The sequence below is a fragment of the Podarcis gaigeae genome (assembly GCF_964106915.1).
Source record: "Podarcis gaigeae genome assembly, chromosome: 2".
NCBI classification, from domain to species: domain Eukaryota; kingdom Metazoa; phylum Chordata; class Lepidosauria; order Squamata; family Lacertidae; genus Podarcis; species Podarcis gaigeae.
The window spans coordinates 63,588,796-63,660,884 of NC_139679.1; the positions used below are offsets into that span (position 1 = coordinate 63,588,796).

Sequence of the window (72,089 nt, forward strand, 5' to 3'; positions counted from 1 at the left end):
AGAAGAGCAATGCCTCAGTAGCACTAAAAGGCCCTAGGGTGTAAAGAATAATAGGAACAAGGAGGAAAGTGAAATAATACAGGGTTGCATTCAATTTTGGTTCTACTCAGAGCAGATCTGTTGAAGTTAATGAACCTGACTAAGTTACTTTCATTAATTTCAATAGGTCTCCTCTAATCAGAACTAACATGAGCTACAACCCACCATCTTTCATGACAAATTCTGAGAGACAAGAGAAACCCCCTTATATTCAGAGCTGTTGGGAATTTTAAAAGATCCCAAGCGAGAGGGAGCAGAGTGATAACACCCTGAAACTTCCTTTGATAATCTCTGATAATGACATCAGAGGCCTCGTTTGCCAAGGGCGGTGTTCTGCTGCATACTTACCATGATTGCAGCCAAGATACTTTTTTATCGCTGAGCTGTGACATATAGTTTGGCTTTAATTTTAAAAATAAAATAAAAAATGGGGCAGGGGTTAAGGGACAGATATAGGATGAAAATAAAAACTGGAGAAGGATACTTAAGACTCATGGAACACTGTAGTAAAGGCAATAGACAAGTGTTGGGTATTCTAATTTGTGATAGTGCAGGAACCTTGAAACCAAGCAGGAAGGCTCATACAGATGCCCTTTAAACCTAGCTGTTGTACATTGGTGAGAATGTACACGTGACAAGGAGGAAAATATTGTAGTCATTTCTTACATTTCAATCCATCCTCCCATCTATGAGTTCAGGACAACATAGGGCTCTTCTGATCCCTACCTCCCTGCTTTTGACAACCCTGTGAGGTAGGCCATGCTATAAGAAAGACTGATGCCCTGGTTATGATTTGAATAGGATCAAGGGGTGTGCACACACACAACATTCAGTCATGAAGTTCACAACAACACTTTACACTCTTCTGTGGCATTCTTGTGTTTCTATACCACCTTATGCGTATGCACGAGTGGTCAAAAAAAGCATGAAAAAAGCAATGGGCAAGAAATTTGCTTGTTTAAAATGATAGCTTCTCCCAAATGTAATACAGTCATATCTCGGCTCTGAAATGCCTTGGGAATAGAACATTCTGGCTCCCAAACAATTGAAAACTGGAAGTGAGTGTTCTGGTTTTTTAACGTTCTTTTGGAAGCCAAATGTCTGACAGGGCTTCTGGCAGCCAATCAAAAGCCGTGCTTTGGTTCCTGAACATTTTGAAAGTCGAACGGACTTCCGGAATGGATTCTGTTTGACTTCTGCGGTACAACTATACATGCTTTTAGCCTTCATTTATTGCATTACATCTAGGAGAAGCTATCATTTCAAGCAAGAACATTTCTTGTCCAGTGAGCTTCATGGTACAAGGGGGAATATGAACCCTGGTCTCCCAAGTCTTAGTCTGGCACTCTAACCTCCACAACACAGTGGTCTTTTGTTTCTATGTGACCATTGCTCTCTTTTCCTTACAGCAAGAAAGTGGGGGTGGCTGTACTTCTGAAAGAAAACTCCATACCAGACATTGTACTGGAGTTGTACTATCCAGCCTGGAAGGGAAAGTTACAAAATGGCCAACCTCTGTCCTTACTTTGTAGAAGTGATGATTGTGAGGTGGAGATGCTCTGTAGTACAACCACAATGGATAGGAGGGGGTGTTGTTTTTTTTGCAAACAAACTTTTCCAAACATGATTCTCTTCTGTAATAAAAAGGGACCAAAAGGAAAAGTTATCAGTGGATCTTTATGGCTCTATTGTCATTCCAGCTCATCTCCCTTGTCCCAACCCTCCCCACCAAAGTAAACTTTCACCACATAGACACAGAGGGTGGGTCTGTAAGCAAGCGCCTAAAAATAGAGTGCTGCATTTTAGACCTTATCTGATTCACCAGGCAAAATGAGAACCAGAAAGACATCAGACATTTTCTACATAGGACACCTACACTTATAATATACTCCCACAGTTTTCCAGCTGTTCATGCACTGAACAGCAGCTAGTTTCATATTGTGTAGCAGCAGGTCTCTAGGATTCCCAACATGGGATTCCCAGCCCTGCATGGAGATGACGGGGGGGGGGGAGGGCGGCAGCAGGGATTGAACCCACGCCCTTCTGCATGCAAAGCAGATGCTCTGCTAGGTGATCTACGGCCACTCTCTCTCAGCCTAACCTACCTCACAGGGTTGTTGTTGTAAAGATAAAAGGGGGGAGAAGTGTGTGTGCCACCTCAAGCTCCTTGGAGGAAAAAGAAGGATATAAATGTTAATGGCACAAAATAGTAAATAAATAGGTAAAGGGACCCCTGACCATTAGGTCCAGTCATGACCGACTCTGGGGTTGCGGCACTCATCTCGCTTTATTGGCCGAGGGAGCCAGTGTACAGTTTCTGGGTCATGTGGCCAGCATGACTAAGCCGCTTCTGGCGAACCAGAACAGGGCACGGAAACGCCGTTTACCTTCCCACCAGAGCGGTACCTATTTATCTACTTGCACTTTGACGTGCTTTCGAACTGCTAGGTTGACAGGAGCAGGGACCAAGCAATGGGAGCTCACCCCGTCGTGGGGATTTGAACCGCCGACCTTCTGATCGGCAAGTCCTAGGCTCTGTGGTTTAACCCACAGCGCCACCCGCATCCCTAGTAAATAAATACATAAGATAAAATGTACCACTGAGCGACAGCCCTTCCTTGTAGTGCCATACAAAGCTTGGTACGCACAACAAAACTGGCTGAAGACACCAAATCAAGATGCCTAATCTCATCAGAACTACAAGGAACAGCAGCATCCAGCCAGGCGCTTGTGGGTATGACCTTAGTGCAGGACAGCACCCCAAGATTAGTGCATACTCAGTCACCTCTGTTGCAGGTCTCGGGCCATATGCTGACAGCCTGTGGTCAAGATAAAAGAATGAAAGAAAGAGGCATGAGCAACAGATCCCCTGATAGGAACATAGGAAGATGCCTTGTACTGAGCCAGACCATTGGTCCATCTAGCTCAGTATTGTCTACACTGACTGGCTGTGGCTTTGCAGGATTTCAGGCAGGGGACATTCCTATCTGAGATGCCAGGGATTTAACTTGAGACTTTCGGCTGGCAAGGCCGATGCTCTGCCACTGAGCTATGGCCTGTGTCCATCTTTGAATTGCATGATGCATCTGTCACCCTTTTGTCCTCCATTCCTCTCCTCATCACTCTAGGCTGGCCACCCTAGACTGGCTACCCCGACAATGTCTTCTTCTTCTTCTTTGTGTTCTTTCATGAACACAATCTTAACAGTGAGTCCGTAAGTGACTGTGGAGGACAATTCTGGATCCACACGTCCTTCCACGGTGGGGAAAGTGATTTCCGGGTGGGAGTTGATCACAGTGAGGGTTTGCCAAAAGTGTCTTCCTCTTAGCTCGTTTCTCCTTTTCACACTGAGCTCGTGCTTCTTCAAAGTCCATGACACCTTTGGTAAAGGCTGTTCTCCAACCGGAGCATTCACAGACCAGTGCTTCCCAGTTATCAGTACTTATATTACTTTTTTAAAGATTTGCCTTGAGAGCATCTTTAAACCTTTTGTTGATCACTGGTATTTTGCTTTCCATTCTTAAGTTGGGAATAGAGTAGTTGCTTTGGAAGATGATAATCAGGCATCCACACAACATGACCAGTCCAAAGAAGTTGATGTTGAAGAATCATTGCTTCGACGCTGGTGATCTTTGCTTCTTCCAGTCCCGATAGCGTACCTATGTCTTGTAACTGTACCCCTGCAGAGTGCATGATAATGTCTGAGTGTGTTAATGTGCATGTGTGTATTAAGGTTTTCCCATGGAAGAGTCCCACTATTTTTGATGTTGCTGTTCTTTTGTTTTTAAATTTGGGTTTTATATATATATCAGTGCTAAATATTTAGCACTCTTTTCTATTTTTTTTTTTAGCCAGAGTTGGATATGCTTTGTGCCATTCTCCCCCAAATTCTGCCAATACCAAAAACTGAAACCCAAATCTATATTCTGTATTCTGTATGCTTCATACAATTGTGATTAATTTTGCATTATTTGTTCTGACTTTCCTAGATCCCCAAGCAAGCTAATCCACACACAGACCACCAGCACCACCACAGTACTCATCCCAAAGGAATAACACTGAAGCTATATCGTTGTAACCTGCAGCACATAGACATAAGGTCAAGGATCATTCAGGGAATTGCTACCTTCCGGCTGGTTATGGAATTAGAATAGGTGGCCGTAATAATTCCAACTGGCCTTTAAGAGTGGTAGGGATATATTCTGGCCCCAAACTGGTGGGGAAATAAATTCAAGGTTCTTCAGATTAGTCCTACTCAAATTAGGTTTACTTCAGAGATAGCAGCTTGCAATCTGGAGTTTACATGTAACCCCCCCCCCCCATTTCCTTCATTGTCACAAGAATAAGTGCATTGATGTTTCATTTGGTTTTATTCTATATAACTATATAACTTTCGGATGACCAGTTTTGTTTTGTTCTAAGAAGAGAAGAGTAAAATAGATCACCCCCCCCAATGATTTGTAGAGTCCATTCTCCTAACTAATAATATAAAACAAAACAAAAGGTTGTCTTTTTGCTCCTCCCCGCGTAAACAGAAAGACAACACAGTGTTACATAAAGATAGGAAGAAATTATCTTTGTGTTTGATGATATTGCATCCTCTCTGACTTTTCCCACTGGTCTGTGCTCTGGGAAAAAGAAATATTTCGTTGAACAAAGGGTTTTCTAGTTTGAGATGAATATAAGGATTGGAATGCACACTGTGCCCCTTTGACACACAGGCAAATTCCTGTGATCATTTGCACATGGTATCTTGCAGCTTTCCGCCTTGGATGTTCCAGCTATAGGTGTGGCTAGAGGGTGTGGCAGTATCTGTTGACTCTATTGGCCAATTTGTTTTCCCTGTCATTCAAACTGACTACTCCTTGTAAGGGTATCTGTGATCCAGCTGTGGTAACTAAAAATAAAATTTGCTCTAAAAATTGAATTTGCTCTCCATATTTGTTATGCAGCTAGAAGAGCACTGTACATGCTGAAATGCATGTGGGGTATCAAATCCCCATTGCCAAGCTAGACGTGGGTGGAGGGAGTGGCTTGTTCACTGGAGGAAATCAGGAATTCTAAACAGAGACTCCAGCATGAAACTGCTGAATTAAACTCATCAAGAAACTTAGATTACATGCATTTGGGCATGAATAGAAACAATTGTTTCCTATACCACTATGATTATTTTGTGTACACTTAATCTTTAATTTCATTATCTGTATTTTTTGTTTTCCATTGCCATTTGAGCCCACAGCTTGCAGTTTCCCTAGCCCCTCTATGACACCTTGTGCCCCTAATGAAGTAGTTTGGGGTTGTTGTTTTTTGTTTGTTTGTTTTACAATCAAGCAAAAGACCTAAGACTCTGCTAGTTTCCCATAAAATAACAGTCCCTTGCTATGGTGCACTAACCACCTTGCTATATTATTTAATCACCAGGTGGGAATGAGCCACACCTGTGATTGGATCTTTCACTCCTTTGAGCAGATCTCATTATCATTTGCACTCTGCATAGTAGTGTGACACAACCACATTCCACACTGAATGGTCTTTAAGTTTCACTTCTCCTTTTTCTTCTGTATATAGATAGATACCTGATCACTGTAATGAAATGGGCTCTGGCCCATGGAATCTAATTGCTAGTCTTTAATGAGCCAGTCGTGAACGACTCTGGGGTTGCGGCGCTCATCTTGCTTTACTGCTGAAGGAGCCAGCGTACAGCTTCTGGGTCATGTGGCCAGCATAACCAAGCCGCTTCTGGTGAACCAGAGCTCTAAATAATGTATTATCTCTCAGCAATCTTTAAAATAAACCTGTACGGTTGATCTGCACAGTATTATCTATATACTGCAGATGCAGAAGGGAAGCTATAGAAAACGATGGGTTGCCCCTAGCTGTAGCTGCAGTGAGGCGGGAACTTTGGATTCTCACACTCTTACAGCTGACTCTTCTCTGGCTCTTTCCCCTAATACTTCTACAGATTTATCATCAGGTGATGCAGCTACAGGTGGATTCAGAATGAGCAGAGCTTGGGGGTGGGGAGAGAGAAAGGGAGTGTTACACCCCTTCTTTTCTATCCATTTCTTTGCTGAACTCTGTTGCCTTTATTTCCAAGGTGCCCTTCTTCCCAAAGTTTCATCTCTCAGAATGAAAAGCAGCTGCAGAATCATTAACTCACCACCTAGGGATGCGGGTGGCGCTGTGGGTTAACCCACAGAGCCTAGGACTTGCTGATGAGAAGGTTGGCGGTTTGAATCCCTGCGACTGGGTGAGCTCCCGTTGCTCGGTCCCAGCTTCTGCCAACCTAGCAGTTCGAAAGCACGTCAAAGTACAAGTAGATAAATAGGTACCGCTCTGGTGGGAAGGTAAACGGCGTTTCCGTGCGCTGCTCTGGTTCACCAGAAGTGGCTGAGTCATGCTGGCCACATGACCCAGAAGCTGTACGCCGGCTCCCTCAGCCAATAAAGCGAGATGAGTGCCGCAACCCCAGAGTCGGTCACGACTGGACCTAATGGTCAGGGGCCCCTTTAAAAAAGAAAAAAAGAAAAAAGAACTTACCACCTCATCAGTCTGAGGCTACTTGCAGTTACTTTAGCTGATAGATGAAGATGGCGAGCAGAGGAAAGGACTACAGTGGTACCTCGGTTTAAGAACAGCCCTGTTTACAAACAATTCGGTTTATGGACTCCACAAAACCGGAAGTAGTGTCCCGGTTTGCGAACTTTACCTTGGTCTAAGAACGGGATCCGAATGGTGGAAGGGCACTGGCGGCAGGAGGCCTCATTAGAGAAAGCACACCTTGGTTTAAGAACAGTTTCGGTTTAAGAATAGACTTCCGGAACAGATGAAGTTCATAAACCAAGGTACTACTGTACCTTGTAGTTCTGATTTCAGCCACTGTGCTCCACCAGCTCCCATTGTTTTACTCAGCCTAATACCCGGGCAGCCTGGTCATGGCACAGTAATCACTTATTATGTATCTTCCCAGTAAGATGTTATAGTTAGGGCCGGCTGTGTGGATCCATCAAGTGAGAATGGCTTTGTTGTGCACATATGAAAAACACTCGCTTTGCGCCTGAGGGTTTAGAAAGTGAAACCCTAAAAGTGGGAGCTGCTAAGCTGTACTAGGGTTGCCATTTTTAAAGCTTGGGTCAGGCCAGTGTCGTCCTCTGCACAACACCAAGTTGTGGAGATCATGTGACCATGCAGGACTCTCATTCAAAAATATATTTCTGTCCCCATCCTATTTTGTGCACTGCCAGTCCCAGTTGTTATGCTGAAAGATAAAGCCGTTCCTTTATCTTCCACTTGTATTTCCCCACAACCTCAGGTTGGACCTTTCACCCTGCTGCAAGGAAAACAAAAGCCGCTTATACAGTCTTGAAAAAGGAGGAGGAGGAGGAGGAGATAAAGAAAAGAAAAGGAGTTTCCAGACACATGAAAAGTTTCCATTCTGTTAAGTTACTAGATACATGGAGAATAAGTTGCTACAAATTAAATAGTAAATCACAGAATTCTAGTCTGCATTATAATTATCTTATTAAATTGTTTTGATCTCAATATGTGTGTGTTTTAAACCTATTAACACTTTGAAGACCCTTGGGCAGAAAAGCAACCAAAAATAATATATATTCATTGGTGTGTGTGTGTGTGTGTGTGTGTGTGTGTGTGCGCATATGTTGGTCATTTTGGGTCAAGGCTCATCTGTGTCCATTTTGTTCCCCCTTTCACTAGTTTGAAGTTTAAACATAGTTATAACTTCTGTTTTGTTATGACAGAAGTGGATGAAATTTGCAGGCACATTAGTTCCTGAAGAATGGATAAAGCCTGTGAAATTATGGGCAACTATAAGGACCAGGAGCTATTGTGCTGAATCCTTTTAAATTATTATTTTAAAATACACATCTAAAAATATGTTTTGCGGGTTGGATTAAATTTTCAGACGAGGTGATCCCTTCTGAGGGCATAAAGCCTGCCAAATTTCAGAAGGATGCCTGCAGTGGTTTTCCCACAAGGGTCACTGTTATAGTTTTTGGGTGGGTAAAAAAAAGGACCACGGAAAGTGGCAGACTTAAGAGATATGCCCTTGGGAAAGAACCCTGCCAAATTGTAGACAAATAAGTCTAGGACTTTTTTTGCTAGTCACATTTAAAGTTGATTGGGGGCAGGGGGAGAACTTAATCTTCACCTTGATCAAATCATTTAAATAGAGCCAAAAAATACTTCACATTTGTGAACATTATGTGCTCTATTTAATAAATGATTTCCCCTTCCTTCCTTCCTTCCTTCCTTCCTTCCTTGATGGTTAGTTTTGACATAGCTACACAGTCATGTACTTTGCCTTCATGGTCTTCAATAGTAAGGATTGCTGTCGTCCCCCCATTTTGGCATAACAAATTATAGCCGTTACTACAATGTGCACAAAACAGGCAAATCTCTTGCATTACTTAATAATGGAAAATTTATTTCCCACTTTCTATGTGTTGTTAACATTATGTTATCCCTTACCTTTGCCCAGGTATTCTCTTGTTTCCAGATAAGTCCACCACATATGAAAATGAAGTCTATCTTCCTTTTGACATTTCCAACATTTCTTGCTAACTATATTTCATAGGTTACATGATTTCACTGCTGCTGTTTGCCAATACATCATCAGCCCAACACAGTGGTCTTGATAACTTGCACAAAGTGAGCAGCTTATTTGCTCTTTTCCTCAAGTATTCCCAGACATCAAATGTTCTAGTACATTCCCAAATCTTCATTTTATCATCACTTTAATGCAGTATAACACAGTTTATCACTTTTAATATAGGCTTATTTTCCATATTTCAAAATCTCCTAAGACGGGTCCAAAATTGAACTCTTCTCCATATATTACTGTACATACATACGATTTAACAGGACACATTGTCTGCCTATATTGATCTCATATGTTTATTAAACTATCAAAAAGTTAGATTCAGAATATTTCTACTTATGTATTCTTATTATCCATCCATATGATCCAAAGAAATCCACTTGAAATCCACTTTTGTATTAACCTATAAGGTGCCACAAGACTCTTTGTGGTTTTTGTTGCAACAGACTTACATGGCTACATTATATCACTGGACGTTGTTAAGTCCAGTTCTTGCAGTTCTTGAGAGAGCATATCACGCAGGGCAACACACTTCCCTCTTTCTCTCAGACTACAAGACCAAGACCGTGTGCTGGCAGATCATGGTTTACAACTTTGTTTGTTCTCGTCTAACCCTGCTTCTGATTGGCTTTGACAGATTTCACAAGTTCTGGATACTCTAAGGGGAAATAGGGATATAAACATCTTAACTGTGATAATCCTCAACATTTTAACCTGATTTCCACCCACCCCTGACAGTAATCACCTTGCAGCCCCTGTGGACCTCTAGCCCTGGGTAGAATGTCCCCTCCTCTCATCAATGCCTGGATGCTGACTCAGAGCTATATTGCCCCTATTTGTGGAAGTATCACTTAGCTGTCAGAGTTAAAAGTTGTTGATAAGACATCTCCTCTGGGAATTTTCTTACCCATTTTAAAGCCAGTAGCCAATACCACATTTTGTAGCCAATTTCCTAAGACATGCATCATGTGAACAAGTGCTACCTTTTGTTGGTCCTGAACTTAATGTCAGTCGAATCCAAGTTATTGTATCAGTATAAAGCAAACTTGTGTGGGAAATTGTTATGTTATTAATAATTTTACACAGCTTTATAAATAAATCCTTGCTTCAAACCAGGGATGGGGAGCCTCTGCCTGCCTATATATTGTTGCACTCTAATGCTCAGCAGCCCCAGCCAGCAGGGTCTATGATTAGGAATGATGGGAGCTGTAGTCCAGCAATATCTGGAGGGCTATAGTGTTCCTTTGCTGCCCTAAACTAAAAAGCTTTAGATCACTTTAGCCTTCATTAATAAGGAAGTTGCTCCAAAATCTTGATAAACCTGCCATTTTATTGCCAATCCCTTTCTGCATTAATCTCAGAACTGGGCTTGCCTTTTTGCTGCAGCTGTCATTCTCAATGAGCTTTCCACAGTTCTCCCAATATCTCTCCTCTCTCAGTAAATCCAGAACAGCAAACACTAAAAATACTTTGATCAACTTTGCTCATGACGACATGTCATTGCACATTTAGAAGTCCATTTTACCCAACGCAGAGAAGCTTCTGTTGTAATCTTGTTTGTTTTATAAATGCAACGTATTGTCCCTTCAATAGCAACAACAAAAAAGTCTTCAGACTGTGATGCTCTTTTTAAGACTATGTTATCTAGTGTTGTATCATTTTGTAACTCCCTCATTCACCTGTATTTCCCACAATTATCCCTGGCTACCTGTAATCTTAGGTCACCCACGAGTTGTGAAAGATTTTGTAGCAAATTGCTCGTCATGGGAAAAATTATTTCATTTTAACAGATTAATGCCTATTTTTAAATCACTTTCATAAACTTTTTTTCTTTTGACCTGCAAGATAAGTACAACTGATATTTAAAAATAAACAAAATGGGAGAATATGAATTTAATTAGACTTATAATTAAGTTGCTGTGTGATTCCTAACCCTGTTCATTACAAGGAAGGCTCTGAAATCACCAAGCACCTCAAATTATGACAGACACTTTTAAAAACGCAAAATCTTGACTTTTAAATTAGCTTTAAATTTCCTTCTAGATTTTAGGTAGTTGGACTTGATGACCCTTGAGATACCTTCCAACTCTACAATTCTATGATTCTATTATATCCTCCCTTTTAAAACCAAGATCTAGCTAAGATTTTTAGAAAAGGCATTTATTTATTGTTTTCTGCGGAGATCATGCTAAAATCTTAGGGTACACTGTATAGTTTTCTATCGCTTGGCAATTATAATCATTTTGCACAGCCCAGTCAAATATTGGAATCCTACCCAGAGAGTTCAATTGTTTTAAAGCAAAGAGTTAAAGTATGTGTTTAACACACTCTCAAAATAATTGAAATGGAAATTCTGGATTAGAAAACACTGTGGAAATTGCCTTCACAATGTTCCTTTATAATATCTAGTGACTAAATTTGTATATGCCACCCATTAACATTTGTTCTCTCGGTGGCTTACAGAATAAATTACAATATTAAATATAAATTACAATAGTTAAAATTAAACAACAGAAACAATAAAAGCTGCCCTTTCTAGTAGAAGATAAATAAAACCACTTAAATTATAAGATACAACTCAAACCCTCTGGGGCAGTACCACTGAGCAGGCCCCAAGGCATATGCAGAAGGTGGCAGTCACATAACTGCATTGACGGTCTTCCTTTTTTAGAGTATATCAACTATCTAAACAGAGGTACTGAAAAACTTTAATAAAAACATGGGGTTTTAAAACAATCCCCATTTCAATAGAAGTATCTCTATTGTACAGAAGGCAAACAAGCACTTCTGACCTAGGTTTGCTTTTTCAGATTTTTCTGTATCTGTTAAACTGTGAGCCAAACCTGAAAGAAGTTCTTTCAGGGGAGATCCAAATGACACCTGTAATAGACAGGTCTCTTAAGCAATTGACCACTTTGCCACGGTGTGTGTACAACTGGGAATGCCATGTACAGATAGAGAAAACGTCAGTGTAGCAAAAACCATTACGCCCTTTACCATTTCTCGGGCCTCAACACACACAGAGAGATAGGCACTTCCCTAAGTAGATTTTGTGCACTACTTGAGTGTTTATTGTTCATGAGACAGATTAATTTGAATTAGGAGCACAGATACTATTAGTTTTTTTTGCTAGGGGTTAAAGTTGTGTTGCCCATCAGGTCTTTAAATGACTGAGAATCTACAATCTCATGGGGCTGAGCTACTCCTAGGAGTGCAACAACTAGCTGGGGGTAGCCCGCTAGTCTGCTTCAACAGAAATACCAAAGAGTTTTGTGGCTAACAAATTTATTACAGTATAATATTTTGAAGACCACCATTCACTCCATCAGATGCAAGAAATGTTATCCTGAGTTGCAGGTATAAGCACACATTGGTGGTGTATTTAACAGTTTAAAACCTCCTCACTCCCCAAATGTGGCATGTGTCTCAGGATAACATTTCACCTATCCACATTTCCTGCATTTGATAAATAGACTCCAGTTCACAAAATATTATATTGTAATAAATTTCTTAGTCCTTGTTCAAATTAAACTGGAAACCTTTTCAGAGCCCTGCTGAGGGTGATGAGACCCCTGGACAAACTCAAGCAGGCAGATAGTATTACCCTCTAAAATCAGTGAGACTTTCTCCAGTAAGTAAGGAGAGGATTGCAGCCTGGGCCTTTTTTTCTTTTCTGGGCTTCTGAATTTGTCTCTTCTTCCAAGTAAAATAAGGAAGTGAGAGCAGGAGAAATCCCTGCCGTGGAGCACGACCACCTTCCTTTGCATGCGCCTTTTGTTAGGGGCGCTCTTCTTCTCCCCAAGGAAGGAGGAGTTCCTCTGCTTGTGGGACAACGGCTGGGCTTCTAGCAACGTGTAGGTGTGAGTTGCCTTCAAAAGGATAAAAGGCACGGCTGGCGGGGTGGGGGCAGTTTGGAGAGGGCAAGCCCTGACACTCACGAGGCTTTTGGGCATGGAAATCCGAGGGTGGTTCCCAGCAGCAGGTTCCAGCCTTCCTGAATTCAGGATCTGCAGGAAGAGTGGTTTGAAATCTCGGCGCAGTAAATCACCTTACATGGAGATCCTATGGATTTCATTGCCCACATTATCTTATTGGTATCATCAGCAAGCCCCTCTCCTTTGAATGAGCCGCATTGGCGTTCCTTATTGTAGCAAACGGTTCGTGCTTGCTGCTCAGAAACGAAGGAGAAAGGGCTCTTTTAAAAACTTGATCTATGCCACACACAGAACTGTCCTCTTTCAACACCAAAAGATTCACGATCGTTCCAGGAAGCCATGCTCCGTGTTTCTTGCCCTGTCAGGGAGGGAGATTTAGCTACCAGAGTCAATATCAGCGGGTGTTTTGTTTTGTAACTCCAAAAAATACCGAAGAAGAGATAGTGTAAACACGTGTGTATAAGTACGTGCACATACACACACACTGAGGCAGTTGTTATGGGGTTGTTACTAAGCCTTTAAGCTCTCTTGGTGATGTTGGGTCCGTCACTGTCTCTAAGCCTAGCCTACCTCGCAGGGCTGTTGTTGGGGTGGGGTAAAATGGGGAGGAAGAGAACCATGTGTGCCCCTGGAGAAAAGTTAGAATACACATGTAATGAATAAATAAATAATATTATATTAGAGAGAGGCACACTAGAGATGTAGTTTTAAACCTTTTTGATGACTCTAAAGATAGTTTTGATTATGTTTTGTTCGCTACGCTTGGACGCTGCAGGAGGAAGGGCGGAAGAGAACTGTAATGGAAATGTAATAAAATGTAATAAACGTCCTAAATCGACTGCTGAGTGAAGAGCGGGCAGCAAATATTTCGAATAGACACGTAAACATAAAAGCTAGTTTTGGAAAGCGTTCCTGCCAATTAGTAGTATTACGACCTCACATCAGAGAGGAGCGTCACCCGAAGATAAATAAGCTCTTGCTTTCTCTCTTCCTTCCTCCTCCAGCTTCCCTACTTGATTTCTCTGTTTTTCGAAAATTTAAATGAAAAAAACCCAGCTCCTCTCAAAGGTGTAGTAAAATAAGGATTAGCGTTTCGAATTATTCACAGCTGCCTTTCTTAATATTCATCGAGGTGTTTATTGGAGAGATCCACTGGAAGAGCACGTCGTCTTTTAACAAGCTCAGCGCTGCTGCCTGTCATTCTTTGCACACTTCCGACAACCAGGAAAAACGGTTGTCCAATGATGATGGTGGTGGTGGTGATTTTAAAAGACCGGTGTTTTTTTTCTTTCTTATTAAAATCTTCTTCTGAATGGATGCAGTTGATTCTACTTGAATATTTTAATGATGATGATGATGATGCGTTCTTCAAAGTGGAGAAATCTGCGTGTGTGTTACGCTCATTTGAAACAGGAAGCTGTGAAAACTGAACCTTTCAAGAAAACGTAGACTCACCCGATTATGACGTTAATATTTATAAAAGTAAAGCTTCCCCCGCCCAATATCGCCAGGAAAATATTAGGCCCAGCTTTCTGGGATGTCCCGTTAATGCATTCTCAGATGTCTGGCAGCCTATGTACAACCTAAAATGGTTGGGATGGGATTATTAGAAAGACCACTCCAGCATGGCTATGTGGCTTCGGGGTCTCAGAGGGATTAAAAAAGTGGAATCGGTGTCCTTTTTTTGCACGAAAACTATGCTTTTCTTACATGATAAACACCATTGCTTCCACAGAGCTGACCTTAAGAAACTAAAATGCAAAACGAACAGACAAAAAACCCCTTTCCATTTTTTGTAAGTCTCCTTTTAATCAGGTGCTCCAAGTGGTGGAGATGCCAGGTTGCCGGTCTGGTAACTAAATGACACCGACTACCTGCCCACTGCCTGGGAAAACCCATGGAAATACCACCTCTCCCTCCCCCCTCCCCGTTTTCTTCCTGGGCCCTTTACCTGATGACCCCTTTTGTGCCTGGATTTCTTTGTATTCTCTGGGAACTTCTCAGGCCTTCCTTACCATCTAAGCATAACCTCCTCTGTCGGGGCCTTTCCTCTCCCCCACCCCGTCATTTCTATCTGCTGAGTAATTTGTACCCAGTGGCTTCCCTTTGATTCCTGCACTTTGAAATGCAAACCTGCCTTTCAATGCAAATGCTCCGGGAGCTTGGCCCAATAAAAAGCCTTTCCTCAGGGAGGTGCCTTTGCAAAGTGGGGAAGTGAAGGGAGGAAAAGAAAAAAGAAACCAAACCACACCACTGACCAAGACGTTCAGGTGAGCAGCTAATCAGGAAGAAGCTGCGAGTGATCAGCAAGGGCAGGCCTGGGAAGAGGCGGCTGCGGCACAGGGCGCACACATTATGCGCGCAGGGCCACTTGGGGATGATGTATGTGGGATACCTGTTGGATAAGGACGCCACCAACATGTACCCCAACCCGGTCAGGCACCCCAGCCTGAACCTCAGCCCTCAGAATTACGTGCCGGTGCCCCCTCAGTACTCGGAGTTTGCCAGCTACCACCACGTGCCAGGGATTAACAGCGATCCTCACCATGGGCAACCCGCGGGCGCCTGGGGCTCTCCCTACACCCCCACTAAAGAGGACTGGCACTCCTATGGGGCAGGAGCCCCTTCTTCTGTCGCCAACCCGGGGCAGCTCGGATACAGCCCCCCTGATTTCAGTCCAATTCAGCCACCGGGCTCTGGACTGCTGCCTCCGCCTATGAGCAGCTCGCTGCCCCAGCTCTCGCCAAATGCGCAAAGGCGCACGCCTTATGAGTGGATGAGGCGCCCCGTCCCCACCAACAGCGGCAATGGTAAGGAACCGTCTCCGTTTCTGTCCTCCTCCTTGCTCTTGGGGAGAGGGCTCGCTTAGGTCACGCAGGAGACCAACTTCTGCTGTTTCTCTGCCTTTCCTTTTTTCGCTCAGCAAGCCCCACACTAGTTTCCGTTGCTGGTTAGTAGGACTGAGCTGTCAACTTTATAAGGTTTACTCTTCATTATCTTTCGCCCATCAACTTGTAGACACAAGAATTTGTGGTCAAGCGGCATTTTAACATGAAAGGGTGCTTGAGAGGTTGGCTGCAAACCCAGGGCCATTTCAGACTCTACACTTAGCAGTTAAACCTGCAGAGTATATGCGGTTGGCATGCATAACCTTCATACTGTACATGTAGATTTGTCTGTCAGCGAGGTGTGATTGGTGAGAGAGTCTATAACTTGGTGCTTTGCATGCAAAAGGTGCCAGGTTCAATCCCTAGCATCTCTGGCCAAAAGAAGTGGCACCTAGTGGGAGCCTCTGCCAGTCAGAGTAGGCAATCCTGGGGCAGATGGACAAATGGCCTCAATACGAGTTTGCTTCATATATCCAAGACAATGGTCACAACTCAGCACAGAGTTAAGGGCGCTTAAATGTGGATCTTAGCTAGTGTGTGTATGATCCATACTATATGTTAATCACATTGATTATGACTAAAGAGATTTACCTGGACGTATGACTTCTTTTTCTGTAAACGTTATAGCCAAAATTATAAAGGTTATAGGTCTGAGGAGTGGGTGCAATGGAGGATTTCTAAGAACATAAGATGGGATGAAGATAGTATGTAACATTAATAACATATAGTTTATGGTTTGGGCTGATGGCTGTGTATGTATGTGTTTGCTATAAAATGGATGGCTAGAACTTTCAAATAAGCTACCTTTAACTGTCGACTTTTTCAGTATCATTGTCAAACACTTCACTCAGATTCTAGCACTGAGTCACAAGTTAATTTTTCTCTCATCTAGTAAGCCTGTAGTAAACTGAGATTTTCTCAGTCTAGATTACTGACAGCCTCTGCAGGTAAATATTATGCTGAGAGACAACTCTGGTGGATAAAGCAATCTATGTTGATTGCAAATAGTTTGGTAACCTGGAAATTGCAATATGTTGATTGCAAATATTTTGATTGCAAATATTTTGGTAACTTGGAAATAATTTTTGTTTTATTTTGGTAGACCCTTTGAAAAAGGTCCAATTGTGGGGAAGGGGTTAATATACGTATTTGGATGCGTTAGTTACCCATTTATTATTAAACTAGCAAGGGGGTGGGCAATCTTCTTACTTTGTCAACATTATTTTACATTTCAAGGGTCATCTTATGTGTTTCTGTTTTAAAATAAGAAATAATAAAGGTGGCATCTTGGGGAAAGTATGCCCCATTTGCGGGGGCTTGTGTTAATTAATCAAGGAGCTGCTGTGCTTATGAGCTCTCTTGTTTGTGGGGCACATCACACTTTGTTTTTAGTATATACTTGCTAGCAATGCAGTATTATAAGAATGTTCCACTATGTTCAATAACACTCACTTCTAGTAAGTTTATATTGAATTGCAGTCTGTGTACACTGACAAAAAAGTGTCCATGTTCCAATTTTCTGCTACATATACCTTTTAAAATATAAACAATTGTTTCACATAAGATGCGAAGTGGCTCTGCTTAAGCACAGCCTCAAAGATGCACTCATGTATTTGTCCGGAAAAATCAATATTCCACATGGTGTCTAATCAAATTTTGGATCATTATAGGACATGGGCATGGCCACAGTCTTGATGACCACCATCTCTTCTTTAAATGAGAAACTGTCGGATCACTCATTTGGGTTTGGGCTGATCTGTTGACAAATAATATGGAACTACTAAACTGGGTGATGGATTTGCTTTATGTGATGGTTTAGTATGCAAAGAAGAATGAAAAGATATTTTTGTATGATTGTATTGAAGAATTCGATGTTTTGCAAGGATGGCTTACACCTATGTATGAAAGGAGAGTTCCACTGGATCTGAGATATGCTTTGTTTTTGTGGAGATTCTGTACATATGTGTGTGTGGTGAGTGCATACATAGGCATCTGCACATAGTCAAGATCACTTAACACAGATTAGTTACTCTTTAATACTGTCTGTAATCATATTGTTTTATTCATAATCAGAGTGGTAAAAAGGTAGATTCCCACCTTTCAATTCTTGTGTTTGTACTCTAATCCATTTTAGTGAGTGCAAGTATGAAACCACTGAGTGTTATTTATATGTTCTTATTTAAGGCAAGAGTATGTGAGAATGATGGATCTGTAGGGTAGGGTAGGATTGTGGGTAGAACTATGTAGTTTTCTGTGAAAAATAGGTGTTGTACAAGAATCAGCTACTTAATATCACCATAAGAAGTTAAAATAATAAAGAGTTCAGTGGCTCTTTTTGAAGTGTGACTGCTTATGTGACAATAAATTGGGTATAACTAACACATTTATTGTGACGTAAAGCTTTCACAGACCAGAATGCATTTCATCATGTGCAAAGTGTTCTTCTAATGCTGTTAAAGCAGCAACTCTTCATCACTTACCTAGAAATAAGCTCTATTGAAGTAAATTGGACTTATGTGAGTAGTCAAGATCAAATAGAGTTACACTGGGAGTATTTTTAAAGAAACGTGAAGCATGGTTTGCAATCAAATGAACTGATTTCACATAGTATGTAGTTTTACAGAGGCCGTACTTGTGTGGGTGGGGTGGAGGACAGGTCATCTCTTTATAGTGTTTATGTCCACATGACAGCTATAATAGGAGTAGCCTATCGTTTTAACCTTTCTGCTGATGATTGGGCAAACAAAGATTTGTAACTGTGTAATTTATCAAAATAAATAGAACTTCTGCAGAATTACAAAATGTACAATTAAATGCAAACTTGCATTCAGTGTTAAAAGGAATTAAAAGTGAAAAAAGGTGGGGAACGGACAAGAATATAGATACCTGTTGACAATAGATTACATAATAATTTAACTATCCTCACCAACAGCTGTGTGTGGTAGGTCCCAGAGCAAACCTCATGGCTGGGTATTGGATCTCCGCTGTCCAAATCTGACATTCTCCTCACTGCATGCTTGTGACTCAGTTTCCTTTTAAAACATGATTTGGTGTTTCAAAATGTCACAAATCCAACTTGACTCACAGCGAAAAAATGGGATGTAAAATTATAAATTCTGGGGTACTTTTTTTTTTTTACAGGTGGGAATTATGTATGTGGCGTGGTCAAGCAATGCACCACATGTATGTATGTGACATACTTGGCTGGTTCTCTTCCATCCAGTTTCATCCTCGCTACAACCCTGCGAGGTAAGTTAGGCTGAGCGCCACGCAGTAAGTTTCACGGCTGAGCAAGGATCTGGACCCTGGCCGTCCAAGTGCTAACCCAACGCTGGAACGTGACGGATGGACTTTGGTTCTCATCCAGCGTTAGCCATACTCCGAGTAGAGCCGCTGAAACGAATGGATTTTTAAATCTCTTCCCTGCGTTTCTATGAGGGGAAAAGGGCGCGAGCGAACTTTCCCGCCAAGTCCATAATTCCCCCTCGTTGCCTATATTGCCTTGCCGGGAGCCGGGCCTCCCCTCGAGAGGAGCTTTTCGTCCCCCTCGCGTGTTCGCGCCCACCCGGGAGCTCTCCAGTAGCCGGCTTCGTGATGGCGCTGAACTCTTGAACTCTGCGCGGGGTCGGGATTTTAAAGGGCTGGGCTTGCTGCCGGGTGGGAAAGTGGAAGTCTCTCCCCAGGGAAACGCAAATGAACATATCGGGGAAAGACCCCGCGGCGCTGCCCAGTTCAAAGGCGGCCAAGACCAGGAGCTGGTTCATGAAAGGGCCTGCGAGCGCCTCCCTCAAGCCCAGGGCGAATTTACAAGCGTGCCCCCTTTGTCATGCAGATAGGCAGCGGCCCTGCGTGCAGCGGGGCGCCCTGCGGCTTCCATTGTCCTCAGCTTCGGGGGCTGGGAAGCGGGGGCTCCTGGCGCCCTTTGAAGTGGGGGCAGCATCTGCAGGCACTTTCTGCTTCCTGCCCGGCTCCACTTCGGGCCGGGCAAAAAAGCCCGCCGCTGGCGTGCAACAGGCCTCCGCTCGCTCCCGCGCAGAAGGGCCAGACTCGCACCGAGGAGAGGCCTGTCTTCGCCCGCGCCGCTTTCCTTTCTTCGGCTGAATGCGAGCGGCGAGTTGTACTGGTGTCTCTTCATTTAAGCCAAGCGGCCTGATGCAATACTTAAGCATCTATCTCACAAAGAGGCGCTGGCATAATAGGTGAAAGCTTGTTTTTCAGAATCTCCGCTTCAGCTGGAAATTTGGCATTGAAAATCCTTCATGTGTCGCTCAATTCGGGTTTGAACCACGTTTTATATACCATAGGCCCAACCTTGCCAGACTTGATTTCAGCGAGAGAGATTTAAGCAGGAGTTTAACGTTTCCTTGAAATCAGCAAGACTTTTAAATATCAAACTTGTTATTTAAAAATACTGTAAAACAAAGCAGTGGGTTTTGTTTTGGTTTTAGTTCACCATCTTTATTCCTTGTAAAGAATGATTTTGCCGATCACAAAATTGCTTTCACTTGGGCATACAGTGGCCCAAGTCACAATCATGCCATCAAACTTCATGATTTTTGAATGGAATGAATGAATGAATGGGTGAGTGGGAAATGAAAACCTGCTCTGGTCATATGAAGATGCACCTCCTCTGCAACATCTGAAGCAAGCACAATGACTTTAAACACCATCACCACCTTGGGCCATGATTCATGGATTCATCCGCAACAATAGTGACTACTTTTCTGCCCTCTGACAAGGCTATGTTTTCCAGGAATGGTGTATGTCCCCATACTGTTTTACTTACCCCTCTACAGCCTTTTTAGTGAGAGATAATGTGTACGTACTGTTTTGTGGTATTGTGATGGCAATTGCAAGCATGTCTGCACCAAAGTAGATGTTGAATCATTTAGGAGTTGAGCAGGATGTTTTAATACAATGATATTCAGAGACTCCTGGTTTCCTTAAATAGGTTGCTAAAGAAAAGTACAATCAAGTGGGCTGGCTGGGAAGGTCTCGTAACAGTCAATATTCCCCTTAGGAATTCCCCTTCTGGAGAGTCGATCCTGGGCTATTTCCCTGCAAGAAATCTTAACAATGTGTCAATTCTCCTGTACTTTACAGATTCCAGGTAAAACTGTTCATCTGCAGATGTCTATTTTGGTTTTGTTCAGTGAATTCATGCATCACAAAATTTTGGAAGACATCTCACCTTGGACTGAACCAGTGCTGATTTAGTATTTGCATATGAGAGTTGAACTAAAGCACAGAATTAGGGGTGGGGATGTATTTTAGTTGGTGTTTTCTCTTGAGACTGGAACCATACACACGGTTTACAACTTGCATGCTTTTCTAGACAGGCCTAAGCAGGGGTGAGGGACCCATCACCTTGAAAAATACATTTTTAAATTGAGTTAAGTCTTAATGGTATGTGAAGCTGATCAATCTCATTGCTTGCAGTGAATTAGATTAGTAACCTTTCTAATTGAGTATATGGTCAATTAGACTGAACTCTGGAAATATACACCCTTAGACCTAGATCCTCTAGGAACTTCATTTTTTTTCTTTAGCAAGGATAGGGAAACTACAAGAAAATCACAGCAGCTGCCATTTGTGTGAGTGGGTGGTCAGACACACAGGTTCGGGAATCTGTCATTCATGCATCTCAGACCCAAATATAGAAAAGGGGGGGAATCAAATATTTGGTCATTTTCTAGCAGTATTTTTAGAACATGTACATTGGAAGTGCCTCTGGAGAGTACTGCAGTATGAAAGGCCACCACTGCATGAGTCACTGCTGAAATGGGGACCTGTAAGAGAAGACTGAAATTTTGTCATATTATAAACTTACTGTCTGGCTGCCCTGGCAGACTGTACTTAAAATAGAGCCAAATCCTGGTGCACCAAGGAAAAAACCAACCCAGTTTATGTAGCCTGCATTAACTATAAAAAATGATCTCGGCTTATTCTGCATCTCTGAGTGAGGGGAAAGGAGTGAATTCTACCAAGGCCTCTCCTGCTCTGAGATTTAGTTATCTACACATTCTCAAGCCAATCTTCCCAAGCAACAACAATGAATAATATGAAATCTAAGATTGCAAAGAGGCAATCCAGTATTTGATGTCCATGATGGGCTGGATAAGGGCTAACAAACAGAAACCAAAGCTAGTTATTTTGATCAGTAGGCAGGATCTTGGTTTGGAGGTTCATTGGCATTGAAGGGACATGCTATTTGGGGTAATTTTGGACTGAGTCTTAGACCTGGTTTTTCAAATATTGAACATGGCTAGAACCATCTTTCCATGAGATCAAGCGGGCTTTCTGCCTGGCAGGCAAATGAAAGACAATATTAGAAATATAATAAACACTATAGAATATCTGTCGGCCAGGAGTGAAAAGCAAGCTATATTGATGTTCGTGGATGCAGAGAAAGCATTCGATAATATAATTTGGGATTTTTTACTAAAACAGTTAGAATACATGGAGGTCGGCCCGGAATGTTTCAATGGAATAAAGGCAATTTATACGGAGCAAAAGGCAAAACTGATTATAAATAACGTGGTGTCAGAAGAAATAATGATAGCGAAAGGAACGAGACAGGGTTGCCCACTTTCTCCGTTGTTGTTTATAATAGTATTGGAAGTACTTTTGAATTCAATAAGACAAAACAAGAAGATAAAAGGGATTACAATTGGTCAAAACGAATATAAAGTCAAGGCGTTCGCAGACGACTTAGTAATAACAACAGAAGATCCGATGAGCTCAACAAAAGAGATACTGGAAGAATTTGAATGATTCGGTAAGGTGGCTGGCTTCAAATTAAATAAAAGAAAGACTAAAATAATGGTGAAGAATATGGACTCGAAGGCAATCGAGGAAATGCAACAACAAACAGAAATAGAGGTGGCCAAAAAGGTGAAATACTTAGGAATATGGATAACCCCGAAAAATATATATCTATTTAAGAACAACTATGAGCTGGTATGGAAAGAGATAAGGAAGGACCTCGAGAGGTAGGGGAAGTTGAGATTGTCATTCTGGGGTAGGATAGCCTTAATCAAGATGAATGTGCTCCCGAGAATGTTATTTTTGTTTCAGAATATACTGATAATTAAGGGCACCAAGATATTTAAAGAGTGGCAAAGAGAGATCTCAAAATATGTCTGGCAGGGCAAAAAACCAAGAATTAAGTTTAAACTCTTAACAGAAGCTAAAGGAAGGGGGGGATTTGCCCTGCCAGACTTGAAATTATATTACGAGGCATCGTGCCTTTGCTGGTTGAAAACGTGGATAAAATTGGAAAATAAGGAACTGCTAGATCTGGAGGGATTTGACAATAGAGTAGGATGGCATGCATATTTATGGCATGAAAAGAGGAAAATCCACAAGGGTTTTGAAACCCACATCTTTAGAGGCCCTCTGATCGAAGTATGGGAGAGGAATAGATTTCTATTAGAACCTAAAGTACCACACTGGCTATCCCCATTAGAAGCTATGAGTGTGAAAAAGGTAAATATGAGAGGTGATTGGATAACCTATGAACAACTGTTAATTAAAGTAGGGGGGACATGGAAAATGAAACCGTATGACCAGGTTAAAGAAAAAGTATTTGATTGGCTACACTACTTCCAAATAAATGAAATGTTTAAGCAAGATATTAAAGAGAGAGGATATGCGGATAAAGATTCTAAATTCCAGACCGAAATAATAAACAATGACTATAAAATCCTATCTAAAATGTACAATCAACTATTAGAGTGAAATTTGATAGACGAGGAAGTGAAGTCGGTGATGATTCACTGGGCTAGGGACATCGGTCACAACATATACTATGAAGAGTGGGAGAAACTTTGGGGAAAAAACCTTAAATTTACAGCCTGCATAACGTTAAAAGGAGAACCTCATGAAGATGTTTTACCGATGGTATATAACTCCTGCAAAATTAGCAAAAATGTATAAAACTTGTAACAAATGCTGGAAATGCAGGGGAAAAGAGGGATCCTTCTTCCACATGTGGTGGGAATGCAGAAAGGTTAAGGGTTTTTGGGAAAGCGTATATAATGAAATGAAGAGTATATTAAGAAAAAACCTTTGAAAAAAAACCGGAGGCTTTCCTGTTAGGACTAGCAGGAAGGGATATAAAGAATAATGACGGTAAATTTTTTCAATATGCAACAACGGCCGAAAGAGTCCTACTAGCTCAAAATTGGAAACAACAGAACATACCGACGGTTGAGGAATGGAGAACAAAATTGTTAGACTACGCGGAGATGGACAGATTGACGGGGAAAATTAGATATATAAAAGACCAAAGGTTCATTGATGACTGGGGGAAATTTGTGGAATATCTGGACAACATAAGTGAAGGTCAGATAATGCTAGTTGGGTTTAAAAAGGCTCTGTGAAAAAGTAGGAATATTGTCTAAAGAGAAAAGGAAGAAAAGAGAAAATAATGTCAATATAAACTAGGATTTGTGTAAACTTTTCAAATAAGGGCACGGATGATTTGTGGGGAAGCTGAAGGAAGTCTTAAAGAAAGAAATTTGTGATAACAAGATGTAAATCTTTTTATTTTTGTTTGTTATGGTTTAAAATCAATAAAAATTATGTATGCTAAAGAACCATCTTTCCATGAATAAGATTTCTGTGCCATCCACATACTTTTTTGAAAACTTAAAATTTGGCTGTGATGATCCACGCCATCTTGTCTTGATTATTTTAACATGCTGAATATAGGGCTACCTTTGAAGACCATTCAGAACATTCTGAACAGTTGGATCAGAATGCTGCCAGCAGGTTTCTTATGCAGGTGAGATATAGTGCTTATGTTACCCAACTGCATTCTGCATTGGCTGCCCATTTGTCTCCCAGCACAAGTCAGAGTTCTGGTTGACCAATAAAGCCCTAAGGACAAGGTTATCTGAAATACCATCTTCTTCCATACAATCCTGCTGAGAATCGAGACCTTCCACATATGCCTTTTTCACTGTCCCTTCAGCTATTCCTAAGACAACAATTAGGGATGGAATTTTCTGAAAATCTTTATGTCGACCTTATCCAGAGAGATTATTTCCCCCCTTAATTCCTGCCTTGCTCCTTGATCTCAGTGACAAGCAATTTTTTTTAAAAAACCAGCCCTGCTAAAAATAGAAACATTCTAGCATTTTATATGCATAATATTATATGCATATACATTCCAGGTTTCTTATGGTAGTGCTCACATAAAAGAGATACATGCAGCAATGCATATAACGGAATAATACTTGTGTTTTAATACTGTACTTATATAGGACAAAATGGTGCTTCTTTTATATACTAGATATATAATAGATGTATAATTTTGCATATAATTATCCAGGTTTTTTAAAAAACACAAAAATGCATGAGAGGTTCTGACATAAACTTTTGTATTCAAGACGTGATCCAATACTTGATTGGGTCAGAAAAGCCAGATTCTGTGTCTAAATCCTTCCAAAAATATTTTTTGCTCCACCCCACATGACAATGCACAAAAGGGCATTTTCTGTGGTCGTTCCTGCCCTCTGAAACACTCTTCTTCATGAGATAGAATCCTAGAATTGTGAGTTGGAAGAGACCCCAAGGATCATCTAGTCTAACCCTCTGCGATGCAGAAATTCCTCCCACAGCCATCCCTTGGTGGGCACAAACCACCAACCTCCTGGTTATCAGCCAAAGCCACTGACCCATTCCTCTCTATGGATCCTTCACTGCTTGTGTTCAATAGGACAGTTAAAACATTTCATTTTAATAAAGGTTTTGAGACCTCTTAATTTTGGGGGGCTGCTGTGAGTTTTACTGTTTTCTATAACTTGTCTTTGTTTCATATTGTTTTTAATGTACACGGCTCTTAGGGAGGAAGGATGTACAATATTTTAAAAACAATAAACATGCCCATTATCAGGCTTCTGAATTGAGTGAACCATGTGTTCCCTACCATAGTCACTGCAGTTGATTAATTTGCCTATTTTCTCTCTGCCTCACAATAATGTGAATGCCCTACCGTAGCAGCCAGTTATATGAGAAGCGTGGACAAATTATGGAAATGCTAATGCGTGTAAATTGTGTGATGAATAAAGAGTCAGAAATGCATTGTATTAGATGAAATATTCCTTTCCCTCATACTATCTGCACTGGGTTGTTGAACTTCATTTCTGCTGGATATTATTTGCATTCTGACATAATGTTAATTCATGGTTTACAGTTATGAGAATAACCTACACACACACACACACACACACACACACACACACCACAAGAGCTTCCCCACTCCACTAGGAGATCAGAAACTTCTGCTTTGGTTTTAGATTAGCCAGGTTTAGGACATGGCTTTGAACCCATGGCTGTTAAAACAATCCAGTTTAATAACCAATACTCTGTGTTTATTGTGATAACCAAACACAACCATTGACTTGCATGGCTTGTTTGCACAAATACTTTTTCATGTATTAGTGGTGACTTTAGGCAACTGTAACATATGACTAGTTTGCACAGAATGAATTGCAACCAATGGGAAAGTAATGTAGGTGCACGACTGAGAAATGAAATATTTGTGTGACCTTTTTCATAATAAGGTGCATGGGACAGGTGAATGATACACCTTCTTTGAAAGGAGCAGTAGGACCTAGATTTGTGAGACCATTATGCCTGGAAACCCTGATCCGTTTCCAGAATGATTTTCCCAGTGGTTGGGCTGCATTTACTATGTTTCACGAGGCAGAGTTTTAATTTGTCTGTGTTTTTGATAGTTGGTAGACCCAGAATGACACTAGGTTTCCACTATTTTTGTTTTGTGCAACATCTAATGGGCTTTTGATATATGCTTGTAACAGCCACGGCATTGCAGAATATAGTAATAAAATACGGCCATTAGATGACATGTTTAATGTTTTTATAATGCCTTAGATTATAATGCCTTAATGTTTTTATAATGCCTTAGCCTTTAATAAACCATTTAGAGAATGGTAGCTTAATAGAGAGGTCTTTTTGCTAGTTTTCTGATTGGTTATGTCGATTCATTGTCACACTTTAAGGGCCTCGAACTTTCATCTTTTTGATTTGTTTACTTCCCAAAGGGTCTGTAGAATAGAAAACATAAGAGAACTGGTACTGAAAGAATCACACATTTGTTATCTGTGTGGTTAACTTGAGAGCCTTTTTTAACCAGGAAAGGATTACAATCTAGTTCTGCTTAGAACTCATCAAAGGCTTGGTATCACCTTCACTTTATCAAAACTGGAGCCAGTTGGTATTTTGAGGTCCTGGGGCAGCAAAGAAGGTGTCTTATTTTGTGACGGTGGGAAACAAAAACATTGTAACTAGATTTTACTTAAAATGTTACACAACAGAGTTGTATTAAGATAAAATAAAATCTCAAAAACATTTCTAAATAAGTTAAATGATCTGGTTGGATTGGATTACGAGAAACTTATTCTCTCCTTAAATACAAATAAACAAAATATATTTTTAAAAAATAATAAACTACCGAAGAATTCATACACATTTCAGTTATAACACTGAAAGGAAAATATATACTTGTATGTTATTATGAAAATGGTTTTATATAAAGTATCATAAATCAGGGTGAATAAAAAGCAATTATTTTCAAAAAAATAAAAAATTGGATTTTTAAAAAATTTAAATTAGATTTTTTAAATTTAAATTGGATTTTTTTAATAAAATGCTTTTGGAGAATTTTTTTTCCTAAAGATAGTTTTCTATTTAAGTTACATTATAGTCCAAAGGCTATTCATCAGGAAATAAGGATTTGTTTTAAGTTTTTCATGTGTGCTAAAACCCAGTCTAAATTTTTTTTTAATCGTTTAACCACATCAGTTAACAAACATGAATACATATGCTATAATGTTATTGTTTTAGTTAAATAAATTGTTTAAATTGTTATTAAGGAAATGATTATTTTTCTCCTTCTAATAAAGTACAGCAGAAAAGTTGTCCAAATATAAACAGTTAACTTATTAAACCTCACAATAATTTCATAATTATCTGTCAATGTATTCCTAATAGTATAACCAAATCAGTAATTTTTGATATAACTGTAAAAACTGCTCTGAAAATTTATTATTCCAAAAATGTAACCTTCATCTGGTTGTAAATATTAAGATTATACCAGCAAGAATGAGTCTTTCTATTAAAAAAAAAATCATTTAAATCAAGACTTACTGACTAGTGATTTAAATAGTTTTTAAAATCGATTTGATTTAAATCAATCCACCCTGTCATAAATACAAAACATTTTTCAATGAACAGTATTTTATTGCCCAAAATAACTTCATTAAAATACACTTAGTTAATAAAGCAATGCTCTAAATATTATTGAGCAGTTCTGAGATTGGTAGCACTTGTCATAAACCCCCACTCCCCTTAAGTTGTTACTTATGTGATTCTCACTAATACAAATGAATTTAATATCAAATCAGAAGAAATAGCTTAGAACTAGGCACCTAGGTAGAATTTATTGTATGTACATATGGTGCCAGACGTTTGTAACATCCAAAAGATGTGAAATTCTTTTTTAGAAAAGTAGGGTGGTATCCAACGCTACTCAAAGTAAACTCATTGGGTTTAAGTAAGAATTGATTTCAGTGGGTCTACTGTGAGTATGGCCTGAGGGTCTCTTAACTATTGAAAGCATTGGATGTGGAAATGATATAATTGAATCATAATGAGAAATTACTTGTACACATACAAAAACTGTTAATGCACATAGATTGGAATAATCTAATTCTTCTGAAAGTGCAAACCCTTTCATTTTATTTTGGCCAGTGCAAGTAAGGCACTTCGTATACAGATGCTGTCCTATGTACATTATATTAGGTGCATTATATTATTTAAAATCTGTAATCATTTTAAAGCATTTTTAATAAAGGAGTAACTCGCTCAGGAATAAGATTAACATAGAGGGCAAATAAAACTCTTAAATGAAATGATACGAATCAAACAATCAGTTTGCATTGATTAATGGCTGGCATCATGCTGCAACTGGAGTATGCATTTGCCTTAAAAATATCAACAGTTTAATTATGCATGTTATAAATCATAATGCTAGATGGCTATATTAAAGGCTTCTTCTCAGCTCCTTATTGACTAAATCGCTACTGGGATGTATCCTGAGAGCTGCTGGAAAATAACGTAGTGGTGTTATTAAATCTTGGAGAACCTGGGAGAAAAAGGGACCTTTAGATGATATGATTTAGTGTTCAAGATATCATGAATGAAATTATTAAAAGCTTCTAAAACCCTGATCAACAGGACTTAGATCTATTGATTTTAGTGGAATTTATATCCACTTGTTTAGTGTTTAGTTGGATAGGGATTTAGGTCATTTTGTTTGCTTATAACCAAGCACACATTTCCAGCTTGTGATATTGAGCCTACTAATTATTTAAGCAGGAGCAATTTCATCTAAGCAAGCTCAAACACCTTTTGCTTGAAACTAAACAGATATATAGGCACACGTAGTTTATGCATCATTAGCAGCGTTAGGGATTGGGCCAGCTTTAATTTGCTTGTTTGTAGCATTTTAAGACCACGTACCGCTAAGAGGAACAGCACCGTTCACAATTAACAAAAATCTAAGAGCATCAAACATAACTGCAACTTTATCAAATTATGAAAACACTTAATTAAATAAAAATAAAAATAGTTGATGCTGAATGTCAGTGAATTTTTTACTATCCGCTCAGCAGCAATAATTCTAAAAAGACTCAGCAGCCAGGAGATGCCTTTTTAAATAAATAAATAAAAACCTCACTTGATGCCAAAAAGCAATGGGACAATGGCAGTACGTGATCTTATTTTTAAGCAAGCTACCGTATTCTACACAAGCTACAGCTTCTTTAAAGACCGCATGTGTAGAGTGGACTACAATAGTTTGCCAAGGTATAGGTGACTGGCCAAAAATTAGAATAGCAGCAAACTTTAGCACAAATGGGACAAACATCACATGAGACTTCAAGAGTAACACTGCATCCATAAACATTTTGAAACTGCAACCACTCCTTTTTTTATTTTTTAAGCACACAGTAGAGCTCACACCTAAACTATATGTAATGACGAAGATCATTAGTTTTTTAACAAATCACTAATAGTGATTTACAGGGGCGTAGTGTGGGGGGTACCAGGGGGCTGTGGCCTTGGGAGCACAATATTTGAGGGGGCAAAAACCAAGTGCCCCCATGTAGGCACCCCCAGTGCAGCCCAGCCCAGCCCAGTGCTCCTCTCCACCCACAGACTGGGCTCCCCCCTGCCTAGAGATGAGAAGGCCTGGAAAAAAACTGGAAAAATTGGGGTAAAAAACAGGGTTTTTCCCCCCAGAAAAAATGAAAAAAATAGTTTGATATAGTTTGAATATTCCACACACTTTCCCCCCATTTTTTCCTGAAAAAAATGGCTTTGGGAAAAAACAGAAAATAACATGACCCCCCCATTTTTCCATTCCCCCCCAGGCCTTCGAGCACCCACACTTTAGAGCTCCCAGCCAACTGACACCAGGCAGGTACTTTCACTGTACTCTTGGTGGGGCTGGGGTCGCTCCGGCAGCATTGGTGTTGAGGGCTGGGTGGCTGTCTCCCACCCCTGTGCATGCCCACAGGCTCTGGGCACTGACAACTGATCTACGCTGCTGGTGATTCATATTGAGACTGTGGGGCTAGAGAAAGGAGATACTCCAGAGGCACATTTCAGCAAAACAGTATTGAGTAACATTTTACTGAAATTAACTGGACTTGCCATTGCAACTAACTTGCTGGATTGTGTCTATAACGTTGTTTGGAATATTGTTTTATTTGGACAACAAAACAAATGCCTATTATTATTATTAAAAGCTACAGTCATTGTTAAATGTTGCTCTTTTCCTCTGCAGAAGATGTTCACAAATATGTGTGAAAGTCTTGCACTTCTTTGCAATTTTTCACAGACTTCCTTGTGATTTTATTTTCAACCCACCTTTGTAAATAAATAGTCTATGAATAGTTCATTGCCCGTGTTTTATATGTGAGCTTTGAAACTCGCCCTTCATATAAGTAGTAATGGGGCATAATTTCCACTCTGGTTCAATACCCTTTTGAAAACAATGAGTCCCAATATTTTGTTGCTAGATATTCAAGCTTGGCTATTGTCATTTTGTCACAGTGGTTGCAATGGATGGTGAAACGAGGATTTGAATGCAGTGACAAGCCGATGTTTCCAAGTTGCGGAAAAACAGTTGATTAGAATCTAAATAAATATTCTCAGAAATACTTCTGTTTCTGTTATGGGAAGGAGATTAAAATTCACTCAAATCCTAGGAGCTGAGTGTGTTTGAGTCTGAAATTACTGCTGCAGATTTCACATTAGAGCCTTTCTGGAGTCTTTAGCAGAAAGGCTTTTCATCTCTGTGTGTAATTCCTATGTGTGAGTTCATTGTGGATTTTTCAGCATGATAAAACTTTTGGGGTTTGTTTTCAATATGGAACACATCACTGTCAAATATCTGAAACTGATAGCTTCTCTTCTCCATGCAGAGATACATATAGAGGCATGCTATATGTACACACAACCATGCACGTACACACACAAGTCTTTCTTAAATTATTAACCACAGCATGCTGCTGACCTCATATGAGATTTGTTGAGCAGCCAGTCCTTTGTCCAAGGTACATACAGTCCTTAAGGTATGGTTTCTTTGAAGATCCAGAGAATAGCAGCCTCCCTTTAAATATGCCTGTATATTTAACCGATACAGTGGACGCTCAGGTTGTGAATGTGATCCGTGCGGGAGGCACGTTTGCAGCCCACAGCATTCGCAACCCGCAGCACTGTGTCTGCGCACGTGCGGGTCACGATTCTGCGCATGCGCAAAGCGTGATTTAGTGCTTCTGTGCATGTGCAAGCACCGAAACCCGAAGTAACCCATTCCGGTACTTCCGGGTTCGGTGCAGTGCGCAAACTGAAAATGCACAACCTGAAGCATCTGTAGCCTGAGGTATGACTGTATTTCTAATGTTCATTGTACATTGAATGCACTAAAATTAGAGATCTGAATGGACATTAAGGGACTCCAGTGGTGGAAGATACATCTGCCAAAAATAAAAGCCCTAAAAGGATTTATACTGGAATAAAACCAGCTTTTAAACTGTAGGCAAGCAGATCTCATTCTCTTTTTACATATAATATCTCATGACTTGCATCATTATATTAACAAGAACAGTTCTGTTCTATAGCATTGCTTGATGCATATTTCCTTGGAAACAATAAGGCTTACTTTCAAGTAGGTGTGCAAAGGATTGCTGTTTTCATTCCACACTGGCACAGCAACCTACCTGCCCCCTGCCACCACCAGGAAGAACTTTTTTTTTTGCCAGTAAGAGTGGTTCAACAGTGGAGCAGGCTCCCTTGAGAGGCTGTGATTTCTCCTTCCTTGGAGGTTTTAAAGCAGAAGTTGGATGGCATGTATTATCTAGTTGAGATTTCTGCATTGCAGGGGGTTGGGCTAAATGACCCTCTGGGGTCCCTTCAAACTCCACAATCCTGTTCTTCTATGATTCTTCTCTGGCCTTGCGCAGCAGAGATGGGGGGGCGACTTCAGAGACTTATGATTGCAGCCTAGATCTATTACACAGAGTGAAAATGACAAAGGTGAAAACAGCTTAAAAGGCAGCAGTACAAAACTAAAAAATTAGCGGATTATTTAAAGCAGCTTTCACCAACCTGGTGCCTTTCAGATGTTTTGGACTGCAACACTGTGGCAGCTTGGGATGATGGGAGCTGTAGCTCAAAACATCTGAATGGCACCACATTGGAGAAGACTAGTCTAATGAATGGCAGAGAGTCAACCTGGTGGATCTTCACTGTGAAGTCGCTCCACAATTTTGATGTCACCTCCAAGAAAACCAGTCTCTTATATACACCCACCTGAGCTGATGTATAGATGGCCATGAGAGCAGGACCTGTGAGACTGATCTTAAAAGCTGTGGGTCCACAAGGGAGTGGGCAGTTTTGGAGATTATCTGGTCCCTAAGGTGTTTCTGTAGCTATGCAAGGGAAAGCTATTGTCCAAATTAGCTCCGGCTCCTAAAACAATCCAGCCTAATCTAGATGCTGGACACCTAGATATTCACCTGGTGAGTCAGCATCCACAAGCCTGAACTGAGATAAAACCAATTCCACTCCAAGACTGAGGGGGGTGGGCAGAATCAAGGAGAGAACAGGAAAAGAAGAACTCTGTGGTGTGGTGAAAGGCAGCTTGGGAGAGCGACATTTTGATCAGGAAAACATCCTACTGAGAGAAGATTAAGCAGCCACCCCCATTCCAGCACAGCAATCAAACTCAGAGCCCCTGAGATGGCATTAAAATAAAATTGAAGCTTGCTGAGAGACATGTATTTGCTACTTTATGCCTAGTTTGGTCCTATTATGGTGATGCCTAATCTTTTTTTTTTTTTTAAAAAAAAGAGTCCCTTTACTCCACAACAACTATTTCGTAAATTATGGCGCTTTCCCGCCCCATACACTGCTTGCTGGATTAAATAGTGTTCTGTACTCAAACATTCTGCATCTTTCCACCTCTGTGGTGAATAATCTGCACGCACACTCCTGTCTTCTTCTAGGTAACCAGGCACACAGAAGCAAGAGTTTTAGTTCCTGTTGTGGCAGTTTAGAAAGTATGCCATTCTTGCTCATTATGCCAGGCAGCTTCACTGCTATTTTAGGTTTCACAGCTGAGAAGATGGCTGTTCCTGTGGGTTACGAAATAAGGGAGCATTTGTCCTGGTTGGAGAGGCGTTGTGTTTCAAAGGTACTAGCACAGGGAGAAGATGTGGCAGGCTTTTCACACAAAGGTGCTCAGGTAATTACTAATTATACTGCAAAGCCACAATCCACTTGTTTTAGGGCTCCACTGTTGAATATTCTGCTGAATGGCTAAGAATATTCTCTAAACTCCAAATGAAATCTATTTATTACTTTTTCCACACACCCCTCCCTTTTTGTTGCTGTAACACCTCAGAGCACAGTTTAACAAGAAAAGTATATTATCCACAGTGAGAATCTGTGCTTGCTTATTTGAGGCGACTTATTCCCAGGGAACTGTGTATAGGATTGCAATAATATAATGGGAATCACTGTATTTGTTTGGAGTCTGCTCTTTAAAATTATTTAGCATTTGGGATATTGTGGTTAGATACGGTAAACCCCTGGTACAGTGGCACCTCGGGTTAAGAACTTAATTTGTTCCAGAAGTCTGTTCTTAACCTGAAACTGTTCTTAACCTGAAGCACCACTTTAGCTAATGGGGCCTCCCGCTGCTGCTGCACTGCTGGAGCCCGATTTCCTGAAGCAAAGTTCTTAACCCGAGGTACTATTTCTGCGTTAGCGGAGTCTGTAACCTGAAGCTTCTGTAACCTGAAGCGTATGTAACCCGAGGTACCACTGTATTTTCTTTCCCATCACCACTTGACTAAAAGAATAGTGGTCCCTATAAATTTCATCTCTTGTTTCTGACACACTTAGGGTGGTAGTCAGGTAGGTTTTACTCAGAATAGACCTGTTGGATTTAATGAACAGGTCTAAGTTAATTTCAGTGTGTCTGTTTCGAGAAAAACTTAGTTGAATACCAACCTCAGCTTGGAAAGGAACTTTCTCACTTGATGAGAAAATCTGTCTGAAACAAACTGTAAGCCACCCAATCTGATGCATTAGTTTGGAGATGTTTTTGGTAAGTACATTTTAGCTTGTGTCTTTAAGAAAATGCAGCTTTTTTATTGTCAGAGATTGTGAGCTTGCATGCACATGACATTGGCCTGCTTTGGATGACACACTAAGCCAAACTAGGCTAAGCCAAATCTTAGCTTGGCCTAGAGCAGCCCAGCAGCAAAATGAACCAGGGAGGAGTAAAGTGGTTGTGATCTCCTCTTGGGAAGCTTGTACACTCACTTGATTTCATTAAGCTAAAGTTGTTTCGCATGTTGTGTGAACCAGGTAGTTGCTTCTCCAGTTACCCAGAACTGACAGAGATTTGGAAGTAAAATGATTTCTTATCAGCCTGACTCATCCCCATGCCGCATGGATAACGATTCTTGAAACTGAGAGGAATTCCAAAATAGTTCTTGGGTATGGTGAGCACGTGCTGTTCCAAGAGAACAATGTCACAGGAACTTATGCAACCCCTTGATAATGCCTAAAGCAACTCCTGGAATCCTACCACCCATGTGTATTTATTTCATGTTGGTTGTATGCTGCTGCCATATTGGGAAGAGGTGCCATTGGTCTTAGATGTGCATTCCTTTTGTGGTCCCCCCTCCCCCCCCGAGTTGCTATTTGCTCAAAATCACAGATTCCTGAAATACTTTAACAAATTGCATTAATCTTTCCACTTTGGGCAAAATTTCACATTGGTTTTCTGTGTGAAAACTGCTATTTCAGAAGGCGCAAAACTGGTTCATGGAAAATCTTTACCCTCCGGCTCCTTTGTGCTCTTTTCCATGCCTGTTCTGATCCATTGATAGCTCATCTACTTCTGTTTAGAGTGACAGGGAGAGAACATGTCTGCCTTGCCCTCCGTTGTCTTGCCATGCTTTGCTGGAAGCTTCATTGCCCACCACTATTAAGCGGCATGACTTTTGCCCCAGTCTAGCAGTTCTGGTGATGCATCATGAATGACCAGGTAGGGACAGAGTGTAGATGTGGATGGGCATGCACACCTGGATGGTAATCCAAATGGACATACCATTAAACACTATGCCAAATATTCACCTGAAAGTGGATGTTAGTAGTTTCAATGGAATGTGCATCATTTGTACGTAAGCCAGGATGTGAATCTTCATCCACATTCTGCATCAACTGATCAGTTTCATTTATGGTTTAAATATACTCTTTTGTTATTTGGGAGTACATAAATATTGCAAATCAATAAGTATGATGGGAGTGGAGTGAGGGAGCAATGAGACGTCAGGGAACACACCTGCAACCTTGCAAACAGTTTTGCATTCTGTTGGAAATGTGTGCAAACCATTAACAAGAGGGTGTATTTAACGAGAGTGAAAAAAGACCCTAATGTTTGGCTGAACACAGGTGTAAATCCATTTCTTTTTTACGTCCATGATCTATTCAGATATTGATATACTGTAATTGGTTTACACTCTGGTGTGCTGCTCCAGGCATTAACGCAATCCTTTTGTTTTCTTTGGGGACATCTTGCCAGCAGAGAGTAGATTAGGTTATGCAGATTAATTGGGATAAATCCTGGCCCCAGAATAGCAAATGAAACAGAACAAATCCTTGGATCATGACTAAATTAGTACTTAGGTGTTGATTGTTTTAGGTAAAAAACCTGAATGTGTATCAGTGTGTGTATGCATGTGCATACACTCAAAGGTGATTCCTTTTATGGTTCGTGTAGCATATTAAAGCAGTTCCCTTATCTAATGATAGCTAAGTTGAGCCCTATTAGGGTTACACATTAACAATAGCAACGATGCCTTCCCTCTATACGGACATTAGCCTCCCCTTGATCCCCATTTTGAACTTCTTGCCTCTGGCCTCATTAACAGGTTTATTTGGGCTGATCAAGGAGGTCATTTACCTCCCATAATTGTGACAAGATTGTGGATGGGGGCGGGAATTCAAAATAAGTTAGCCCTTCTTATCAGAAGATAGTCAGGTGGTGGCAATAAAGTTTTCAAATATTAAAAATTGGACAATTGGGCTCAATGCCTACTATCAGGAAAAGTGGTTTAATGAATAAAGAATAGGAGTTAATTGGAAAGCAAAGATAGCAGGAGAGCTGCCTTTGAAGTTAGGGATTAGGGCTGAGCGATATCTGGTTTTCAACATCACAATATTCCACCAGCTAAACATCGGGATATTTCAATATATCACAATGTTTGAAATAAGGCTGAAACTATGTAGAGGTGAATGTGGTAATGCCCTGGCAACTGCTACTACTTACGGGTCTAACTCTAAAACTGATAAATGTTTACTTATCTTTAACATATTGTTAAAACTGTTATGTTATAGTACTACTGTACTGATAATGTTTAAATTAGCACATTATCTCTAAAACTAAAGCTGTAGAAGTAATTCAGTAGCTTAGATATCAAAGGTTAGGTGAGAGAGTTTCCTAAAAAAATAATTACATTACTAAACAAGAAAAAAGCCAATTCACAATCACTGTCCCAATTTTAGATATTCCAATATATTTCACTATTGAGTCTTTGCTGAATGTGTGCATCCCACAACACCAGTTATTAGATTGTTAATTTCCTTTTCTAAACCAGGCCAAAATAGAAAGAAAGGAATGAATACATTTTAATAGAACAAAAAATTGCTAACGAGGAATGTGCATTTCTTTTATAAACCAGGCCAAACCAGAAAGAATGGAGAAAATTTTACAGAATAAAAAATGATTAAACATATATATTTTTGCAAGGAAAAATATTTTTGCACAGTGCTTTAAACATATTTACAAATATATGAAAGCAAAATATGAAACTATAGCAACTAGTGGTTAAAAACAGGTTCTTAAAAACAACAAACAAACAAACAAGTTTTAAAGACACCCACAGTTTGACGTTCTGCTCGAATCAGTAAAACTAAAACCTATTCAAATATGAATTTTCTGACAAAATTGTCTCTGGCTAGATTTTAGAAGTGGGTCTTACCACTTTATCATCAGAGGAAGAAGGAAGTGCCTAAATGGGGAGGGTTTGCATTCAGATAAATAATATATTTGCGACAACTGCATGTAAAAATGTTGTTAATTTTTTCCATTGCAGATTATATTTTGTTTAAAAAAGGTGCGTGGAGGGAAGTATTCTAGGCTCACATTCTTCAGTCAACCTTAGAAGGGATGTGAATGCCTATGTAAAATGGGGCATGGCTTTGCTGAGCCTGGCAAACTGTTCTGGTAACGCCTATATTTACTGTCCATATTACCAGCAGAACATCCTCTTAATGGACAACTGAGCATGGTGGAAACAAGAAAAAATAAATCAATTGATGTATGGATGATACATACCGTATTTTTCTGTGTATAAGACAATGTTTTGTACGATTGGTGGTCAGGTGGGTGTGCGATTGTTGGCAACCTGCCCCCCTAAAAAAGCTCAACAATTCCAAGCAATCACCCCCCATTTCCTTAATAAGGGGTCCCAAAAATAGGGGGGTGTCTTATATGTGGGGGGCTGTATACACAGAAAAATACAGTATATAAAATCTGGCATGAAATGCAGTATTACCATACAGTGGAATGTTGGATTGACATTTAAGAAAATTGTAAGTCATGCTGTTTAACATGTACATGAAACCGCTTGATGGGGTTACACTCCCTCTGAAGGAGCAGGTACAGTGGTACCTCGGGTTACATACACTTCAGGTTACATACACTTCAGGTTACAGACTCCGCTAACCCAGAAATAGTGCTTCAGGTTAAGAACTTTGCTTCAGGATGAGAACAGAAAGCGTGCTCTGGCAGTGCGGCAGCAGTGTGAGGCCCCATTAGCTAAAGTGGTGCTTCAGGTTAAGAACAGTTTCAGGTTAAGAACGGACCTCCGGAAAGAATTAAGTACTTAACCCGGGGTACCACTGTACATAGCTTGAAGCTCAGGTGGCCTCAGTGGTGTAGAGTACCTTCCATCACCTTCAACTGATGGCCCAGTTGCATTCCTATGTGGACAGGGATAACCTAATTTTTGTCACCTATGCTCTGGTAACCTCTAAATTAGATTACTGAAACACATTATGCTTGCTCACTAGGGCAAGATGGTTTCAAATTTCACCGATCCTGGCCAGACTGCACTGGCTAACAGTTTCCAGGCCCATTTCAAAGTGCTATAAAGCCTTAAAATGCTCAGGACTTCCTCTCTTCGTATGAGCCTACCTCGACCCTGAGATCATCCTCTGAGGCCCTTCTTCGTGTGTCTCCTGCATGGGAGGTCCAGAGGATGGCAACACAAGAACAGGCCTCCTCATATGCAGAATGCTCTCCCCAAGGTGGCTTGCCTGGCACTGTTATTACATCTCTTTAGACATGTAATCATTACTCTATAATCAGGCCTTTCGCTGATTAACATTCTATGGCCTTTAAATGAGTTTGTTTTGGGGGGATTATTGGTTTTGTTTTTGTTTTCAGTATGCATTTTGTGTTCTCATTTTGTATTTTTATGTTGTGAACTGCCCTGTAATCTTTGGATGAAGGGTGGTATACTACTACTACTACTACTACTACTACTACTACTACTACTAATAATAATAATAATAAATAACAGGTGTTCAGAAGCCCATCATTTCTGTCTTTCTCTTTGATAATCATTTCAAATGACACAGGCAACTCCCTATTTACGCAGGGGTTACGTCGTTTTTGCCATATTCGCACTCTTTGGGGAACTGTTTTTGCCTCTTTAGGTGCCATTTCTGGGTTTGCGGCAATGTGGGCGGTCACACATGACTTGATTGTGTGTAAATAGGGAGTTGCCTGTTGAAGCAAGTACACAGAAACCTGTCACATGAAATGATTTAGGTATAGTTGTCTTTTGTATCCAAACTACCAATCTTCCATGCTTTCTGCTCAACACACATTCCACTAATACAGGGGAATTCCCACTTATGTGGGGGATTCTGTTCCCGGCTACCATGCGCATCAGCGGGATGTTCTTAAGTCCCTTCCCCCCCCCCCGCCCCCTTTCAGCACTGAAAATAGTGTGTGTGTCAGCAGTTGCATGTGTGTTGATCGTGCATGAGTAGGAAACGCCTGTATGTCAGAATTCGCAAATTGTAGCTGGTACATTTTACATTTTCCCTTTTTTCCTAATAGCCCTCTCCCCACAAACCCATCAGATAACTTGGAACTGATATAGTAATTGTGTTCACTCTCCACTCAGTCATTAGGTTTTTTCCTTCTGTTTATGAATCATCCGCATTTCTGTGCTCTACACGTATTTGCTAATTATTGACATGGATGAGTAATGCAGCTAAGCCAGGGGTTGCCAACCTTTTAGGGGCCACAGGCACATTTTGAATGTTGAAAGTGCCATGGGCACCACCCCCTCTGGTTATTTCTCCCCCTCCCAACCAGACAGAAAGCAGATCTGTGTAAGCATGCACATATTCTTTGCTTTCATAAGTGGTCTGAGTAAATGTCAGGTGCAGTAGAATTAAAATGGATCCTCTGGAACTTGCAGAATGTGTGACATGGTTTAATGGTGATCTTCAGGGGATTCATTGAAAAATTAGAGTAAATAAGGATCCGTGTCTCAGATCCATGTTTTTGTGTCATGGCAGTGCTGGAAAACAGTGGATCTGTAGGGGGTTTCCAATGGATACAAAAGTGATCCATGATTTGATGGTGGCTTGGGATATGTGTGAACCCATTAAAATTATGAAATTTCAAGAGGATCAATTTTACTGGATCTGATTTTGTGTGTGGCACGTGCACCTCCTCCCACTCTTTGTCACACTTCACCCTTTCTCTTGACTCTTGTGGCACAACATTTTCTCCTCTCAGCTACCCTCAAGTCTCCCAGATCCCTCCAGTTTCCCTCCTTAGCCTCCCTGCTTCCTCTCTTTCCCTCTTGGTTACTCTGCTTCCTGTTAAGCTGCCCAGAAGCCAATCTGAGACTCAGAAAGCACAGAGCTGAAAGAAGTGGCGAAGAGTGCCACTCTTTCAACTTCCTCCTTCAGTGCTATGTAGTTTTTAGGAGGGTGAGGGAAGATAACCACTCTGGCTACTTAATAAAGACAGTGCAGTGAGACGGGGAGGGGATTAAGAGCTTTCACAGGCATCAGGGGAAGTCCTCCAGGGTGCTGTTGTGCCCATGGGCACCATGTTGGCAACCCAGAATGAAATAATATATAGGCTGTATTGTTTGTGGACTCCTCTTTAATACTCCCCTGCTTCCTTCTAGTTCCTTTGAGTGACAGAATATTCAGATTATTTGACACTACTTAACAGCCTGATCCCATGCAAAGTTAGACATGCCTAAACCCACTGATTTTCTATATGCATGGGATGGACTGTTAATCCTATTTGGCTGGCTGATAAAATAGATTAGAAAAAATGAGTTATCAAGTATGAGTAATTAACGACAAAACAAGCACGCAGACCTTGTGTTTCTCCAGTTAATTGGGGGCTGGGATGGGGAGGTAAAAATCCTATTTAAATTCATGAAATGTTTGAAATTGAAAGACAAAGTCATGAAGAGTGTTGTAAATGTTCTAGTGAGATGCCCATCAAATGGGCCAGAGGAGGGAACATATTTCAGAAAGTGGTGATATAGATGGACTGTAGCTGAGTGTGCTGGCGGGTTGTGAGTCAACCTCCACTAAGTTTTCCCATTCTTAGGTGGGTTTTGGACACCTTTCTTTTCCTCTGCATCTTTTTCCTCCAGGCTTGCCCTCCTATATTGTAGCAGGGCTCCTGTGCCTTTAAAATGCTGCATGTCCAGCACAAAAGTAACAGCTGCTGCTGCTACCCTCATCTATACACTCTTTTTCTTCTATGTAAAGCTGGTGTTGTAGGAAAAGAGCAGAGGGTGAACTTATAGTAGGAATGGGAGAGCATAAGATTGTGGGTCCCAAATATCAATCAGGTTGCTTGACTGTTTAGGTTACATCCCATTTGGATTACTGCACTGTGCTCTATGTGGGGCTGGGGGGCTGCTTTTGAAAAGTGATCAGAAACTTCAACCAGCTCAAAAAGCTGCAGCAAGATTGCTGGCTGGGGCTGGCTATAGGGAACATACGATTTCCTTGCAAGAACAGCTTCACTGGGAGGGAATGCGAAGGTGCTTGCACTCTCTAAGACAGAGGGACCGACGCAGGAATAAGATGGAGGGCTGGTTGCATGTGCGCAACGTCATGACGGCGGTGTCACGCATGACGTCACAATGTTGTTTGCGATGCCTGGATGGACGCTGTTGCGTGCAACATCCAGGCATCACACAGCATCTCTCCCAGGAGAGACACATGGCTCGGGTGCGCTGCAGGCCCCACGGTAAGTGCCACCCCCTGGGTGAGTGGTACCCAGTGCGCCCCCCAGCTACGCCTCTGGTGAATCCTCTAGGGCCTGTTGTGAATCATGGAGGCCAGTGTAATCAATACCTGTTTCAGCAGTGAGCACACAGCAAAATGGCATTCATGCAGGCATCACGAGAAATACTTGTGTGGAGAGGCACATCGTGGAAAGCCAGTGAGAGCCAATGTGGTACAGTAGTTCTCGGACAGTGCATTGTCCCTCCCATACTGCTCACTTGACTGTCTGGATTAGTATGTAAATAAAATGCTGTAATAACTATTGAGAGCCAGTGTGGTGTAGTGGTTAAGAGCGGTAGACTCGAAATCTGGTGAACCGGGTTCGCTTCCTCGCTCCTCCACATGCAGCTGCTGGGTGACCTTGGGCTAGTCACACTTCTCTGAAGTCTCTCAGTCTCACTCACCTCACAGAGTGTTTGTTGTGGGAGAGGAAGGGAAAGGATATTGTTAGCTGCTTTGAGACTCCTTAAGGGGAGTGAAAGGCGGGATATCAAGTCCAAACTCCTCCTCCTCCTCCTCTTCTTCTTCTTCTGAACTGAAGTCAATGCTTCCTATTTATACTCAGAAAAGAATTTGGCCTACTTTTGCTAATATACTTCAGCAGCGCCAGGGCCAAAATCTGGTGCTCGACATTTGGTGAGCAGCTGGAGATAAGCAATTGCAATTGCCAAGCAGAATTCTCACTGACAACTGATGTTGATCCCAGGCATTAAAATTAATGAGCAAATGCTCTGGATTTCTCACCCGCTGGGTGCTGGTTTCAATGCCAATCTTATTGGCAAAAGTTAAGGAAAAGACAGCTAACAGACATCTGCTCTTCTCTGGACTGGTTCCTGTTCAGTGGACTGAGATTCCTATTCAAAAGGATGTTGATATCTTAAATGGTCCTGCCTGATGTTTTGGACAGAATTTATTTATTTGCTGTTGAGAGTCAAATGGTCATACGGTACTCATGCACTGTGTCACCTTAGAGCCCACAAACCCCATAGTTCCCTCGTGGGGCTTCCAAGCCTCTGGAATAATGCAGAGGTGTAGAAAGTTAATTGTGAGGACTGTTGCAAGATTACACAGCCTCATTTCCATTTTTGTTCCCTACTCCACTGTGCACAAGAGCTCCATTGTACATGACTCACAATTAGTCTGCAGGGGTCCAAGCTGGATAGCTGATGTGAATGTCAGGCTGCCCACAGAGAACTCTGCTCAGTTAATTTCTGGTGGATTTAAATTAAATTCATCTTTGAATGCTAACAAATTGAACAGGGTGCTTGGGAGACCCTGCAATGGTTAATTAAATATATGAATTGTTTCTATTCTTGAAATTACTGCCTCTTCTTTTAGGAGTGAATGTTGATCCTTATGCAACCTACCTGGCACCATCCATGCACAAAAGGGAAAGTACCAGCAGATCTACAGAAATAAATAAGAAAGGGGGGGGGACTCTAAGAGGGTGGGAACCGCAAAGCAGCCCAGTGAGAGCAAAATATGCACAGTGGCCACAACAATTGCTGACTGACAGCTGCAGGAGAGAGATGGAAGAAAGCAGAAAAATGAGTGAGAGGGAGAATTGGATGGAATATTGTGGATGAGAACAATGGCTGGACTGGAACCCTAAACAGGAGCACTGCACATGGCTACGTTTTGTTACCAGTTCCACTTGTACAGTTGTTTTATTACTCACAAGGGTTTCTAGATGGCAACAACACAAAACACACACAGGGTGGCACACACCTTTTGTGTTGTCTTAAATCAGTGTTTCCCAACCTTTTTTGGGCAAAGGCACACTTGTTTCATGAAAAAAATCTCGAGGCACACCACCATTACAGCCCCGTGACGTCAGCGCGCAGCGTCACGCTGGGAGGGACGCACAAAAGTGTAAGTTTCAATTTTTTCCCCTCCCCCTTGCCTTCCTTCTGTGCCAACCGCCAAAAAGCCAAGAAAAAAGCCAAGACTTTAGGGCAGCAGGTCGACACGGAAGAAGCTCCTACCTAAGGACAGGTGCGACGGCCGTGTCCTCTTCTGCCACACTTGGCAGCCCTGCCTCACGGTCATGACTCCCACCCTGATTTCTCCCCGCAGGTCGAGCGGCACAGGCAGCCCAATGTGTCCAGCCCAGACACAAGCCCCGCTTCCCCACTCTAGATCCTGAATGCGACCAAGTGCTCTGGACTCCCGAGCAGAGTGGGAAAGAGGACTCGCATCTGGTAGCCTCCGGGCTCCTCGCCTGCTCAAGGGATGGCATTGCAGGCAAGCTGCCGGCCGTCGCCATCGCCGCCCCCTCATGCGAGTGGACCTGCCCGGAGTGGTGGGCCGGGGGAGGCTCGCTCTCTGTGGGGATGTGGCCCGCACGCGCGGCCCCGCTTCCTCCTGCCCAGGGCTGAGCTCCTTACCCGCGATCTCGGTCTCGCGCACGCGGATCCCACTTATTCCAAAGCTCGCGCCACTAGCCGGGGCTCTCACACCGTGCCAGGGCGAGGCGGCGCGGCCCACTGACGTCATCGCGGCTCGCCGCCGCCCTCGACTTCCCTGTTCCCTCCCCTCCCTCGGGTTGCCGTGGTTACCGAGGACTGCAAGCTGCTCGGGCGAGCGTGGGGCATTAAGTGGGAGAAGGAAAATTAAAATTAAAACTCGCCCGAAGGCCGCCTCTCCGGATATCTTTCGAATTTTTTAATTTTTCCCGCGGCACACCAGGCAACGTCTCGCGGCACACTAGTGTGCCGCGGAACACCGGTTGGGAAACACTGTCTTAAATAATGTACAAGCTAGCCTGATTTGTGCAAATTCCACAATATGTAATCCCCTCTCAGGGGTTTGCCCTCTGTTTGCATTTGTCTCTTGGGGAATGGACACTTGCTGCCATTACGGGGAAGGAAAGGATGCGTACGATGTGGAAATGTCTCTTAGTGCACTCCTTATAGACAGAGGTTTCTTTGTAAAAGTGAATTGGGGCACAGAAACAACATGACTTCCAATGCCAATGGCAATTGCTAGGTCACACCTCAACTACGTGAACATCAAGTAAGAGCAAAACAGGGCACATCAAGGGAGCGACTGCAGCTGCTAAGAACGTGCTGCTGTTAAATGGGAGGCCTGAATACCTCTGAAGAATGGAACACTAGGATGAAGAAATGTCAACACTGGCAATCAGAGAAAGCTGCGTGGTGTACCACTGAAGAACTGGAACTGATATGTATCTTAACACTTGGCCAAAGTACAAAAAAGCGTACATTTAAGAATACACTTCCTGTAACTTTAAGAAAACTCTATAGCTAGAAGTTTTAAAAGGCACAACATGAAATACGAATTTTAACTCAGAGAAACATTCCATCTCCACTACCGCTCCTGCCATCCTCCACCAGCTTACCACTTTTCCATTCCCCGCCTCTCCTGTCCTCCTCCTCCTTTTCCCATTGCTGCTTTCTTCAATGTTGTTGTTTAAATTAATGTACTTCCCTTCATCAGATGACCACAAGACGGTTATGGCAATACATTTTCCACATCCCTTCTGCTAATTCAGTGTCTTACTGTTTGCTGTTTATTAGGGAAGACCAGAACGAAAGACAAGTATCGTGTTGTCTACACAGACCACCAGCGCTTGGAACTAGAGAAGGAATTCCACTACAGCCACTACATCACCATCCGGCGGAAAGCAGAACTGGCAGCAACGCTGGGACTCACCGAGCGGCAGGTTGGTACAGAAGGGTCTTGCACAGGAGTGGCGGGTCCTGTTGGACTCCCAACTCCAATCAGCCCCAGCTAGCATAGCCAATGTTCAGCAGTGGCGGGAATTGGGAATCCGGCAACAACTGGAGGGCCACAAGTTCCTCGCCCCTCATGTAGCAGGATCACAAACCATCACAAAATGTAATGAGCATCTCAGGCACAGATGCCAGTGCAAATGTTGAGGATAAAGACTGCAATCTTATACACACTTACCTCGAAATTGACCCCACTGAATACAGTGGCTTAAAGGTAAAGGTAAAGGGACCCCTGACCATTAGGTCCAGTCGTGACCGACTCTGGGGTTGCAGCGCTCATCTCGCTTTATTGGCCGAGGGAGCCGGCGTACAGCTTCCGGATCATGTGGCCAGCATGACTAAGCCGCTTCTGGTGAACCAGAGCAGCGCACGGAAACACCATTTACCTTCCCGCCAGAGCGGTACCTATTTATCTACTTGCACTCTGATGTGCTTTCGAACTGCTAGGTTGGCAGGAGCAGGGACCGAGCAATGGGAGCTCACCCCATTGTGGGGATTTGAACCGCTGAACTTCTGATCAGCAAGTCCTAGGCTCTGTGGTTTAACCCACAGCGCCACCCATGTCCCATAATACAGTGGCTTACATTTGTGTAAATACGTATAGGATCAGGCTGTGAATGTGCTTCATGGTTGGTTATCCTCTGTCTTGCTTGACAGATTTCAAATGTAGGCTAGATACCTACATAACTGTTTTTTAGTTAGGTGGTCCAGGTTGGTGGGTAGTGATAGGCCAAGGAAAACGTGGTCAGATGATGAGCCCTTTATAGCATTGGCATCATTCACCTGCCTCAGTGTAGGTCCCACTTTCCTCCTCACTGCTTGACTATGACTGAATAGTTCTCAGCAAGAAACCTTAATGCTCAGCTATTACTATGTGGAACATAAAAATGACACGGAACATTGGAAGTCCCCAGAAAGGTATCTGATTGCAAACTATTAGGGGCATTAGAAAACAGCAAAAACATCCTAAATGAATTCTTACCGTTATGTATCCATTTTGCCTCTGCTCTGAATCATGCCATGCTCTTCCCCTCTCAATTCCTTTTCATCTCTGCCTTTCCTTGGCCACTATATATTCTTTTACTTTGCCTGTCCCCTCATTTGTCTTCTTTCTGTAACTTGAACCATCTCATAACTACAGTACATACACACATCATTTTATTTGTATGCCACTTTCCATATTTCAAACCATGCTCAAGGCAGCTGACACCACGAAAGAAATCACGTAATTACAAACATAACAAAACTAGTCATAAGCGATAAATAAAACAACAAAAAAGACACAACCAAATTGAACAATTTCAACATAAGTCATAATGCATTTAAAAATATAGTATCAATAACACTAATACTAATAAAGATTTGTATCAATAACAGCACACACACCTGAACAAAACCCCCTATGCACAGCCCAAGAGTCTTTTCAGCAGCCTCAACTTTTGTAGATGGAGTCAGTCAGGGCTCCGCTGTCCCACGCGAGGTGAAAAAGGCTGACAAGACAGGGAGCACGTCTTCCTGGACTCACAGTGAAGATGGTCTTGTCCTGGGCATCCATCTCAATCCTCTTTCTCTCCCATCTTCCTCCTTTATATTCTATATGGCCTTTACCACCTTCTGCGTTTGTCTCTGCAGGTGAAAATCTGGTTCCAGAACCGCAGAGCAAAGGAAAGGAAGGTGAACAAGAAGAAGATGCAGCAGCAGACCCAGCCTGCCAGCACAACCACACCGACTCCTCCAGCAGTTGGCACCCCTGGTCCCATTGGAGGCATCTGCAGCAGCACTACCAACCTGGTTTCCTCATCACCAATGACTATCAAGGAAGAATTTATGCCTTAAACCCAGCCCTTCCAGTTGAACTGCATATAAACCAAAACAGCAATACAGTGGTACCTCTAGTTAAGAACTTGATTCGTTCTGGAGGTCTGTTCTTAACCTGAAACTGTTCTTAACCTGAGGTACCACTTTAGCTAATGGGACCTCCAGCCGCCACCGCGCCACCGGAGCATGATTTCTGTTCTCATCCTGAAGCAAAGTTCTTAACCTGAAGTACTATTTCTGGGTTAGCGGAGTCTGTAACTGAAGCGTCTGTAACCTGAAGCGTCTGTAACCTGAGGTACCACTCTATACGGATTAACCACAAGAATCAGCACTAGCTGGCATACTCTCGAAACTTACACAGAGGCAATGCTATCACTGCTGAACCAATGAAGCCATTTCCTCTTTGACCCACTGGGTTATTTTCTATGATACCACTGCAGGGGAGAATCATGGACTTATTCCTAGGAATAGAAGCAATAGGCTCCTTATCTTTTCTGTACTTTTCTTTGGGAATGACTTGCTCCTGTTGAAAAATATTTAAAGAGAAAAGAAAATGCAAGCATGGATGCTTTGAGGTTGGGGGGAAGAAACGGACAACCAGGGTACTTAGGAAGTGTTTCAGGAGCATTTGCCAGTATCTGGCATCTGACCACAACCAGGCCTTGATATCTTGGCCAGAAGGACTGAGCTTGTCAGGTCAACTATCCAAAGCCAACTCCAAGCCATCACAGAAGCCCATCCACACTAGGCAATGGAGGTCAGGAGGCCAGTGCCATACACCTGAGTTACAGTTGATATTTGTAGCACTAGGAGCAAAAGTCATTTAAAAAGCAAATAAATAGGGGCCAAGTATGCAAGAGCAAAACAAAAAAAATTGAGATTAAATGCTGACACATACAAAGCAATGAAAGAAGCTTAAATGAGGTAATAAGGTATAAGGGAAAGGAAGCAAAGGGTTGGCTTCTGCACAGCACTGTCTCTTACTACATCAAAGATTGAATGCTAAGAATGTTCTTTGGTTGAGTTTTTTGTTTTTTGTTTTTAAGTTTTATGTGCCTGCACAGAGTTGTAAATTTTGTCCAGTGCTGGGCCCTGGTTCAGTTCCTGGTAGGTGGAGTGGCAGAATTCAAGACAACAGCCTAGCAGCTTTCTGACTCAGGTTTGTCCAGTTTCCTCCTACCACTTCCTTACATGATGTTTGAGATGTTGAGGAACATATCTTTGAATGGATTGCCAGGGCTTTGTATTGGTTGTTGCCTGCTGATTTGGCTATACAGCCATACCTTGGATCTCAAACGCCTTGGCTCCCGAACGATCGAAGCCTGGAAGTGAGTGTTCCTGTTTTCGAGTGATTTTCGGAAGCTGGACATCTGGTGCAGCTTCCACTTGGCTGCAGGACAATCCTGCAGCCAATCAATAGCCGTGCTTTGGTATCCAAACGTTTTGGAAGTTGAACGGGCTTCTGGAATGGATTCTGTTTGACTTCTAAGGTACAACTGTACTTTTCTTCTTGCTTTTATATATGCCAATATTTGAATGACTTGCACATTGAGATGAGTAATGGCCGTTACACTTCCCCCTGAAGGTGGGGAACCTTTAATTACGGTATCAGCCTGAGGGCTGCATTACTTTCTGGACAACCTTCCAGGGGCCACATGGCTGTAGTGGGCAGGGACAGAGGCAAAAGTGGGTGGAGCAACACATGCAAATTTTACCTTTAGTAGGCTAGTTTCTACACTTATACACACACATCCCTCTAGCCTCCATCCCGGCAAGCAAAAGACATTATCAGAGTTCAGGGACAGATTTCAGTCAGTCAAAAGCACTCAAGGAGGGTGTGAAGCAGGGGAGAGGGTGTGGTGGTGGGGAAGTCTCAAGGGGCAGATATGAGAGACTTGGAGGGTGGAATTTTGCACCTGAGGTTTCCACCCGTGCCCTGGGGAGATGGAAAACCTAAGCACAGCCCACAATTACTTTAACTTAATGTACCAGTTCCTTGTTTCCACATGTAAAGCACTGAGGCAGAAATAGAGAGTAAAATGATTAATCAGTGAAAAATGGACTCGCTTGTAACCAGACTTTGGAGCACGCAAAACTTGTTGATTTGGTGTACCAATATGACTTGCTGCAAAGCTTCATGAGCTTATTCCTGATCTTCATTCAAACTGTATTACTTGGAAGTAAAATGAATCTTCTAATCCTGGAAGACCAATGGAAGTTTGGAGAAGTGGCGATAAAGCTGATGTCTCCCCGATGAAGGTTAACAGTTGGCTGAATCAGACCTACTTTCATTCATTTGTTCTCCACCTTTGATGTACATTAGGCTTTGAACGCTTAGTTCTCTCCTCCTGAGTATTCCCTCTTGACACCAGTGCCTTCTGAGCTTAGTGTCAAAACCACTGATGTTTATATTTCTTCATAATGGCTACTCAGGCTGGTGATATTTTTTGTATTTAAGGTACATTTTTTAAAGCCTCTTTAAAAATAAAAAATACATTTTATGTATTTGTTATTCTATCCTTTGTACACTGTGGTGAGATTTGTGAATTCCTCAGTTTGAAACTGGGGCAGCAAATGGCCTATAAAAAAGTTTGGCATTGAAAATAACATATGTGATCTATTGGTGTTGAGAAGTGGGAGTTAGGACAAGTTGTTGTACAGTAGCAAACATGGGTCTGAACCAGCTTTCCTTGTTCAAACATACATTTTTAACAGGCGGCAATTACATTGCACACACAGCACTGAATGTGTGCTATGATCTTATAGGTTGCCATGTGAATTGGGAATCCAAATATCTCCCAACAACATGACTCCTCCATTCTACTTTTTTTGGCCACTGCACTTTGGTTGATTGTGATGGGTGGTCTTAGTCAAAGTGATCAGTGACGTTGTGGATGAGGAATTTTGTGATGCTCTTGTAGTAGTCTTCCCTGCTAAAGTTGCTATCTTCCAGATACTCATGCTGATGGAACTGCCATTGTGCTAACATTCTGAGCCATTGTTTTAGGACAGCCTGGGTTTTTTATATAGAAAAAAATCTCTTATTAGCTGCTTCCAGTCCTCATCATATTGTTCTCTGACTACTGCTAGACTGCATCAGGCTTGACAAGGCCATTCTTGTCCAGGTTTATCTCCCTCACCACTAACATTCTTGCAGATAGTCGCTCAGATTCAGAAAGAGGTAGACTCCACCGTGGTAGCAAGGCCAGGGTGGGAGAGTGCTGGAGCCCTGTCGAGTCAAGCTGAATGGGATCAATTCCAGTCTGTTACCTCCGGGGATGTGGACTGGCTGCTTAGACAAGTGAAACTGACCACCTATCTCCTTGATCCTTGCCCATCCTGGCTCATAAAAGCGAGCCAGGAAGGGCTGGGTGATGGGCTCTGTGGGGTGGCAAATGATTCCCTCTGTGAGGGAACTACTGCATTGGGCTCTACATGGGGCAACATTTGAAGGTGACTTGGAAACTACAACTAATCCAGAATGTGGCAGAATGTAGTGACTGGGAGCGGCTGCCAAGATCATATAACACCAGTCTTGAAAGACCTACACTGGCTCCAAGTACGCTTCCGAGCACAATTCAAAGTGTTGGTGCTGACCTTTAAAGCCTTAAATGGCCTTGGCCCAGTATACCTGAAGGAGCATCTCCACCCCCATTGCTCAGCCCAGAAACTGAGGTCCTCCTCCAAGGGTCTTCTGCTGGTTCCCTCACTGTGAGGAGCAAAGTTACAGGGAGCCAAGCAGAGGGCCTTCTTGGTAGTGGTGCCCACCCTGTGGAACATCCTCCTTTCAGATGTCAAGGAGATAAAGAGCTACACAAATTTTATAAGACATCTGAAGGCAGCCCTGTATCAGGAAGTTTTTAATGCTTGATGTTTTACTATGTTTTTATATATGCTGTAAGCTGCCCAGAGTGGCTGGGGAAACCCAGTCAGATGGGCAGGGTATAAATAATAAAATTATTGTTATTGTTATTCTTATTATTACTACCACTACTACAATCTGGTGTTCCTTTGTGCAATGGTTCTGTTTTAAAATGCATGCTTCTTATTAATAACCTGTTTCTTGAGTTTTAAGGTTATTGGTAACCTAACCTTCCCTGTGTTAAAAGGCTGCAATTCACTGCAAACCATTTCTTATCCCTTTGCAGCCTTAGTCCATTGAGGTGCATTGTGATTAACACAGTTCAGGAATTTGGTGTGTCTTCTTGCTGTTGGTAATATGGTTTTTAATCTGGTGCCTCATGCTGTAAGATAGAGCTCACACAACCCTTTCAGGTCTTGAATTTCCTTTCCCATTCCAGAAGTAGGTACGACTTGTACCAGAAGCCAATATAGATAGGTAGCCGTGTTGGTCTGCCATAGTCAAAACAAAAAAATTCCTTCCAGTAGCACCTTAAAGACCAACTAAGTTAGTTCTAGGTATGAGCTTTCGTGTGCATGCATACTTCTTCAGATACACTGAAACAGAAGTCACCAGACCCTTCTATAAAGTGAGAAGGTGGGGAGGGGTATTACTCAGAAGGGTGGTGGGAATGGGTGATAGGCAGCTAGCTAACCTTCCCTGTGTTAAAACAGGCTCATCACAGCTAGCTGCCTATTTTCCCCTTTAACTGGATACCTATATATATATAACTATATTTTCCCCTTTAACTGGATACCTATTCCATTATGTGCTGTTTAGATTGTTTTACTAAACTATTAATTTGAGTTGTGCTGGTACTTTTGGTTTTGAGCATCTTTGTTTCTCCTGTCCTTGGTCTATAGTACATTTTGTATGATCTGAAGGACACAAAATATCCTTGGGATTGATGAATAGAGACTGCATCCTCTTCAGGCCCTTTTTTATTATGATTCTATAAGAACGTAAAAGAGTCCTGCTGGCTTAGGAAAGTGGATCATGGAGTCCTATCTCTGGTAAGTAGCTAAGATCCAGCTACAGAAATAATGTAAGAGAGGAAACAGGGCTATTACAGAGTGATCATTATGTATTTCCACCTTCCAGCAACGAGGTTCAGGAATATCTTAAGAATTAGCTCCTTGTTCTCACTGATAATTTTATCCATCCATGATTTAATTAAATTCTCCTTTGAGAATGAATACACTTGCATTGTACGGAAAGGATCCTGCTGTGCTTGTTTTAAGCCTGCTTCCTATACTAAATTTGGGGATCGCAATTCGTTTTTCGCAGATACGGCGAAGAAAGCTCTCTTCCTTCTCACTTGCACCCAGTGGCAGTGTGTGTGTGTGTTTTCTAGAGGCTAGTTTGCTTTGCATGGAAGCCTGGTAAAGGGAGTTCTTGAGAACTGTTGCAATCTTGACACTGGGGGCAGCTGAGGAAAGCAAGAGAAGGGAAGGGCTTGCTTCTTCCTAGGGTCAAAGACCAAGGCCAGCAAACCATAAACTATCAGTTGCGCTGGGCTTCTAATCTCGGTTTATGGCTGTCCACAGGCTGACGAGCCTCCCATCCAAGAACAACAAACACAGAAGGAAGGCATGCGATACTATCGCATCGGGATAGTACAAGGGGCAGCTGGCAAGGGTACCTTCGGGACCCAAGGAAATTGCTTTGAAAACATGAATGGTACACCTTGGCCTCTCACAAGCTTAGGTGTTCTGTTACACACATTCCTTCCACTAGCAGAGCATCAGGACCAATTTTGCAGGTGGTACTTCTCTCCAATGGTGTGTGGAGTCACAGTGTCACTTGAGGGCAGACAAAGAGAAATGGTAGTGAGTCATCCTAGTTTCTGGTAAATTCAATGTCTTGCTAGTCAATCACATGACAACAAGATGGCCTTGTGCGCCTCTTATTTTCAGTTTTATTTTTTAATTCAATTTATTATACCCCACCCTTCACCAGCTCATGAGCCCCTCAAGTCATGATTAAGCAACCAGGAAAATCAGTGCAAGCAATTAACAATTCAGATACTTACAGTATATAAAATAACAATACGCACTGCAACAGCAGACAAATCACTGGTTTACATCTGGCGCATCAGGTACTCTCGTCACAGAAACCTGGTCAAAGATGTGTGCTTTTACCCATCACTGAAAGGTAAGCAATTAGGGTACTATCCGTACTTTGAGGGGAGGGTATTCTACAATTGAGGTGCCACCACAGAAAAGTCCCTGTCATGTCACCACATCATTAATTTCATCCAGTGATGAGGCTATGAGAAATGCCCATCCAGCTGATCTTAATGCACAGGCAGGTTGATATAGGGGGAAGTACTATAGGGAAAGGTCCCACTGGAAGTCAAATTGGTAGCATATAAGCAAATTGATATTGGATCCCAGTATCTGGGGACTATTCCATAACCTGGGTGGGATTAGATTTGGCAAGCGCCTGCTAGGCTATAAAAGGTCTGCAGCATTTTTCAGGCCCTTGTGATGGAGATCAGACAACACATTTCAAAAGATGAAAGTGATAAAGTACATTTACGAGTTGTGTAGAAGGTACCAGGTAAGTGAGGACCACTTTTTAAAAAAATTCTCCCATATATACAGAACTCCCTTTGCACCTTTTGGGCTGCATCTACAGGTTTCCCCCTCTGTGTCAAATAACTGGGGCCAAATAAGTGTTTTTTTAATTTTTATAGTACAGTGGAACCTCGGGTTGTGAATGTGATCCATGCGGGAGGCACGTTCGCAACCCACAGCGCCGTGTCTGCACATGCGCGGGCCGCAATTCATCACAATTTAGTGCTTCTGCGCATGCGCCAAAGTTGCTGGTACTTCTGGGTTCGGCACGGTGCACAACCCGAAAACACATAACCTGAAGCATCTGTAACCCAAGGTACCACTGTACATGGAAGATGGATCTCCAAGGAAGGTTCTGGACTCTCCTTCCTTGGAGATTTCTAAGCAGAAGTTGGATGGCCATCTGTCATGGATGCTTTAGCTAAGTTTCCTACATTGCAGTGGGTTGAACTAGAAAGATGACTCAGCTCTATGATTCTGTTTTTCTGCTTCAACAATATTTCATTATGTTCCTATCATTTTATGCAATTATGTTTTGTATAAACTATTTTTTAAAAAACCATGTTCTATTTACAAACAAAACATTTAAATAGCTACCTTTCTACCGGTATGATGGGGGGGGGATGGGCATAGCCAGGATTTTTGTTGGGGGCAGGCTTTTGTTGGGGGGGCAGAACCTCAGATTTGTATTGATTTTTACTTATTTGGGGGGCAGCTGCCCCCCTGGCTATGCTCATGGGGGAGTCACAGGAAGGAAACAAGGTCGGGAGGGGCCCACGATAGGAAAAAGGTTGGGAAACACTGGTCTAGGTGACAAGTATATCAGCAATCTCTACAAGCGAGGGGCTATCTCTAAGAAACAATGTCTTCAAAGGCTATATGACTTTGGTCAGCAACTAATTTTTAACAGCAGAAGTCATATTTTGAACTGAACAAACATTTAGAGACTCAGCCGCGTTGGGTCACATAAGCTGAACCCCAAGGAATTACCTCTCCCAAATTCCATCTTAATGGAAATACCAACAACACTTCCTTCTAGCATTATAGCTGCTCACCATCATTCTGCATATGTGGAGCTTGCTCACAGAGCTTTGTTGCTGTTCCTGCCACAGATGAAGGGGTGAAGGCATCTTTGCCTTCATCTTAGTATGTGTGAAGTTTCCATGTATGCTGGTGGTTGAATTTGGCCCCAGAGCTCCAGATACCTGCTGCTCCTTTATCATTTCGCTGTATTTCTGCATCTTTATCCCAGCAAGCTAGATAAATTAGTAGCTTATTGCAGCATGACAGGATTCACAGCTTATCAATGTATATGCAAGTGTCAATGCGGGTGAGGAATGCACATGCCCTACTTAGGAGAAAGAAGTAAAGGCAGGCAGTGTAATCTAGAATGGGACAGAGCTAATAACATTGAAGCGGCAGAAAAGGGGAGAACACAGGATAGCTCAGTCGGTAGAGCGTGAGACTCTTAATCTCAGGCTTGTGGGTTCAAGCCCCATGTTGGGCAAAAGATTCCTGCATTGCAGGGGGTTGGACTAGATGGCCTTCCTGGTCACTTCCAACTCTACTCTATGATTCTATGAGGAGAGAGGGAGAGGGGAAGAGGGAGAACACAGACTGGGGATTCACTGACTCAACAGCAGTTCCGGCCATGTATTGAGATGATGAACTTCCAACCGAAACTCTATCAGGCTTCTGCCTGTTTGCACAGCAGGGTAAAAGTCCATGGAACGACAGGCTGGTCCCTGTGGTTCCCGCCAGGCATGTGTGCACAGGGAGCAGGTGATGATGAGAAGCAGTCATAAAAGTGCCCTCTGTCCCCACCCCCGCTCAAACGGCTTGGCCCAGGTTATGAAATGGGCTCAGGTGCGTTTGCCCAAAGTCATCTCCCCACCTGTGTGCACTTTCAGGAGCTTAGCTGGGAGAGTCCTGTTTGCCTTGAACCAGAAGTGAGTGCAAATGTGCAATTTGGCTTCATCAGCTATCTACTGATGCTTGTTTCCTGGTTTTTCATGCTTCTACTTAAAGGGGGGGGGATTTCAAGGCACCCCCAGAAGGTCACATCAGGTGCTCTCTTCCGTGGTTCTGCACGAAACCCAAAAGGCAAGAAGAATGATTTAAGTCACTGCTGTTTGTTTTCTGCAATTGTATTTATGTATACTTTCTACATACATTTGGGGCTCTGTGGCATAATTTTGATCTCTGCTTTTTAGTCCTCAAGGTTGTAGTAACAGATGGCAGATTAATGGTCTAGGTGGTTCTTTTAGATCTTAGGGAAGAAGATTTCCCCAATGTTGCTTGGACATCTTTTTTTTTTAAGGAAGAAGACAGCAATTAACAGGGATTTCATCTAGCACATAAAACATGTGCTCTACAAATGAGCTATGGCTTTTCTGGAAAAGGTTCCCTTGGTTTTGAAGACTGAGGAGACTAAAGAGTGTGTAAAGTGGGGGGGGGGATCTAAGTACTGTGATAATTTCTGCCATCCAGTTACCACCCTTTTCCTTAATTAATTTGGAATACTTATATACTACTACCTCATTAACCCGTTTCTGTATCTGTCTTGCTGCATTTCCCCCTAAACATTCTAGAGTCTGTAAAAATTTGGAATAAAGCATTTCAGGTGAAGCCATTCCATGCAGAATAAGCCAATAAAGTGGCACGTTTGTCTTTGTTTGCATAATGCATTTTGTGCCTTTTGAACTGTGTGTATGGGTGAAGAGACTCCTCTAGGGAGACCTGCTCTTTCCCATAGAGAAGAAGGAATCTCAGCAGGAGGAGCTGCAGGAATCAACGTTTGTGCATCAGTGCAGGCTTCCTTCATGCATTTGCCAGTAGAGGGAGCAAGGATATCAGGTGAGGGGAGGGGGGACTGGCTCAAAACAGGAAGATGTCACAAATGCTCCTGATCCCCGAGCTGCTAGGGTTCAGTCCCTAAATCCCTGGGTCACAGTTCAGTGCAAATCCATTTAGAAGTGGAAAAATACTGAGGAGGTATCTAGTCAAAGGAGGGTCAGACAGGTTAGAAATGGGCAGGCAGGGAAGATGAAAGTAAAACATGAATTCAGCTCTCGCTGTGATGAATTTGGAACAAAATAAGGACCTGTCTCATCTTGACTGAAAGCATTTGTATACGCGGCAGCTGCTAGCCCAATCTAGCAGTCACACCGTGTTCTGCTGCCTGAGTGTGGGGTTCCCCCCCCCCAGATGGCACAACACAGACCTAGACCAGATCTGCTACCTTTGTTATGAAGTTGGCAAATCAGAGCTGATTACTTGCCATTGGATAAAGCAGGTGTGGGAAACCTCTGACCCTCTGGAGGTTGGTGAACAACAACGCCCATTATCCTTGGCTGTTGGCCATGTTTGCTGGGGCTGATGGGAGTTGTAGTTCACCAACCTCTGGAGGGGCAAGAGTTTCCCACACCTGGCACAAAGTAAGGCAAGCAGAATGTGGGGTGGCATTTAGGATTTGTGGGAGCCAGTGTTAGGGACAGTAGTGCTTGCGACAGGGCAACCTGGAAGCGTGAGGCATGGTTCCTTATTGACAGGGAGGCAGGCAACTGAAAATAGAGAAACAGGGCAAAGAACTGCTATGGGGCAGGTCACAGAAGTTGTGTGCCAAGTGATTGGGGCTGACAGGATCCAACAACCTTCTACTTGCTAACAAGAAAGTATTTCTTAGAGCTCAGAAATGATACACTCAACTGCTAGAACCAGTAATAGAATCATAGGCTTGGCATAAATTCAGTTATCAAACCAGGCAGTTGCTGTGAATCTAGGTGAATACTAGACAGGCATTCCATTCTTTCTCAGGCCACATAGAAAAGGTTGGTAGCACTTTAGTTTTTGTTAAAATCAAAGTAAATCCTACATACCAGAAATCTGCTTCCCCCTGGAGTAGATTACCAGTGTCAAACATAGCATGAGAAATGGAAGTGTGTTAAGTACAGCTTTAGTGTAGGTGTCTTTTAACACTACTGCTGATAGTGTTCACTCCATTCTCTTCTTTCTTATAATGCCTCCTAAACATGTTCAAAGCCCAGCTCATTGAAAAGCAAAGATCTCTTGAATACCACTCCACTGATGATGAAGTAACAACACAGACATAGGACATGGGGATCTGCCTAGTATTGAATGAGACCATTGGTCTGTCAGGTTCAGTGTTTCCTACACTGGTTAGGGTTCCAGCGATTGTTCCCTCCCAGCCTTTTCCAGGAGATGTCAAGGATTGAGCTCTGCCACTGAGCTATGGTCCAGTGTCATGTTCCCCAAATATACCAAGATGACTCTGGGAAATCATCAAAGTCAGACATGGAAGCAACAGTCCCAGCATCTTGCTTGATCCCCAGAAACAGGTATTGAGAGGCATCATCACTTGCTTCTGTATACAAAAAGACAAAAAGTCCTGTTAGCCGCTGGCAAACCTCCTGCTCCAGGCATTTGTCCCCTCTTCACTTACTGCTTGACACAGCCTGCAATCTCCATCTGACTCCGAAGCAGAGCTGTGTGCCAAACAGCCAACCTGCTGCTGCTAGCCCTCCCTGGCAGCTCACTCTCATTCTGCCTCATTCTCTAGCTAGCTAATGTTAACAACATACTCGGTGCTGGTCCAGAGAGGGACAGAAAGATACAGAAAAAGGGAAGGTTTCTCCTGCTCACTTGCTGATCTATTTATCTGCATGGTCCTTCTGTCTTCCCTATTGTTGCAGAGAGAGGGAGAGGGAGAGGGAGGGAGAGAGGGGGGGGGGAGAGAGCAAGAGCGCATCTCTGGAACAAGTGGAAGAGCCAGAGTGCGAACAAGCGAACTGCAGGGAGGGAGAAGGAGTGCATAGCAACGCGACTCCACGATGAAGAACCAGGAGCACCATCCTCAGAAGGTAAGACGAGGAGGCAGCGAGCAGCTTGTACCGGAGGCACATAATTAGATGCCACAAAAGGGGAAAGTGTGTGTGTGCGTGTATCAGGGGAAGAGAGCTGTAGCAGGTGCCTTTTTCTGGATGGCAAAACAATCCAGGCTCAGGATTGCACATCCCACAGTCCCTTTATCCTTTCCCCAAGGTAAGGTTGGCAGGGGATGCTTCCTCTGGGACCCAGACCCTTCAGAGTAGCAGGTTGTCTGCTGCTAAAGGTGGAGAGAGACGACACCTTCTGCCCCTGGCAGGACCCCAGGAAGCAGCAGGTGGGGCAGGTGGGAGGCCGGGGGTGGCTGTCTGTCTGTCATTGCACAGCCAGCTCTTCTCACTCTCTTTAATTAGCAAGCGGGGGGGGGGGGGCTGTGCCTATACTTGAGTGCACCCGCTTTTCACCAGCCAGCCTCATCACGCAGGTGTTTCTTTTTCCTCTGGAAGGCAGGTGTTTCCACCAGGGGATGATGCATGCTATATGGCTGGGGGTGGGATTTAGGGAAGGAAGAATTGGGTGGGGAGAGAGAGGATTGCAAGTCCCCTGTAGTGTTTGCATCAGTGCTTGTCCTCCCACTGCATCCTATGTGCAACAGGTGCTAAAAGGGAAAGAGCGCCCAGGATGACAGGAGATGTTGACATCGGACATGCCTGGAGCAGGAAACCGGGGCAGGTCTATCAAGCCCCTCTTTGCTTCTTTCCATATCCGCTCCCTCTCGGCTTGCATCACCTGGTTGGCTCCTCCCTCTTTCCCCCTGGGAAGCCTTCTTCTGGCAGTGATTCTTTTCCCCTCCCCACTTTTACATCACCCAGGCAGAATCTCTTACATAAGCATGCCAGTGTGGCATAGTGGTTAGAGTGCCAGGTTGGACCTGAAAGAGCAGGGTTCAAATCCTCACTCAGCCATGAAGGTCACTTGGGGCCAGTTACAACCTAATTTTACCTCATAGGGTTGCTGTGAGAATAAAATGGAGTGGGAGTGGAGGACCATGTGCTGTATGCCACCCTGGGATATGAATGTATTAATGTTTATTCATTTATTTATTATCCTTCCCCACATCTCCCACTTCTGACTCCACTGTTGGCTGTTCCAAGACATTTTGCAGCAAATTAAGGTAGAGCAGCAAATAGCACCCAGTGCCCCCCACCCCAGTTCAAGGCCAGCCAAGTTATTTTGTCCCTTGAGGCAGAAAATCCCACACGACTCCAACCACCATTCAGAGTGTGCTGTCTGAGAAAGTTCACAAGATTTGCAGGGATAGGTAGTCTATAAGCAACGCCATCCATCCTGTTTCTGACTGGTGCTAGCAGGGGTGGACTTTGGTAATATTTTGTAATATGACGTGCTGTGTGAAGCCAACATTTGGCGCCCCAAAATGGCTCTTCTAAGTTTTGAGCCCCCTTGGCTCGCCACCACCCTAAATCTGATGCTAGTGCTAGTCTTTGGACCAAAAGGCTCTCTCATCGCAGCAGGTAGCAGGCAAAGCAAATTTTTTAAAAAACAAGTTACAACCTCCAAGAAAACCCCCTAATTAAAATGCGCAATGAAACAATTTAATCAAAACATTAGAATAAAAATCCACAGTCAAAATGCACAATAAAGCAATCCCATTAAGACAGCAGCAGAAGATTCAAGTCAGGAGCTATGGGGAATACTTGCTTAAATAGGGATTTGCTATGATTTTGATGAAGCAGTGAGCCTTGTTTTGCTCTAGTGACTTTCAAGGTGGCTTCCTACCGTCTCCAGGTCTCCACCTCCCATCCAGGTCTCTACCTCCCATCCCAAATTTTGAGAGAAATGAAAAACAATTTGTTTCTGGGCTAGTGGTGCTGGATAAGTAGGTGAAAGTACCACCATTTCACCAAGTAATGAGCCTTCACCAGCACAGAGTGGTGGAGACGCCATGCAGCCTCAACCAATTGATCTGAACACCTCTGAGAGGCATGAACTTATCTAATCCCCAGGACACTCATGTCTGCTTTCCCCCCAACTTTTGTGTGTGGCATGCACACTGATGGGGTTCAGACAATAATATCTCAGCAGCTTCAGAACAAGGCAAGGTATTAAACCAGCTTCAGACTGAAGTTTAATATCATAAGCAACTGCTCTACAACAGAGCTAAGCCCTCTCTTTTACGCACATGTGCGCACACACACACCTCTCACATAAATGTAACTTAATGCTAAGGTCCCTCTTCTCTCTCCCTGTAATGTGTAGCTGAGGAAATGAAAGATACGGCATCATTACACCGTGCTAATGTAGAGTAAGGGGAGGCTACTACATATCACATCTGGTTCCAACCAGATCTGAAGTCAAGGTCTACAAAATGGGACACTCCCCAAAACTGTGGAGAAAAATATTCATTTTGAAGTGTTTCGGGGGGGGGGTGTCTGTTGATTTCTCCAGCTGCCAGCTTGTGACTCAGATGTGGCACAGATGCATTTCTTAAAGTGAGGGATTTTCTCAGTGTTCTTGAGTGTGATGTGGAACTGATGACCTAAATCAGTAAAATAAAGGCTTTTGTGGGGCTTACACACACTCTAAGAAATGTTTCTCATATTCCAAAAGCAGTCTATCACATTTATCTGGTGTGTATTGGAATAATATTTGTCCTTTTTGCCTTTTTACCACAATAGTCACCATATACTTTCTTTTTTTATATATGCAAAGCTAGCTTATCCATTGTTCCTTCAATTATCTGAACTATTCCCCACCCTCCCACTCTGATTCGGCCCTTGTTTTTTCTACTCTGAACTATTTCTGTTTGAGGATGCCTTCATAGAATACCTAGCTGTCCAAAGGACAGGAGAAGGGAATGGCAGAAAGCTGTTAAAAATTTCCTGCTGAGGAACCTGTGCTGGAGTCTCTCAGTCTCCCAGCAGAGTTTGGCATTATAGATTAACCACAATGCTTAAACTTTGCAGCCTGGGAAGAAAAGCTTCTTGCCTCAATTTGTTGTTCCAAGCGATGGTGTGTATGATTGAATTTTTTTTCTTCAGGAACAGAAGGCTGCCTAAGAAAAAGGAAAAGCAAAGATGCTCAGAATGCCACCAGGATTCTAAAGAAAGTACCAGATTGTAGCACGCAGAGACAAACATGTCACTCCAAAGTATAACAGTGATCACACTCAGTTGAAACTGGCCTTGGCCAAAAAATGGGGTAGGGTCTTTGTCAGAATGAACTTTAGGCTGATTCATATAACTTCATTTGTGGGATAACCCTTCATTAACCCTTCCCGGAGCTCAATTTGTAGAAAGCCAGGTGCTAGAAACTGCTCTCAGGAATTAGATATATGCACTCTACATATGCTCAGAGGCATACTCTTTCTTCAGACATCCCATGGCATAGTATATAGGTTCCAGGATTGAGCCATAGAGCTATGGCCTTCCTGCCTGGACAGAGATAGCCTGGCCACTGGTAACTTCCAGGCTGGATTAGTGTAACGTGCACCTTATGGGGCTGCCCTTGGGTCCAACTAGTGCAGAACACAACAGCCGTACGGTTGATGGGGGCATCTGGCCGAGAACCTGTGACACCATAGTTAAAACATTGTTGGTCGTCCTCAAATGTATGAGGCCTTCTTGATAACAACAAGAAATAAAGCCTCTCATGTCATTGGCTCAGTCCTGTGGAACACTCTGCCACTAGAGATTCAGCTGGTGCCTTCTGTTCCAACTTTTCAACACCTGCTGAAAACTTTTCTATTTCACTAGGCTTATGCAGTCAATTAAGAATACATCTTTCCACATTGGTTAACTAATTTCTGTTTTTAACTTTTTAATATGCTTTTTACTGTATTGTTTTGTGTATTTTTGTTGTAAGCCACCTTGATATATATATACTTACAAAATAGCTGCATATAAATAGACAAATAGAGGGATCCCTGGCTAAAATTCAAGCTCTGTGGACACCCTTCCCCTCTCCCATCTTAATTAAGTACATATTTGGCAAGCAAGTTCCCTTGAGTCCAAAAGTGTGTGCAAGTGACTATAAGCTGTGGTGTGGACATTTTCACACAGTAATTTATGTATGTGGCTGGATATCACATAAACACTAGTCCGTTAACTGCCTTCCTCATACTATGCCTCTGCTTTGCTTTGGGGCAGTTAAAAAAAAGAGAGAGAGCCAAGTATTGTATAGGTTGATTCATTGCACCTGAGATACTGACACTGAGAAGAAAACAATAACCAAGGACTAAGCTTAGAGTCTTCTTACTCATAGTAGTCTCATAGATGATGAAGGGCATTTAGACAAAGGAGAGTATGGCAGGAGGCGGGTAGAAGGGAGAGATTAAGCAATCAAAGGTAAATAGTTTGGACCATAATGTGGGCTGAAAATGGGGTTTAAGAGAATCTATTAGAACTAACATTCTAAAGATTACTAGTTAACATTGATTTCATGCCAAGCAGGTGCTAGAAAAAACCCCTAAAGGATTTTGACTTATTTAATGAACATGTTTCCTAAAACAAAGGCATTTATTTTTATTTTCAAAAAACCCTCCAAAAAAGAAGTGTTCTGGAAAATGTAAGGTTTTATTTTATTCAGACAGCACAGAATGTAATATATATATGTATTTAGAAAAGTATTACAATGCCTGCTGAAATGATTTTTTTTTAATTTCAGCTATTTATATACTGCTTAATCACTGAAGTATAAAATGGTACCTCGGGTTACATACGCTTCAGGTTACATATGCTTCAGATTACAGACTCCACTAACCCAGAAATATTACCTCGGGTTAAGAACTTTGCTTCAGGATGAGAACAGAAATCGTGCAGAGGCGGCGCAACAGCAGCGGGAGGCCCCATTAGCTAAAGTGGTGCTTCAGGTTAAGAACAGTTTCAGGTTAAGAACAGACCTCCAGAATGAATTAAGTTCTTAACCCGAGGTACCACTGTATAAGTGATGTACATAAAGATTACAAAAGTAATTCCGTGGATAAAATCAGTTAAAATTGTTCGTAAAACAGAAAACCTCCTTAAAATGTACTGCTTTAAGTGCATACACACACGTATGCACACACAGACACTATTATTATATTAATAGAAAAAAGTCATAATAGTTTCCTTGTACACCTTACTCAGCTAAGCATTTTTAAAATACATTTGCCGCTTATTTTAAAGGCAATTTCCCACCCCAACTTGCTTTAGAACACAGATCTATTGCACCCAGCTAGTTTGTCCTACTTTCTCTGTGTGCTGCCCCACTCCTTTTTCTTACAAGGGAATGACTGCAAAATCTAATTGCTTCAGCAAAAATCCTGGAAAAATATAAGCCGTTACTGCAAGAGGTTTAGAAACTGGAGGTTTACATTGTGTAATGGTGAGACTTAGGATGTGTACACATGGATACCATTTACTCCAGCTTCAGTGCACTCCCACTACTGGAACAGTGAAACTGAGTACACAAGATATTGGCTGAAACCCATCTGTATCCTGCAGTTTCTTGAGAAATTCTCTTGTTCAATGCATTTCCCCTTAAACCACCTTCCTCCTGATTTGAAAATATAAGCCGTGGTTAAGCTGAGATATTGTACATCTGAGATAGCCATTGAACATGCACTGATGGTAGCCCACGTACAGATGACCTCTTCATCAAATAGGACAGGCAAACTTGGCGCTCCAGATGTTTTGGGACTACAACTCCCATCATCCCTAGCTAACAGGACCAGTGGTCAGGGATGATGGGAGTTGTAGTCCCAAGCATAGCTGTCAACGTTTCCCCCTTTTTAAGGGAAATTCCCTTATTCCGAATAGGATTCCTCGCAAGAAAAGGGAAAAGTTGACAGCTATGGTCCCAAGACATCTGGAGGGCCAAGTTTGCCTATGCCTGAAATAGGAGTTCAGTGCAGGGAAACTAAATCAGATAATGGGCATGGGAAAAGACATGGTTTGAAGCTCCATTGACCCTGAATTAGGTGATCATTCTGATCTGGTTGGGGCTGCAATCTCCTGAATGATCGCGTAGACACTTTTGGAAGTTTACTGGTTCCTGCAATGCTCCTGGGTGCCCTCAGTGACCATAAGCGCTTTTCAGCATAATTGGCTGATGCACCAGTTGTGTTCCTAGCTGGAGAAGACCTGGCCAGTTCTTCAAGCCCCTGTTATGCCCAGTTTAGATCATTGTAACATGTTCCATACATGGCTGGCTGCCTTTCCAAAGCACTTGAAAGCTTCAGTTGCTTCAAAATGCAGCTGCCTTGGTATGATGCTTTGTCATCCCAGTGATACTCCAGTTGTACCAACATGAATTTTGGTTCCAGGCTGAATTTGAAGTCTTAACCTTAAGGCCTTAAATGATCTGGAGCCAGCTTGATTTAAGGACTGCCTTCTTCCTTTTGCTCATGCTCAAGCACTCTGTTCAACTGCCACTCTGTTGGTAGTCCTCCTGCTGCCTGAAATTTGGCAGGTGGTGACACAAGATGGCTTTTCCGATGGTGGAGCCTAGACTGTGGAATGACCTCCCCAGAAAGAGCCATATGGCTACCTCACTTGCTCACTTATCAGTGAGAAGCTTTTTAAAGGAAGCTTTCGGTCTGTATTATATTTTATCTTGTAGCTGCTTAACGTTGCTAATATATTTTAGATTTTAAAATGCTGTATTGTAAATCACTTTGACAGCCTTAGGGAGAATTAATGGCATATAAATGTGTTCAGTGAACAGATGAATGGCTATTATGGTGCCTGGAAAAATATACAGTACCATGAAGGGCATTTTTAGTAGATTTTCCCTGGTTATATTCATTTCTACAGATGTTGGCACTGTCCTGTCCATATAGTTACTTTCTGCTTTGATGTGTTAGGTCTAGATTATTATAAATGTAAGTGTGTATGTGAGAAAGCGAGTGCATGAACATGATAATGTACTTGTCCACATGAGTTACAGATATGTCATGTACATACATAGGCATCTTTTGCACTAAGATATATAGAAGTTTCTCTGGGTATCATGTTCATATATGTGCCATGAAGCCTTGGGCCAGTCACCATCTCTTAGTCTAAAGCAGAAACATGTACACCACCTTGAGATCCTTGGAAGATAGAGGTGGTATATAAAGGTAATAAAGAAATAAAAATATATAATTGCGTCTTTGAGGTCTGTATACGGATACACGTTATTCACATATGTGTGATATTAGCTTGCCCACGTACAGACATGTTTGTATGGCTGGGTCTGAGCAGAGATATGTGCGCATGTAAGTGCAAGAGCATGTAAACATATGGCAGGTAAATCTGTGCTTCATTATTTCCTCAACAACTAACACTTTCTTCACTTGTCTCCATGGAAACTGAACAAGAGGAGCATTGCTACAACTGTAGCCTATTGTGGGAGAGGAAAGGGCACCTATTGGAGAGAAAAAGGAGAACCAGCGTTTAATTTGGGCCAGTGCTCACCGGTGCTCTGGCTGTTTTCAAGGAACATATGAATTAATAATAAAGATCAAATAGTTCTCCTGAGTTTCGGCAAGCGAACCTTTTAATCGCTGCTGAGTAGCCAGAGCCTGTCCCCTCATGTCAAGGATTTTAAGGGAGAGCTTTCAAGTCAGAGTGTGTGGTTTCCATATAGGGTTGAGCCCCGTCGCCTCTCTTTTTATTAAATTAAGAACCAGGTGCAGGCAGCTTCTTGCGTTGGGAAAATATATTTGGAAGCCATGTCAAGGGAGGATCATTTTTAAGTCAGACTAGTTCAGCCAGTGTCTTAGCTAGGCAGACAGTTCTTAAATGAGGCAATGGAAGCCAGCGAGATGATGGGTTGCTGCTTTTTAACTTGGCAAACCAAAGAGGGTTTGTTGGGCCAGAGCTGAGGTAGCCAATGTACTCATTGATGTTGTACACTCCAGGAGTTATGAGACTCCAATTCCCATCAGCCTCCGTAAACTAGAGGTCAGGGATGATGGGAGTTGGAGTCCAACAACGTCTGAGGGCACTATGTTAGCTATCGCTGGCCCAGGGGTGTGATTCAGGTGCAATAGGGGCTAAATTAATCCCTGACAAACATCATGCAAGCCGGGAGAGCAGGACTGGACATGGAGAAGTGGTGTAGCTCTATGCCAGAGCATAAGCTTTGCATGATGAGGATCTCAGATTCAATTGCTAGCATCTCCAAATACGGCTGGGGAAAACGTCTGTTAGAACCAAACCTCCAGAGAGTGTAGTCAGTGTAGAGTAGACCATGTGGTGCTCTCCAGATGATGTTGGAGTCTACCTCCATCAACTCTAGCTGCCATGGCCAGTGATTAGGAAAGATGGGAACTGCAGTCCCAACAATAACCGGAGGTCACAAATGGGCTGGCTCTGTATAAAGCAACAGCTCCTGCTGTGGACTTCTGAGGCTGAGAAGATGGACTCTCAGCTCATGACAGATGCAAGTCTTTCCTTGCAGCTCCCATCAACCCCAAGCAGTATGGGCAGCCATGATGAAAGCTACGGTCACTCAGTGGCAGATCTCTTGGTGTTTCAAATTTCAGGGGTACCCTGTGTGATGCCAAAATTCGGAGCCCCTCCACCTCTTAGGCTCCCCAGAGGGCACCCCTGAGGCACCATGCCCCGTGCGACTGAACCAGTTGTGCTCCCCTAAGTTTGCTGTAGTCCAATAACATGGAGGCCCACAGGTTGCCCACCCCTGTGTGTGTATATTACAGACATATACCACCATCTAGCTTCTATCAACCCTTTTCTTTAAAAAAATAATAATAATTTCCCCTTGCTCTCTGAAGTTTCCCTTGCATTTCTTTCTGTCTACTTCCAACAACCTTGTCTTTAATTCCTCACTTCTTCCCCTTGTCAGCCAGTGATTCCAGACTTGCTAATGACTCCAAGCGATCAAGAAGATGGTGACCTGGAGATTGAGTACCCTGAAGACAGAGGGAATTGGACAGGCAAGCTGGATTTCCTTTTGTCCTGTATTGGATACTGTGTTGGACTGGGGAACGTCTGGAGGTTTCCATACCGCGCTTACACAAATGGAGGAGGTAAGCCCTGGGCTTTTCTTACTAGGGCTTTTGTGGGCTCCTGCCACATCCTGTGCTGGAGGGTTGCATCTCTATATTGAAAACTGGCGTCAGGTAGGAGGTGTGTGTGCATGCAACTCCCACAGTAGCAACTGCAATGCAGGCATGGCCCAGAAGGACTCCCCAATGCTGCTGCTTTGCCTGTAGCCACAACCAACTTCAGGAAACACACCAAGCAGACACCTGATTTCCAGCATCAGCTTCAGCTTGGAGTCACAAACGACTGTGCTAATCCCCTGGGTTGGATGTGCATTTGCTCTTGGCTGGTGTACAAGCACCCTGGGGACACTGCTGAGTTACTGTCTCTCTGCAGCTTGCAAGACACTGATCTGGTAGGTGGAAGCCTACACTGCCCACCCCAAATGACAGGCACACCTGCATCTCTGAAATGCAGGGCAGGGGGGGTGGAGTGTTTTATTTTCTTTCAAAAAAGACAGACACCAGGGACACAAGTGATATTGAAGTGGTATCTAAAGAATATCTGCCTAGGCTATGGTCCCTTTAATTTTTACAAAACCAAAATGGGGACGGGGTGATCACAACAAAAACTGCCAGAAAGTCAACACCTAAACATACAAAACTCAAATTCCTGTAGTTCACTCCAGCTCAGTGCTGGATGAAAAGGCACAGGTCCCAAGATTGTGTATCCTATTCATGGGTGCTAGTCCTCTGTGACCCATTTCCTATACCCCTATGGTGTCCTGGGATATACAACTAAGGACACATTTATCAAGGGGCTGGCTGCCATGCCATATGAACTGTTTACTCTTAAGCAGGCTTCAGCATGATGCCAGGCACCTCTGTCAAATGTCCTGTGTGTTTCCGAAAGCAACGCTGATGAATCAGTAGGAGGCATACATCCTTCTGAGTCAGTACATAGTGCAGCTTGCATGAATTCAGGATGTGAAAGGGCAGCACACTCCTGGAGATACCATCTTCTCTCCTGGGGAGAAAAGTAACAACAACAAGAAGATTCTAACCATTCACTGTAAATCCTTATCAGTGTTTTGCTTATGCCATAGGGGTGTCGGTCCCAGAAAGCTGACAGAATACAGAGAAATCATTTGATTTTGCTTAGCTGAATCTTCTGGTTAGTGTTTGATGAATAGTGTCTTCAGATTGCTTTTCTAAGAATGGTGGGTGGAATTGTTTTTCTTTGACAAAATTGGCTGGCTTTCAGTAGAGTAGAAACTGAACCCTTTGAATTGACAGAAAATCTTGTGAATCTCAGACAGCTGCCAAAAATGCAAATTTGAAAATATGTGACATGTAGATAGTCTTTGATGTTTTAGGTTTTTCCCCCCATTTTAATCCACTGATTAGGATACTATGGGGATTTAATTGAGTTCTTGGCTGAACCGCAGTCATTCCAGTGATCTTGTCAAGTCATTTAGATTCAGCTTTCACCTTAAAGTCCTTGCTCTAAGTCCCCCAGATCATCTCAGTTTCCTATTACTGTACCTATTTCCTCATCTTTGTAACCATAGATGCTAAGGAATGATTCTTGACCTTCTGCAAGCAAAGCATGTGCTCTATCACTGAACTATGGTTCCATCACAAGCAAATTATTATGATAGGGTGTACCTCCAATACTGGAGTCATAGCGTTCTCAGATGGCAACATGGGCATTTGCACATACATTTAAAGTAACTGGAAATCAAGAGAGCTATTGTAGACTTGGCGTTGCTCAGGCATGCAAGGTTGTTGTTTTTTTGCAGTATCCACACAATAACACCAAAATACCGTCCCGTTCTCCCCACTCTCATTCTCACTTAATCCACATTTACTGTTTCCAGTTTTTGTTTTAACCTATTGGGTTTTCCATAGAAATGTTCAATCTAGATTAAAGTTGCAGCCTGCACTGTAACTCCTACATTGAGCTGGTGTTGCATTAGATGACCTCCAAGATCCCTTTAGCACAATGAATCTATGCTACATAGGGAAGTTATATAACAAGGTGCTCACATTTAACCGTGCTCCTTGCCCAACATCCAGTCATGCCCCCTGTGCCTTGTGTCACAATTTTCTATCCTACAGGGGCATTCCTTGTTCCTTATTTCATCATGCTGGCGATCTGTGGGATTCCCATCTTCTTCATGGAGCTGTCGCTGGGCCAGTTCTCCAGCTTGGGGCCTCTTGCTGTTTGGAAGATAAGCCCTCTGTTTAAAGGTATGTGTGCATGCAAGGCAGTTCTCAGCTTCCCTGATGTTTCTGTCTCCCTCTCTTCTGCTGAGAACTATAAAACCAGAGTCTGTTGTGTCAGTAGCAAAAAGGCATAGCAGCAGCTGTTGCCACTGTCTCCGCTCATCATGGAGCAAGCTTAGAACATAGGAGTCTATGGGTGTGAATGGATGGTACACAAAGGGATCAGTAAAGCTGAATGGTGAGAGGCACAGAGAAGGCAGCCTTTCTCTCTCTCTCTCTCTCTCTCTCTCTCTCTCTCTCTCTCATTGTTTCAGAGTTTTAATGGTCCAGGCTCAAGCTCCGAGTTGCATAAGAAACAACCCCAATGAGGCCAGTGTTTTCACATGGCTTGTGTGCTTTTAAATGCAACAGGGTACACTAGAGATGGTGACAAATGTGACAGCCAGGATGAAAATTACTGGTGTGGATAGTTATGAATGGATAGGGATGCTTGAGGAATCAGTCCCTTGCAAATTCCAGTACAGCCAGACACAATCCACACCTCCCAGATGAATGTGCAGATTGGAATGCAGCTATCCCTTGGGATTTCATAGTTTTTCAAATTCTGCAAAAGCGCATATAGAAATGTGTAGTTTGAGACAAAATATATTTAGGGTGCTTCCAGACTGGTGTTTACAATGGTAACTCGGGTTACAGACGCTTCAGATTACAGACTCCGCTAACCCAGAAATATTACCTTGGGTTAAGAACTTTGCTTCAGGATGAGAACAGAAATCGTGCTCCGCCAGGGCAGTGGCAGCAGGAGGCCCCATTAGCTAAAGTGGTACATCAGGTTAAGAACAGTTTCAGGTTAAGAACAGACCTCCAGAACGAATTAAGTTCTTAACCCGAGGTACCACTGTAGTGTGGTGTTGGTGTGTCTCACGTATACATGTTTTTTGCAGTATCCTGCCTGTATTCATCCCCTCTCCCCTGGCATGGCATTTAATCCAGATTTACCCTTTCCAGGAAGAAGAGGTAAAACAAGCACCTGTTTTCAATATCTTAATAACCTGCTTGTGTATTAACTCCCCTCCTCAAAATCTGGAAGCAACCTTAGCAATGCATAGAGGTAGCCACCAACTGGATGGCTTCAAAAGAGGATTAGACAAATTCAAGAAGGACATTGCTATTAGCCACAGTGGCTATGTGCTGCCTCCCCGTAGGAGGCAGTATGCCTCTGAATACTAATTGCAGGAAACTGCAGGAGGGGAGAGCTCTGTTGTGCTCCACTCCTGCTTGCAAGATTCTCAAAGGCATCTGGTTGGTCACTGTGAAAATAGGATGTGGCCTAGATAGCAGAGCTATTTTCATGTACTTATGTAATTTCTGAGAAAATGTGTCTAAATGTAAATTTTAGTTTGGATTTCTTTTTTAAATGTAGATTAATTCAGAAATAGGGCAAAATGGATTTATGAATGTAGACATGCAAAACTGACATGGACCAGGAATAGCCTGGTTCTTCCATCCTCTGTACATAATCATGTAACCAAAGCAAATGAAGCTTTCTTCTCCAGTGGTCAAGTGCCAGCCTATGTGGTTATGGCTGACTCAGATTTTCTGGCATGGAAATGTTCACTATGAACAGTGCAGCATATAAGCAGCACCCAAAGAGCTGTTTGAGTCTTGTTGCCGTTATGTTAATCTGTCTTCCATTTTTGTTCCCTTTTCAGGTGTTGGCATGGCCACAATCCTGATTGTCTGCTTGGTGGCCATTTACTATAACATGATCATCGCCTACGTTCTCTTCTACCTCTTTGCCTCGCTGACAAAAAACTTGCCCTGGCAGTACTGCGGCAACTGGTGGAACACAGACCTGTGCCTGGACCACCACATCATGCGCACGGGGAATGGCGGTGTCCCCTTCAACATCTCTAACACTGTCAGCCCAAGTGAGGAATACTGGAGGCAAGTACAATAGGCCAGGGAATGTTTAGGTGACCACTGACGACCATATTGGACCTGATTGACAACTGAACACTCTAAATCAGGGATCCCCAGCTCTTTTGGGGCCCTTGGCCCAATCCAGTTTATGTTCCTAAATTAGGTGGTTTTCTATGGCAGATTTGCCCTCCCTTGTACTAAGAGAGACATGATGCTCCTGTCCATTAACCCCCTCCCTTTTGTCCTAGTCGTTATGTCCTGCACATCCAGGAGAGCTCGGGGATTGGCGATCCTGGGAGGATCCGCTGGAATCTATGCCTGTGTCTTCTCCTCGCCTGGGTCATTGTGTACCTATGTATCCTAAAGGGAGTCAAATCCTCTGGCAAGGTAAAGTATGAATCGGCAGCAAGCACTAGTGTGTTTGAAGCAATGCTTGTTCTGGAATTATTAGCTAAACTCAATGGTTAGCCTCTTCCCCTCCATTGCATTCGCGGTGGCCCAGCCAGTAACCCTCTATACACTGGGGCTTAATGTGTATGAATGGGGGGGGGG

The 72,089-nt window shown here is 42.6% G+C and overlaps 2 protein-coding genes across 2 annotated transcripts in view; both read left to right on the forward strand.

The window, feature by feature from the left end:
* The first annotated feature begins 14,823 nt into the window (after positions 1–14,823).
* CDX1 (caudal type homeobox 1) lies at positions 14,824–47,162 on the forward strand. Its single transcript, XM_083728708.1, has 3 exons — positions 14,824–15,404; positions 45,041–45,186; positions 46,889–47,162. Exons 1-3 carry the CDS (start codon positions 14,972–14,974, stop codon positions 47,090–47,092), a joined length of 783 nt encoding a protein of 260 aa, XP_083584834.1. The 5' UTR covers positions 14,824–14,971; the 3' UTR covers positions 47,093–47,162.
* An 11,130-nt stretch (positions 47,163–58,292) lies between these two features.
* SLC6A7 (solute carrier family 6 member 7) overlaps positions 58,293–72,089 on the forward strand; it is a 23,174-nt gene continuing 9,377 nt past the window's right edge. The window contains exons 1-5 of the mRNA XM_083728684.1: positions 58,293–58,434; positions 67,247–67,430; positions 69,507–69,638; positions 71,327–71,561; positions 71,786–71,924. Coding sequence (XP_083584810.1) covers positions 58,405–58,434; positions 67,247–67,430; positions 69,507–69,638; positions 71,327–71,561; positions 71,786–71,924 — 720 coding nt within the window. The 5' untranslated portion in view covers positions 58,293–58,404. The remainder of the gene's footprint in view (positions 58,435–67,246; positions 67,431–69,506; positions 69,639–71,326; positions 71,562–71,785; positions 71,925–72,089) is intronic.

Coding starts and splice junctions, on each gene's coding strand:
- CDX1 (XM_083728708.1), top strand. CDS start 14,972: ATGATGTATGTGGGATACCTGTTGGATAAGGACGCCACCAACATGTAC. Junction 15,405..45,040: donor CCCCACCAACAGCGGCAATG/GTAAGGAACCGT, acceptor GCTGTTTATTAG/GGAAGACCAGAACGAAAGAC. Junction 45,187..46,888: donor TGGGACTCACCGAGCGGCAG/GTTGGTACAGAA, acceptor TTGTCTCTGCAG/GTGAAAATCTGGTTCCAGAA.